At 34.6% G+C, this 72,089-nt stretch overlaps 5 protein-coding genes and 1 non-coding gene across 7 annotated transcripts; 3 read left to right on the top strand and 3 right to left on the bottom strand.

Moving 5' to 3' along the window:
* Positions 1–34,438: 34,438 nt before the first annotated feature.
* Positions 34,439–34,519, bottom strand: TRNAL-AAG (transfer RNA leucine (anticodon AAG)). The gene has a single exon. It is a non-coding gene; the product is annotated as a tRNA-Leu (tRNA).
* A 655-nt stretch (positions 34,520–35,174) lies between these two features.
* MAD2 (DNA-binding HORMA family protein) lies at positions 35,175–37,346 on the top strand. Its single transcript, XM_090315391.1, has 7 exons — positions 35,175–35,445; positions 35,543–35,558; positions 35,673–35,803; positions 35,963–36,083; positions 36,163–36,266; positions 36,851–36,972; positions 37,072–37,346. Exons 1-7 carry the CDS (start codon positions 35,373–35,375, stop codon positions 37,126–37,128), a joined length of 624 nt encoding a protein of 207 aa, XP_090171517.1. The 5' UTR covers positions 35,175–35,372; the 3' UTR covers positions 37,129–37,346.
* A 206-nt stretch (positions 37,347–37,552) lies between these two features.
* Positions 37,553–37,988, top strand: LOC120081808 (uncharacterized). The gene has a single exon (XM_039036977.2). It carries the CDS (start codon positions 37,553–37,555, stop codon positions 37,739–37,741), a length of 189 nt encoding a protein of 62 aa, XP_038892905.1. The 3' UTR covers positions 37,742–37,988.
* A 785-nt stretch (positions 37,989–38,773) lies between these two features.
* LOC120081355 (uncharacterized) lies at positions 38,774–42,464 on the bottom strand. 2 transcript variants are annotated; one of them, XM_039036146.2, is made up of 3 exons: positions 41,321–42,458; positions 40,026–41,236; positions 38,774–39,912 (listed from the first exon to the last, which is right to left on the bottom strand). In XM_039036146.2, the coding sequence occupies exons 1-3, from the start codon at positions 41,826–41,828 to the stop codon at positions 39,409–39,411; spliced, it is 2,223 nt and encodes a 740-aa protein (XP_038892074.1). In that variant the 5' UTR covers positions 41,829–42,458; the 3' UTR covers positions 38,774–39,408. The 2 variants fall into 2 exon arrangements, with proteins under 2 accessions (XP_038892074.1, XP_038892073.1); XM_039036145.2 differs by having other exon boundaries at positions 40,026–42,464.
* A 3,404-nt stretch (positions 42,465–45,868) lies between these two features.
* Positions 45,869–49,943, bottom strand: LOC120081725 (uncharacterized). The gene is made up of 6 exons (XM_039036823.2): positions 49,660–49,943; positions 49,444–49,574; positions 48,141–48,493; positions 47,731–47,827; positions 47,360–47,641; positions 45,869–47,035 (listed from the first exon to the last, which is right to left on the bottom strand). Exons 1-6 carry the CDS (start codon positions 49,796–49,798, stop codon positions 46,028–46,030), a joined length of 2,010 nt encoding a protein of 669 aa, XP_038892751.1. The 5' UTR covers positions 49,799–49,943; the 3' UTR covers positions 45,869–46,027.
* Positions 49,944–57,368: 7,425 nt separating this feature from the next.
* LOC150035304 (uncharacterized) lies at positions 57,369–60,690 on the top strand. Its single transcript, XM_090315301.1, has 8 exons — positions 57,369–57,644; positions 57,730–57,870; positions 57,913–58,352; positions 58,542–58,829; positions 58,920–58,977; positions 59,092–59,165; positions 59,603–59,790; positions 60,584–60,690. Exons 1-8 carry the CDS (start codon positions 57,369–57,371, stop codon positions 60,688–60,690), a joined length of 1,572 nt encoding a protein of 523 aa, XP_090171427.1.
* The last annotated feature ends 11,399 nt before the right edge of the window (positions 60,691–72,089 follow it).

Below are 72,089 nucleotides of genomic sequence, written 5' to 3'. Positions count from 1 at the left end.
ACAATTTAGATTTTATACTAGTCGATTTAAGTTTTAGTCATAGTGGAATTCGGTTGTTGAAAACAAAATATTTCTTTTTCTATTTTAAAAGTCACTTTTGATTCTTGATTTTTCATTGAAGTAACCATTTAGTTCATGAATTTTGATTTATAAACAATTTAGCCATGTACGTTCAAATTTTTATCATTAGTATCATTTTTTTTTTATTATATAATGATTTAGTCTTTATAATTTTAAGCGTATTTGACTCTTAAATCGTAACAAATTCTAAAGTATAATGATACTTACTAAAGTTTTAGAACTAAATTACAACAAATTATTAAGAAGTATATGGATCAATAGTTATAAATCAAAGTAGAGATTACATATCAAATTTTTATAATATTTAGGGACAAAAGTGGTTCTTAACTTGTATTCTATTTTAATTATTACTATAGATTCTCTTTAAATGTTCATGCACAAATTGTTTTTATTTTATCCTATAGTACTTCAAACTTGAATTAAATTTAAATGATGAATTATAACTTTATATATATGTGTGTGTGAGAGTTGTTTTTCTTTTATCCTATAGTGCTTCAAACTTTGAGGTATGTAACCATTTATTTTTATTGTGTTCACTATGTTTTTTAATTATTTTGCTTATATTATTGATTCATCGTTATTTTAACAAATGACAATAAAATTAGAATACAATCTATGAAATTATGGATACACAAGTAACACATGTTCATATATTTAAATAAATAAATTACTTACATGAAAGATTAAATTTTATCTTTTTAAAGAAATATATAGATTTGATTAAACTAATTGAAATTATTTTATAAAAATTAAGTTGGTTAAATTAGATTAAAATAATTAAGTACTAAATTATTTATTTTAGAAATTTATTAATTGAATATGATTTTTAAAGTCAACAAGCTCAATTCATATCCCAAGATTTTCTTCAAAGATTTTGTCTATATTATAGTTAATTTGGAGGATATAAAAAATATTAAATTAAGAGATAATTTTAAGAAAATAAGAGAAAAAGTAAATTAATGCCTAACTGAATCCCCAACAAATTTGACCATGGATTTGTATAAAGATCTTGGACTATGGGTTTTAGTGATCGTATTGTAAATATAACATTAATACTATAGTTTTTAAAACCTATAGTTTATCCTATGCATTTAAACCATGATTTTCAAAAACACAGTCCATAATATGCTTTGAGACTAGAGTTTTATATACACATGGTCTGTACTAGAATCTTGGACCATAGATTTTTTTAAGGTGGTGTAAAGATAAAAATTATACAATAGTTTTTAAAACTCATATCTTTTAAATCACGACTATTAAAACCCATAGTCCATAATATGCTTTTGGACCATGGTTTTATATACATGTGGTCTATACTAGGATCTTGAACCATGGATTTTATTGACCGTGGTATAAAGATAACATTGATACTATAGATTTTAAAACCCATAGTCCGTATTATGCTTTTAGACCATGGTTTTATATACATATGATCTCTACTTAGTGATCTCCACGGAACGTGGCGAGGCTGGGTATGCTATTCCCTATCTCTATAACCAATATTGGGGTGAATAAATAATTTGTTCAGAGGTAAGATATTTTCATTTGAGCTTTCTATTTCAAACAAGACTGGAAAGATTGAAATAATATAAACTGCTTTGTGGCATAAAACTCTTATTATTGCTGTCATAAGTATACTTAAACAGAATGGTGAAATTAAACACACTTTCATTTACAAAAAAAAAAAAGGAATAATGAATGCTTTGTTAGTTGTTCCTATTCCCTCAACCTATCTTTATGCTATGAAATCGACAAATAAAGAAACTCATAATATGTAAACATCAGAGAAATCGATACGGAGATTCACTAACAGTGTGTTATATTAAGAAAATAATTTTATTACTAGAGTACAAATTACATAACACACTCCTTTAAACTCTAGGGCCAAAATCATAAAGAAAACAATAGCAAAATCCCGTGCTTGGACTTTCAAACAATTTATATTTTTGCCTGATACCATATAGAGATAGCAAGGACAGCGAGGAAGAGCGGGAAAATTTGCCGTGCAACCTTTGGATATTAGGATGATGATACTCAATAGCTGAATGAGTGCAAACGCCAATCATCCTAATCCGCTATTTTATCTTTTAGGCTTATTATTTTATTGGATTAATTAAATAGCTAAATTAAGTAAAACATAATTTCCTAATTAAACACATTGATGGGAGATGGCTATATAAAAATAAAACTCTAATTAAGAAACCTAATTAAGTTATAAAGGAAGACTAAGAGAGAGAAACACAATCCCACAAGAAACCATTAGCATGGATCATTCTAACTAATGTTATTGTGAAAATCATCTAGTTCAAAGATCTTAACCTTTATTGTTTTATACCATATTAGGGTTTTATTGTTAATCATGAAGTTAAAATTTAAGTGTAATATTAGAGTCTTGGTTGAGAACTTGTGATTTTCTATTAATGTTTTAGGTCTCGTTTGATAACTATTTTATTTTTTGTTTTTGTTTTTGAAAATTAAACCTATTTCCTCCCATGTCTTATAATGATTTGTATCTTTTTTAAGTACAATGGTTGAATTCTTAGCTAAATTTCAAAAACAAAAACAATTTTTTAAAAGCTACTTTTTCTAATTTTCAAACAATTGGTAAGATGTAGATAACAAAAGAATAAATTTGGAGGTGGAAATAGTGTCTATAGACTTAATCCTCAAAAATAAAAATAAAAAACCAAATAGTTATCCAATAGAGTGAATTTATCACTGCAAATAATTATATTTGTGGGTATTTTTATTATCATTTTTGAATGTTAAATCGTGGGGAAAGAAGAAAAATTTATATATAAATAAAAGTTGATTGTGGCTAGTTACATATAACTTATAATCAAGAACTCTCTGTCTTTTGGCATAAACCGAATGAAAATATAAAATTAATGGAAGCCTTAGTGACAATATAATTGTGGACTAAAAAAAGTTGTGTTTTCATGAATTAAAAAACCTTTATCAGTTTCTTCAAATTGTTATGTCCGATAATTGAAAATTTTGAAGTAGAGTGTTTGTCGTAATTAGCATACTTGCATTAAACAAAATTGAAGGAATAGTATTAAAAAAAAAATCGAATTATGTTTATGAATTTGAGTTTCATGATTATGTATTATTCATATTTAAATTCCATCTAAGAGGCTTTATCATGAAAGTTGTTGATTCCAATTTAAGATTAAGGTACAAGAAAGATTCCAATATTTATATTGCATGTAGTAGTTTTAACTTACTGATATTGATCATTTCATAATTAAGTTTTGTTTTTAGGCATTTAAATTGTATAAGATTGAGTTTTATGTGTTTTCGGCAAGCGTTTTTCTTATGGCACATTAAGGAAGTGAAAATTGAATTTATGATGATCATGGATTAAATTTAAAATTTATTGTGAAGCATCCATGGTTTCACGAGTATATGTATTTATTTTATGTATTATAAAACATGCATTTATCTTTGTGATTTCAATCGCACAATTTTGGAGGTATAAAGTAAATTATATAGGATTATGTTTCTTGAATGAGAAATTTTTGACCAATCACAAATTGTCACATCATTCACTAAATTGATGGTGAAATTTCAAATAATTAAATTTGGGACCAATTAAAAATTGACATATGTCCCCAAATTGAAGTTGTAGACATAAATTGGCAAATTCCGATGATGCCGCATGTTTTCATCGATTGAGTGAAACTAATTTGGCCCAATTTGATATTATAATTTGGGCTAAAGTCGAAACTAATTTGGTAGTCATTCAGTTTCAGCAAGCATCCCGAATAACGGATTTTCAAAACAAGAGGAGCATGTTGATGATGATGATAATGAAGGATGGATTCTCGTAATGCGTCAAAAGAAGAAAAGACCAAGTTCTACTAAAAAAAGTGTCGGGCTCTTATCGAAGTTATAGAGAAGGGAAACAAGACTCAAAAAAGGAAGAGAAAAAAGAAGGATCGGGAGTCCAAGCTTGTCGACGAGGAAGATGAGGACTTCCTTCAACCCAGGCGATAGAAGAAGTTAGCAGATTTCTTCTGGAGAACTTTTACTGCCACTGTTCGAGGAAAACGCCAGAGGTTGTTGCTTATCACGCTGTCAGCATGATAGGAGAAGTGGATACTCCTCTAAATTCATCAAAAGTGATGGATGAATAAAAAGACTTACCATCGTTCAACAAAGATGACCTGTTGTCACTCCCTCAGGCAACTAAGACGGTTCTCATTGACGAGTTGTTATAATCCAATGCATCTAGTGTACCAGCCTCTACAACGCGTGCGTATGCCTCATGTTGTATGTCCATAGGTTTCTTAGATGAAGATATACTGTTGGGATCAAAGCTTCACAATAGGCCTTTGTACGTCTCGGGTTACATTTGAGAATAGAAAGTTGGTCGGATTCTCATCGACAATGGATCAGTCGTCAATGTAATGCCTAAAGCGAATATGAAGCAATCGAGCATCCTCATGGAAGAATTGTCGAATAGCAAGTTGGTAATTCAAGGTTTCAACCAAGGCAGCCAAATGGTGATAGACATGATATGCTTGATAGAGTTAGAAAACATGCAACGGAAGAAAAACGGACCATTAAGCATTCTAATTCATCAATTTCGAATTTTCAGCAAAATTTCAACTTTTGCATGCCTAATTCTACTCAGATTCTTCAGTATATATTGCACAATCATCCTGCAAGAATAATTGCTGCATGAATTCCAGCTCATGCTTGAAGAATATGACTGGAATTTAAAGTGGAACCATGAGTAACCTTCTTGGTTGGAAAGTGGAAATATCCAACTTTTGGATTTTTTCCATTTTCCATTTCTTTCAATTTTTTATTTTCAAAATTAATTTTCTTTTCAAAAAATGAAATTTTATTAATTTTACAAAATCAATTCAATAATTAATTTATCTAACAAAATTAATAATAAATAAATAATTAAATAATTTAATTAATTCTAATTAATTTAATATCAAATATTAAATTAATTTATCATCAATTCCACTATCATGAATCCCTATTCATGAGTTTAATATTTAAATCATATTTAAATATTAATTGACTCTCCAATTCCGTTTAAATCCAAAATTAAACGTGTAATTATATCATATATAATTACTAATTCCTTAATTCTAATTCGAATGTTTCAAATTAACTTATCACGCTATTCTAAGGCTAATCCGTTTGTGAGATAGTAGGAGAACCTCGTGGACCTACAAATCATAGGCGATTTGAGATTAATTAGCTAAACTTTTTACACCGAATTAACCCCCATTCGTTAACTACTGGGTCACTCCACTAAAGCCCAGAGTTGCACTCCCCTCACTATAGATATATTGTTCTACTCATTATAACCATGATTAGTAATTTAACCCTTCATAGATTGTTCGTAATAACGGCTGGGTCAAATGACTGTTTTACCCCCGAGATTACCTCTTGTTCCTTAAGTCCAACCGGTCCTTTAATGAACAATATGTTTATGATCCGATCATCAAACTAAATCTCTCTTGAGCCAATGAAAGGGCGGACCCCTTGTTCAAGACCCAGAGTTAGCACTTAAAGGAACAACCTCTCTACTATCCCTAAAAGCGGGTAGAAGTGAATTCTATCTTACATCCTATGTCCTCAACTATCTACTTGGTCACACCCCTAAAATGGGAGGCTTATTGAGCCCGCGTTGTTGAGTCAACCCTCACTCATGAAAATCTAAGGATAATCCTAAATAAATAGGAGTTCATAGTTAGCTCATGATTCAGGTTAAGTTACCTAGGTCATCATTGTGAAATAGTCAGTCTTGAAATAGTAAACAACGTTATAAAGTAAAAATGACTTATTTCGTGGTCCGATCTTGTGCAAACTCATTGCACAGGACACCCCCACTCCTCATGACATCACATGTACGAATTAGAATCACATCGTTTGTAGCACTTTACAACTCCTTGTAACAACTACAGAGTGGGCCGTATTCGATAGTGTTACCAGAATAAGGCACCCAACCTTATTCATATACTATAGATTATTTTGACTATTTACTCAAACTTGATCCACTCTTTATGTCTCGACATAAAGTTCAAGTACTCATGTAATAGTCATGGATCTTTTAGTTTATTGGATTTATTTCTAAAACAAAATACGCAATTTATATATTCAATAACAACTTTATTGAATTTTCAGAATAAGTTGTATTGTTTACAAACCATGAGTTTTAGGCCATCAACAAACTCTCACTTGGACTAAAACTCCAGTGATAACAAACATATGCATACATAATGTTGAGTTTTTGAGTTTTACAGAGAAATATAATAAACTAGGGCATCACATACCTGATTTTTCTCCCACTTTCCCTAGTTTATATACCTGGTAGTCCTAGTCTTACTAGGAGATTCTCAAACACTTTAGTCGAGAGAATTGCTATAAACATGTTAGTATACAATGGACTTTTTATTAAACTATATAGGAAATGCATCTAATTCTCACAATATGGCTAGGTTGTCATACATCCCTCCCATTACATCAAGGTTCTCTCAACTCTTTGAGTAAGATGCATCTGATCTGTCCAAACAACTTTTGTTACAGTATCAGTTTTAATCAATAACTCTTTATTGATATATATTTGCTTTTATGGAATACAATTAATACATGATGATCTCATATATTTTTCAAGAAAATTTAGCATTTGTCAACACAAACACTTGATTTTCATTTACTTGAAAAATATACTACTTTTGGCTTACCTACAAATAGGCATGTCTTTTGAACGGTGTTCCAATACTTAAGGTTTCAACACTAACACATGTGCCGATCTATTCAGATTTTTGAACTATGTAAACAACTTTCACATATCATAAACAACTTTTATGAATTTTCCCTATCTCATATGGATTTTCAGAAACACCTTAAAATGGAAATGATGTTAAAAAAACAATTAAGGCAACTAGGTGTAGAAAGTTTTCATTGGATTTCATGTTTTATCAGAATAGTCCTAGAAATCTCAAACTTTCTATATTCCTTACTTTGATCTAATCGAAGTATTTTAGATTTTATTTTACCTAACAATTTTTATACACTTTGAACTTTTCAAGTGTTATGTACTTATATGTTAAATAACAATTTTCCTTTATTGTTTTAAAGTTGTTTTTAAATATCTAAATATTTGCAAATGGCTTTTAACTAGGTTGGTTCTAACAGCAGTTGCTTTACAGTAGAATAATTATAACTTTTGCTAATAAACATTTCATTTTGTAACAAAAAGTTTATACAATATGTTTTTTTACAAAAAGATAAAATAACTTTCATTACAATAACAAAAAGTAAACAAGTTTATCTTCTGACAGCAACTGCAACATCTCCCACTGGTTATTCTGAGAAATACTCCCCTGTTCAAAACTTGGAGTTTACAAGGAACTAGTTTCCTTGTCTTGCTTTCTCTGCTCTTTGCTCTGCAAGGTATTGTGGGTATTTTCTCTTCCAGTGCCATTCTTCATTGCAGTGGAAACATTTTCCTTTATCTGCAGCATTTTCCTTGCCTTTTCTGCCAGTAGGTTTCTTTTTTCCTTTCTCCTTGTTCTTCTTTACTGGAATACTTTTATTCTGAAGAAGAAGAAATATCAGGCTTCTTAAAAGATGATCCTCTTTTCTCAGTAGTAGTAACATTTACTTCCGGTTCCAGTCTTTAGCCCTTATCATCGTCTAGTAAGCCTGTAGCTCATTGAGAAGCGTAGTCAAGTTATACTCTATTTTATTCATCAGTGCGTTCGTACAGAATTGCAAAAACCTCTTTGGAAGATATTCAAAAATAAAACCAACTTGAATGTTCTCATCAATGACAGCATCGTTTACTTCTGCCACATTGAAATGGACCATCATGTCTAGGACATGTTCTCTAACAGAGGCCCTTTCTTTCATACAACACTTGTAAACGTATTTTATAGCATCATGCCTCAGGGAGAAGGACGGGTGTCCAAACATCCCACGTAGAGACTCCATGATCTGCCTAGTAGTACTCATGCTCTGATGTTTATTGGCCAATACATCAAATATGCTGGCAAGAATATAAGCACAAGCTTTTTCGTTAGCCCTGATCCATCTGTCGTATGCATCTCGATCATTTCGGTTTGCATTTGAGTGAGGAACAAGATGACACTCCTCTGTTAAAACGAACCATAGGTTATCTATCACCGGTATAGTATTTAGATTTGATTCCCACGTAGCATAATTATCCCTGGTAAGTTTATCAGAAGCCAATAGTTGTACTAAAGAACTTATCATTATGAAAATATAAACAAATTTTATCATTGAATTACTATTAAACTCAATCATGTTGTAACAAAGTAATAATTGTTGGAGTTGATGCCCTAAATCTTGTAGGGTTCTATAGTTTGTAAACATTGTATGAACAAACTTGTATGCGATTAATAATATTTAATATTTTATTCACTTTGTCTATAAAATATATGATATTTTAGTTGCATTAACCACAAACCAATAAACTAACATCCAAAATTATCGTTGTAACTTAAACATGTATGTGGAGACATACAGGTGGATCATATTTAAGTGATAACCTAAATGGTCTATAGTATATGGATAAGGCTGAGTACCTTATTCTGGTGACACTTTGAGTATAGCTCGCTTTGTAGATGTTACAAATGTTGTAAAGTGCTACAAATGATCTGATCTTGATCAGTCATGTATTAGACATGCGAGCGGGGATATTCTATACAAAAGAGTTTGTATAAGACCGGACCATGAAATTTTTATTCTCATTATATAACACCGTTCATAATAGAGACTTTCATTTCACTAGGATGACCATAGGTAACATGATCTTAATCCTGAGTGAGTTGTGAACTGCTGCCTATGAGGGCGGTCCTTTGATCTGTATGGATAAGAGTGGCCAAATCGCCGACTCAACAAGCCTACCATTTTAGGGATTCATCTGATTGGGGAGCTGGGAACTCAGTTACACAAGATGAAATTTATTTCTTCCCCGAAGCAGGGGTAAGTAGATAAATTGCTCCCTTGAGGGCTAATTCTAGGTCTTGAACAATGTGACGCCACACTCTCTCTTGACCTGAGAGGGGTTTAGTCATAGTGGAACTATGATCTATTCTTCATTAGAGAAATCAGTGGTACTTAAGGAGTTAGAGATAACTACAATGGCAAAACGATAATTTGGTCCAGTTGTACGTCCGAGCAATTTGTGAAGGGTCATCGTACTATTGATTGGTTATATCCAATGTACATAGAAATATATCTATAGTGCGAAGAGTGCAACTGTTAGTCTTTAGTGGAGTGCCCGACAGTTAACGGATGGTGGATAATGTAATTAAAGAGTTTAATTTATTATTCACATACCGTTGGAGCTTCAAGCTACATGTCCATAGGTCCCCTTGGTAGCTTAAAATGATTTAGTTAAGAATCAGTTTTTGGGTTAATTTGAATTGTTCAAATTAATAAGAGAGAATTTAATTTTATATGATATAATTAAATTAATTAAATTATATATGATATAATTGATATAATGTATTCTATGAAGCACAGACACCGGCTACACGATACGAATACGATCGGATATGGCGATTTGTCAATTTTTAAAAAACTAAGATACTAAGATACGGATATGTCGAAGGATGCGTCATTTTTTATATATTTTTTTAATATATATATTTCTAAAAAACGAGGATACTGATACGTTGAAGATACATTTTCTTTCTTTAAAAAAATCTAGGATATAGATAAATTTAGCATACAAGTTAATAACAATAGCACAAAATAGAATACAAACACATAAATACAATAAAAAAAAAGTAACATCTAAGATGTTGAAATAAAATAGTTAATAAAATGCAATAGAAAAGTGACTCATATTACAAAGAAGAAGTAGAAGAAGATTAGAGAAAGAAGTATGAAGACAAACGAAGAACTTATTGTTGAAGATATCCAAATGGTTTATATTTTGGTGGACTTTGTGGGGATTCAAATATGAAGATGGAGATTAGATAATTCTAGTTTAGGGTTTGGATCGTTATTTATTTATTTTTTCTTTTAGTTTTAGACTCGAGTAGTGAGCTTTTTAAATAGTTTGTCTAATTTTAGATTGGGAAAGATTAGATGAGTTACTTGTCTTTTTCTTTTAAAAAAAAAAGTACGCATAGAAATAGATATGTCAAATCGCGTGTCAAATACGTATCTGGAAAGTATCTGAAAGTATAGATACGTCAAATCGCGTGTTAGATACGTATCTGGAAAGTATCTGAAAGTATCGGTATCCGATACGTGTCTGATACTGATTCTTTGCCTCACATGAAGTATTTGTGCTTCATAGAATGTATTTGATACATTATCGTTTAATTGGAAGAATAAATATTCAAATATATTTTCTATGAATGAGATTCATAGTTGTTAAATTTAATATAAATATGATTTATATTAATTTCCATAAAATAGAGAAAAAAAACTATGGTTTATATTGTATATGATGCAATATTAAAACTATAGGTTATAAATATAATAAGATAAGTTGGTTATCAAATTTATTTATATTTGATAATTAATCCATTTTTCTCTTTAACCACCTTAGTGGGAGGTTAGTTGGTTTTTATGGCAAAATGAAATAAATAAAATATGATTTTATTATTCCAAGACTACACTACACATTTTGTGAGTGGGATTACATGACCAAGTGGTTGTGTCTTCCCTTTTGGTTCGTTCTTGTTTCTGTTTGGAGAGTTCGTGATAGTTTGAGGGATTTACATGAAGAAGAGTTCTTCAAAGGTATAATCAATTGAACCCTGTTTGTAGTTCAAAAGCATGCTGTAATTTTTATTAAGATACATAATCTGTATGTTTTACTATAAATGTTTGTTTTCAATCAAAATGGGATTTGGACGATCCGCTTTCGCTCATGGATCTTGTAAATCGAGTTTCTTCAATTGGTATCAGAGTCAGGTTGTAGTTCTGATTCCAAATTCCATTTTCTGTATTGAAATCGTTTACAGTTTGGTGGGTTTTATTTTCTGCATTGTGTTTAATCGATAAATGTATGTGGATGGTTGTTGATGGATGTTTCAGAATAGTTGTCTCTGTTTTGGCTTTCTTTTAAAGTTACAAAAGTTAATTTGTAAGGGCTCCTGCGTTTTTGGGCATTAATTCTTGCAATAGAGTCTGTATTCGTTTAAGTTTTGAGTCGTTCGTGAAGCTTCATAAGTGAAGGTTGCAGTGCGTTTTGATGGAGGAGACGAAATGGTGGTCACATCGTGTAGCTTGAGCTAAACGATCGTTTAGATTTGGCTGTGCGTTCGTGTAGCATCTGCTAAACGATCGCATAGTTAATGCTACGTGATCGTGTGGAGTTGTCTACTCGATCGTGTTGTGTTGGTTGCATGATCGCGTAGGTGCTCGATGGGTAAAGGATAGCGCGGTATATGATACCTGACGCATGACATGCGTGCTAAACGATCGTGTAGACTATCATGCTCATCGCATAGTCTAAAGCTACACGATCGTTGTTACACGATTGTTAATACTTGAGGCTTGTTTCTCGACAAGCAAATCGGCTTCAAGGCAAGCGGTTTAAGACCTGGTTCACCTATTTCGAGCTGGTGGACTCAACTCTTGTAATAGTATAGCCTTTATTTTTCCCGTTTTGAGATTTACTATCCCGTTCCATCAACTGTAGTTAAATATGCATGTGATGTATGTTTATTATAATGTATGTCATATAGTTTTAAAACCCACCATAGGTTATGCATTTTTTTTATGCATCATTTTATATTATAAGTGTTATAATATATTAGTATGGATGATTAAATTACATAAAGTATGCTCATGCATCATATAATATAAGAGTTATAATATATGCATGCATTATAGCATATCCATGCATCATTTATATTATAAAAGTTATAATATAAGGTTGAATGTATGTATGGAATGTATGCTATAGTTTAGAATTACTTGTTTATATAAAAGTTATATACTAGTAATGAATTAACATTGCATGAAACATGACACTACCTTAGGTTAATTTATAAGTGTTATAAATAACTTATATATGTCTAGCTTACAATGTTGAATGGTTTTAATTGTTTCATTTTTTATAAGTGTTATAATAAATGAAATTAGAATTAAATTCAATAATAAAGAGTTGCATGCAAAACCTTAGGCTTTAATCATTTTTTAAAAGTGTTTTAAAATTTGATTGAGATAGACCTAAGATCATATTTCTAATAAGATTAGAAATCTAAGTTTAATCTTTTAAATCGGTTTAATAGGATTAAATTGATTTCTAATAAAAGATTAAATATGTAACAAATGTATCCATAAGGGACCTTTTGGCTAAGGTTGGTTCTGGCTAGGCTGGGGTACTTAAGTCGATGGAAACATCGTACCCCTACCTGGGAACCTACCTGGAAAGGTGAATTAGATAGATTTGTTACATGCATGCAAATTTGATGAAAGTCTGTTAAAGAGTTTAATGAAACTTGAATCAAAGTTGTTTAATCATAAAAACAAGTGTTTTTTTTTTATTTTTATTTTTAGCAAATTAAACAAATCACTTAGATAAAATCAATAGCTGGATTTTCTAAGTTAATGAACCCCAGGTAGAAGATTCAGTGGGAGGTAAATGGGGTATATGATACTTCACTTTTACCTTTACATGTTTCTCCCTAAAAGTTCACACCGTGAGATCTATCCTCGACCTCGAGGCACTATGAGTGTCCCCTACGGGTGGCATTTGTTGGGGTTGATGTCCTACAGTCTCGTGTCTTGTAGTTTGTAAACAGTTTGTATGAATGCTTGTGATGTATAATATATAATATTTTACTTCACATCTTGATTTTGCTCATCTGATTGACATACAAATGGATCATGTCTTAAGTGATAACCAAAATAGTCTGTAGTATATGGAATAGGAGGGAAACCTTATCCTGGTAACGCTACGGATGCGGCCCGCTTTGTGGAATGGTCACAAGTATTGTGACTTGTCCACAGATAGTCTGATCCTGAGGACATGCGAGCGGAGGTGTCCTATACAAAGAGTTTGTATAACAGCTAACTATGAAGTGTTAACGTCTCATTATATAACACCGTTCATGACAGAGACTTCATTTCACTAGGATGACCATAGGTAACATGACCTCAATCCTGAGTGAGTTGGGAACTCCTGCCATTGAGAGCGGTTCTTTGATTTGCATGGGTGTGAGTGGCCAGGTTGCCGACTCAAACCTACCACTTTGGGGATTCGTCTGATTTAGGAGCTGAGAACTCAGCTACACAAGATGAAATTTACTCCTTCCCCGAAGCAGGGGTAAGTAGATAGATAGCTCCTTTAAGGGATGATTCTAGGGCTTGAACGATGTGGCATCACACACCTTCTCTTGGCCCGAGAGGTGTTCACACATAGTTGGACTATGTTGTATTGTTCATTTGAGGAATCAGTGGTACTTAAGGAGTGAGATGTAACTACAGGGACAAAAATGGTAAATTGGTCTAGATGTACTTACGAGCGTCTGTGAAGGGTTATCATACTTATGATTGGTTATATCCAATGGACACAAAAATATATCTATGGTAAGATGATATGATTGACTAAATGTATGAGATACATTATTTTGGAGAAAATTGGATATAAATATGATTTATATCAAGTAGAGGAGAAAATACTATTGTAAATATATGATATCAAACTATAGGTTAAGAATATAATATGATTATATTCATTAATTTATTAATTGGGTGGTTATGTGATAATTGGCCGAGTATTTCTCTGGATTCATGTGAAAGTGGGAAGTTCGAATTCAGTTCTTGTAACTGAAGAATAAAATGAAAATTGCTTTCATTTTGTGAGACAAGAAAGAGATTCGAAAATTTGCTCATGGTGTGAAAATATATGACCGCTTAGCGTTCAGAGCCTATACGATAGCGTCTGTCGTCCTAAACGATCGCACACCCGCATACTAAATGATCGCCTGCGATTTCTAAACGATCGCTTAAGTTTACTACACAATCGCTTAGCGCGTCGAGCAGAACTAAATGATCGCTTACCTTTTGCTAGACGATCGCTTAGCTATACCTACAAGATCGTGTACCCCAGTCTAAATGACAAGCACCCGACTATACGATAGTCTTCTACTATCTTCCACTTACTTGTTCGTTCTACACAAAACGCTTTTCCTCCTCCCCTCTACCAATTCCATCAAAGTCCACCCTTTGGATTCTCATTCCAAGAATATCGAGGGCTTCGATTGGTGGTGTCGTCCCCGGTTGCTATTTTTGTGCGCTGCTGATCGTGTAGACGACCGTGGTGCTACTAGGTACTACTTGTTGGACGATAAGAAGCTGAGGAGTTCGCTTCCACTAGACCAAGTACGATTGAAGAAAGTCTTCAACTGGTACGTTTACTCGGTCTTTTGTATTTTATTTGGTAAAGCATGCCAGTAATTAGTCTTACAATACATATATGTTTATTAGAATGTATGTGTGGTAATTATATCACAATGAAATCGGAAAGATCCGCTTCCGTTCATGGGTACTCTTGTTTAAGAGTTCCTTCACATTTGGGTAGGTCAATACCAAGGTGAATGGAGAGAGTGTTCATAGTAAGTGGGAACGGGACGTGTGACAACATATCCCCCGGTCTCTCTCATTAGGTTGGATAAAGTTTTGTGCATCGCCTCGTGGCATCGTTGGTGTCCCCTTCAAGGATGGCAGTGTTACACAACTCTTTATTTGATCTCCAGAAGTGGATAGGGTTGTTTTAGTCTCTTGTCCTAATCAGATTTTTGCTAAGGTTGGCTCATTAGGGCGGGACTCTAGGACCTAAAATGAGGGGTTACACTTACACAGAATTTTTAAGGATGTTAATAAATTCTGGACCGAACATGGTGACTATTAGATTTAGTTACAAGGAGTTGTTTCTGTCTAATGGTTGAGATTGTCTCATTTTAATGAATGGGCACTTGATTACCCTACAATAACATTTATCCTACCTCACTGAAACATCATTGCAAATAGATGTCACTTAGGGTACACTAGACTATTTTGCTAAAACTTGATTGGTTTTCTAAAAGTGGTTTAATGCAAGTAGACTTAATTAAGTTTTTTCATCTTTTAGCAATTTAAATATGGCTACCACGGCCTTAAGTTTACTTGCCGCTGATAAGTTAATTGTCGAAAATTCCGCTAGTTGGAAAAACAACATTAATACGATAATGATCATCGATGATCTCCGCTTCGTCCTTACAGAGGAATGTCCTCCTATTCCACCTCCTACTGCTGCTCAAAATGTTCGAGACGCGTATGAGCGTTGGGCACAGGCGAACGAGAAGGCCCGAGCGTATGAGCGTTGACTAGCCTTAACAAAGTTTTGGCCAAGAAGCATGAGCCCATGTCACTGCACATGAGATCATGTAGTCCCTGTAAGGGATGTTCGGAAAACCATCCGCGCAGCTCAAACACGATGCTCTTAAATACATCTTCAACTCACAGATGAAAGAAGAGGCATCTGTTTGGGAACACGTTCCCAACATAATGATCCACTTCAAGGTGGCTGAGATGAATGGGTCTAGCATCGATGAAGCCAACAAGGTTAACATTATTCTGGAATCTTTGCCAGATAGCTTCCTTCACTTTGTAAGCCATGTTATTCTGAACAGGGTTGACTACAACCTTACAACTCTACTCAACAAGTTGCAAACTTTCCAATCTTTGCTGAAGAGTAAGGAGAAGAAGGGTGAAGCAAATGTTGCTTCATCATCTAAAAAGTTCCACAAAGGTTCGACCTCTAAAACTAAGTCTGCATCTTCTTCCTCCGGCACTAGAAAGTGCAAGAAGAAGAAGGGTGGTAAGGGAAGGCACTTTCTAACCCACAACCACCAGTGATGGTTGACAAGGGAAAGTGTTTCCACTGCAACCAGGATGGGTACTGAAAGATGAACTGCATCAGATATTTAGCAGAAAGAAAAAGCCTAAATAAGGTAAATGTGATTTGCTTGTTTTGGAAACCGTTTTAGTGGAGAATGATGATTCTGCGTGGATTATTGACTCTGGGGTCACTAACCATGTTTATTCTTCATTTCAGGGAATTAGTTCCTGCGGCAGCTTGGTGCTGGTAAAATGACGATGCGAGTTGGAATCGGGCACGTTGTCGCAACTATGGAAGTGGGAGGTCTCCGATTAACTTTACCGAAAAAATTTCTCATTTTGAATGATGTATTTGTAGTTCCCGATTGAAAGAGGAACTTAGTTTCTGTAAAGTGTTTGCTAGAATGTAAATATCAACTTGTTTTTTCTTATAATAAAGTGTTTGTTACAAAGAATGGTGTTGATATTTGTTTTGCACAACTGGAAAGTAATTTGTATGTGGTAAGGCCGTTAGCAACAAATGCCCTTCATAACATAGATATGTTTAAAATTGTCGTAACTCAAAATAAACGACTTAAAATTTCTCCTAAGGAAAATGCCTAACTTTGGCATCTAAGATTAGGACACATTAGTCTCAATATGATTGAGAGGTTGATGAAGAATGGACTTCTAAGTGAGTTAGAAAAAAATTCTTTACCTGTATGTGAGTCATGCCTTGAAGGTAAAATGACTAAAAGGCCTTTTACTAGAAAAGGTCATAAGGCCAAAGAACCTCTAGAGCTAGTGCATTCAGACGTTTGTGGTCCGATGAATGTTAGAGCCAGGGGAAGTTATGAATATTTTCATCACTTTCACTGATGATTATTCAAGGTATGGGTACATATATTTAATGCAACAGAAGTCTAAATCTTTTGAAAAGTTCAATGAATTCAAGGCTGAATTTGAGAATGCATTAAATAGAATGATTAAAAACACTTCAATCTGATCGAGGTGGAGAGTTTTTGGATTCATCTTTCTAGAACTATTTGATAGAACATGGAATAGTATCCCAACTCTCTGCACTGGTACAATTCAGTAGAATGGTATATCAAAAAGGATAAATTGAACCCTGTTGGACATGGTTCGGTCTATGATGAGTTATGCTTTCTTACCTGACTCGTTTTGGGGTTATGTTGTGGAGACTGCAGCTTATATCCGGCACTGCGTTCCCTCCAAGATTGTTTCCAAAACACCTTTGGAGTTATGGAATGGTCGTAAAACTAGTTTACGTCCTTTCAGAATCTGAGGTTGACCAGCACATGTGCTTAAGGCTAATCCTAAGAAATTGGAACCATGTTCAAGGTTATGCCTATTTGTAAGCTACCTCAAGGAACGAGAGGTGGTTATTTCTATGATCCTAAAGAAAACAAAGTGTTTGTATTGACAAACGCTACTTTTCTCTAGGAGGATCATATAAGGAAGCACAAATCTAGAAGCAAAATCGTGTTGAATGAGCTTTCCAAAGAAACTACTGAATCTTCAGCAAGAGTTGTTGAAGAACCCGTTACCTCAACAAAAGTTGTTGAAGTAGGTTCATCTAGCAAGTCAAATACACCTCCAGTGTTGAGAGAACCTCGACGTAGTGGGAGGGTTGTGAACCCACCTATTCACTATATGGGTTTAACTGAAATCCTAGCTATGGTAGTTGATGGCGAGGTTGAGGATCCATTGTCTTATAAGAAGGCAATAGAAGATGTTGACAGAGATAAAAGGATAAAAGCCATGGATCTCGAAATGAAGTCTATGTACTTCAATTCAGTTTGGGATCTTGTAGATCAACCTGATGGGGTTAAACCTATAGGTTGTAAATGGATCTACAAGAGGAAACTGACTATTGATGGAAAGGTGCAAACCTTCAAGGCTAGACTGGTGGCAAAGGTTATACCTAGATAGAGAGAGTCGACTACGAAGAGACTTTCTCATCTGTTGCCAGGCTGAAGTCTATCTGGATCCTCCTCTCCATTGCCTCATATTATGACTATGAGATATGGAAAATGGATGTTAAGACTACTTTTCTGAATGACAATCTTGAGGAGACCATTTATATAGTACAACCTTAAGGATTCATAGTCCAAGGTCAAGAGCAAAAGGTTTGCAAGCTTAATTGATCCATTTATGGACTGAAACAGGCATCCCAATCTTGGAATATTAGGTTTGATATTGCGATCAAATCTTATGGCTTTGATCAGAACGTTGATGAGCCTTATGTCTACAAAAAGATCATCAACAGTTTAGTAGTTTTTCTAGTGTTGTATGTAGATGATATCCTACTTATTGGGAATGATGTAGGTTTATTGACTACAGTTAAGAACTGGCTAGCGACCCTATTCCAAATGAAAGATTTGGGAGAGGCTCAATTTGTTCTTGGTATTCAGATCTTTCAAGATCGATAAAACAAAATGCTAACACTGTCTTATGCATCGTATAAGATGTTGATCAAATATTCGATGCAGAACCCCAAGAGGGGCCTATTTCCTTTCAGGCACAGAGTTACTTTGTCTAAGGAACAACATCCTAAGACACCTCAAGAGGTTGAGGAAATGAGACGAATCCTCTATGCATCTGTCGTGGGTAGTTTGATGTATGTGATGTTATGTACTAGACTTGACATCTGCTATGCAGTAGGGATAGTCAGTAGATATCAATCTAATCCAGGATATGATCACTGGACAGTCGTTAAGAACATCCTTAAGTATATATGGAGAACGAGGGACTACATGATTGTGTATGGTTCTAAGGATTTGATCCTTATAGGATACATGGACTCCGATTTTTAGACTGATAAAGATTTTAGGATATTCACTTTAGGATTAGTGTTCACTCTTAACGGAGGGGTTGTAGTATGGCAAAGCACCAAGCAGGGGTGCATCGCGGAATCCACCATGGAGGCTGAGTATGTAGCGGCTTGTGAAGCTGTTAAGGAGGCCATTTGGCTTAGGAAATTCCTGACTGATCTAGAAGTTGTTGCAGACATGTCAAAGCCCATCACTTTATTGTAATAATAATGGTGTTGTGGCTAGTTCCCGTGAGCCTATAGGTCATAAGTGTGACAAGCACATAGAGTGGAAGTATCGTCTCATTCGAAATATTGTGCATCCAGGGTACGTGATTGTCACGAAGATAGCTTCAAAGCATAATGTTGCCGATCAGTTTACGAAGGCCCTCACGGATATAGTGTTTGAAGGTCACCTGCAGAGTATGGATCTATGGAACAGTCCACGGTTGGACTAGGCAAGTGGGAGATCTTGTATTTGGCGTGTTATGCCCTAGTTTATTGTTTTGTGTACTTGTAATTTGATTATCTTGTACACCCCACTAGCTTTAGGACAAGTGGAAGATTGTTGGGATTGATGCCCTAAATCTCTTAGGGTCCTATTGTTTGTAAACCTTGTATGAACAAACACGTATGTGATTAATAATATTTGATCTTTTATTCACTTTGTCTATGAAATATATGATATTTTAGTTTCATTAACCATAGACCAATAAACTAACATCCAATGTTATCGTTGTAACTTAAACATGTATGTGGAGACATACAGGAGATCATGTTTAAGTGATAATCTAAATGGTCTGTAGTATATGGATAAAGTTGGGTACCTTATCTTGGTGACACTACAAGTATGGCCCACTTTGTAGATGTTACAAATATTATAAAGTGCTACAAATGATCTGATCCTGATCATTCACGTATTAAACATGAAATAGGGGATATTCTTTACCAAGGAGTTTGTATAAGACCGGACCACGAAATGTTTAGTCTTATTATATAATACCATTCATAATAGAGACTTTCATTTCACTAGGATGACCATAGGTAACATGACCTTAATCCTGAGTGAGTTGTGAACTCCTGCCTATGAGGGTGGTCCTTTTATTTGTATGGGTGAGAGTGGTCAGATTTCCGACTCAACAAGCCTACCATTTTGGGGATTCCTCGTCTGATTGGGGAGCTGGGAACTCAGCTACACAAGATGGAATTCACTCCTTCCCCACAATAGGGGTAAGTAGATAAATTGCTCCTTTAAAGGTTGATTTCAAGTCTTTTGGCCACACCCTTTCTTGGCTCGAGAGAGGTTTCGTCATAGTGGGATTGTGATCTATTGTTCATTAAAGGAATCAGTGGTATTTAAGGAGTTAGAGGTAACTACAGGGGAATAACGGTAATTTGGTCCAGCTGTACTTACGAGCAATTTGTGAAGGGTCATCGTATTGTTGATTGGTTATATCCAATAGACACAGTAATATATCTGTAGTGCGAAAAGTACAACTGTCGGTCTTTAGTGGAGTGTCCGACAGTTAACGAGTGGTGGATAATGTAATTAAAGAGTTTAATTAATTATTCACGTATCGATTGAGCTTCAAGCTACAGGTCCATAAGATTCCCTTGATAGCTCAAAAGGATTTAGTTGAGAATCAGTTTTTAGGTTAATTTGAATTGTTCAAATTAATAAGAGGGAATTATATATGATATAATTCAATTAATTCAATTATATGTGATATAATTGATATAATGTATTTGATACATTATAGTTGAATTGGAGGAATATGATTCAAATATATTTTTTTCTGAATGAGAATCATAGTTGTTAAATTTAATATAAATATGATTTATATTAAATGCCTTAAAATAGAGAAAAAGAATTATGGTTTATATTTTATATGATATAGTATTAAAACTATAGGTTATAAATATAATATGATTAGTTAGTTATCATATTTATTTATATTTGATAATTAATCTCTTTTTTCTCTCTAGAGATTAGTTGGTTTTTATGACAAAATGGAATAAATAAAATATTATTTTATTATTCCAAGTCTACATTACACATTTTGTGAGTGGGATTACACGATTTGTTCAAAGCCTATACAATAGACTTGAGACTACACGATTGAAGAATTCTCTATGCGATAATGTTGTTCTTCCTCAATCGTCTTCCTCCTCCAAACTCACAAACTCCCTTCTAACCAAAATAGTCAGAGCCAACCACTCATGGGTTCTCACACTGAGAATACTGAGGTCACCAAGTGGTTGTGTCTTCCCTTTCGGTTTGTTCTTGTTGTTGTTTGGAGAGTTCGTGAGTGTTCAAAGAGTTCGTGACAGTTCGAGGGATTTACGTGAGGAAGAGTTCTTCAAAGGTATAATCACTTGAACCCTATTTGTAGTTCAAAAGTATGCTGTAATTTTTATTAAGATGCATAATCTGTATGTTTTACTGTAAATATTTGTTTTCAATCAAAATGGGATTTGGACGATTCGCTTCCGCTCATGGATCTTGTAAATTTAGTTCCTTCAATAATGTACCCAAAAGTCATTATTTTTTGCAACGATACTATAGCAAGACATTCTTGACTAAATACTATCTCTAGAATAACTCATATTCCGATAGTTATTTAGCTACCGTTTTTTATCAGAACTTACTAACACTTTAGTAATTTCGTAAGTGTAATCTTCCATCTTTAGACCTTAGGGGTCAGCCCCAATGATGCTACCAAATTGAAAAGTCAAAGTTGAAAACGACCTAAGAAATCTTATCCATTTCTGGAGTTTGAGTTGTTCCGAATCCTATGTTACAACCCTCTGAGGGGATAGCCGTCGTTAAGACGACTAGCGAAACCAACTTAAAGATGACAAGTAGGCGCAACATAGTAATCTCACGATCCAAACAAACGAAAGAGACCGTAGGATACATTGACACATATTCTTGACCCACTTACTATGAACTACTTCTCCCATTCACTTTGATATTGACTCATACGAATACTTTCTGAATGGAGGTCACTCCTAGGGTGACATGAAGCATCATATGAATCTCACAGTATGAATTTTCTAGGGATGTGAGAATTCAAATCATCATATCGTATATTTGATTTTACATTGAACAGCTTCCCCTCATTCACCTTGATATTTACTCATGCAAACACTTTCAAATGGAGGTCACTCCTAGGGTGACATGAAGCGTCGCATGAATCTCACAGTGTGAAACTCTTAGGACGTGAGAATGAAATTCAAAATATCACTTTTGATTTTGTTGTTAATAACTTCCCTTATTTACCATAATTTCGATTCATGTACTCACTTTTCGAATGGAGGTCACTCCCAGGGTGAGACGAAGCGAGACATGGATTGAGATTGTGAACTCTTAGAGACACGAGAGTTAAAAATGACATATCATATATGTTATTCATCTCTAAATAAACCATTCTAAATTCCCACTGAAGTGTTCTAATAACATATCATATATGCTATTAAACTCCGACTGAAGTGTCCTAACAATTGTTTGGTTATATTCTTTACTCAGGATTTTTCCAGCTAATTTTAACAACTTAAGTTTAGGTGTTTATCCAAGTATAACTTTTATATTTGGATTTAACCTATGATGTCTAGGTGATAAACCAATTTTAAAACCTCATATCTCTCACGTATTGCTCATAAAATCGGTTAATAATGCTCAATTACTCGGCCATAATCCCCAGGTAGGAGGTGTTCCATAGACAGTGAACTTAAATACTCTCAGCCTTAGACAGGATTATATACTGGTTGAGATTGTAACCTTAGTTTTACAAGATAACGACCTATTTTAACTATTAAAACAAGTGGTTAACCTACGTGAGTATGCAACTTATCATTTGTTACAGATTTTAAATGTCTAACCCTGTTCTATAACAACTTACAAAATTTAGACATATTAAGCATCAACAACATACATCAAAGGCATTCAATATTTAATATAACACTTATATTAAATAAAAGAAACCCTAAACATGCATACTACATATTATAACACTTTATAACATACTTTCAATGCATGTAACATGCTTCTTATGGTGGGGTTTTAAATCTACATGGCATATTTTATGCTCATATATGATTTATTTAATTATAACATACATCACATGCATAAATAATTAAACATATACTGATATGGTTTTAGTTTTGGCATGTTCAAGCAAACTAAAGGCCTAACTATTAACAAAAAGTGGCTAAAAAATGCTTCTGAACCGTGCGAATAGCCCCGAATCGGACCCGAACTGCTTGAACCAGACCTCCAAACCTTCAAAAGTGTCTGAATCAGGTCAGACTAGACCTTCTTGACTCAAACCGACTGGACCGGTTCAGTTGGACCGCCGATTTGGGTTGCACGTTGGGCTGGGGTGAGCAGCGTTGCAACGCTCTCACCCTAACAATGCTACGTTACGGGCGTTCTTCAAAATCTGAGCAGCAACATGAGCAGTGTTGCAACGCTGCCTGGACAGAAGCTCCACTGGAAATTGCAGCAGCTCGACTTTCTTCACTTCTTTTTTCAATTACATCTTAATTTCAACTCTAATGACTTCAAATAAATTACAGACTTTTGAGCATACACATAAGCTCATCACTCAAGAGCCAATTACAAATTTAACAAAGGAATAAAAAAGAATATTAATGCCAAAACTTAGAAAACCATATCAGTTCACCATATTCATATATCTTATGAAGAAATAACCACCAAGCCAAAATTAAACCAAATTGAATGATTAAATGATGCTCTGATACCAATTGATAGAGTTAGAAAACATACAACGAAAGAAAAATGGATCATTAAGCATTCTAATTCATCAATTTTGGTTTTAAATTAAGCATGCTCATAAACTAAAAAGAGGATTTCATTACTAACCTTTGAAGATACACTTTAGTCTTGAATTCCAGCTACAATCTCCTTGATTTCTACTCGTGAACCACCACAAGTCCTTTCCTACTATCCTCTAGGTGCCTCAGATTGAGTTGTAGGAGTCAAAAAGCTTGGATTAAGGGAAAAGGAGAGGAGACTTTTTGGTTTTTTGACAGAATGAATAACCCTTTTTCACTTCAAATTTTCAGTAAAATTTCAACTTTTGCATGCCAAATTCCACTCAGATTCTTCAGTATATATTGCATGATCATCATGCAAGAACAATTGCTGCATGAATTCGAGCTCATGAATAAAAAATTGAAAAAGAAATTATCTAATTTTACAAAATTGATTCAATAATTAATTTATATTGCATTTTGGAAAATGAAATTGATTTTAAAGAAACCATCAATTTTGTAATTGTTCTTGATTCATGAGCTCAACAAAATTGATTCAACTTTTCAAAAAATGGAATTTTATTAATTTTACAAAATTGATTCAATAATTAATTTATCTAACAAAATTAATAATAATAATTAATTAATTAATTTAATTAATTCTAATTAATTTAATTTCAAATATTAAATTTTATCACCAATTCCACTATCATGAATCCTTATTCATGAATTTTATATTTAAATCATATTTAAATATTAATTGATTCTCCAATTCCGTTTAATTCCAAAATTAAACGTGTAACCATATCACATATAATTACTAATTCCCTTAAATCTAATTCAAACGTTTCAAATCAACTTATCACGCTATTCTAAGGCTAATTCATTTGTGAGCACGTAGGGGGACCTTGTAGACCTACAGATCATAGGCTCCAACGATCCAAGATTAATTGGCTAAACTCTTTACACTGAATTAACCCACATTCGTTAATTACTGAGTCACTCCACTAAAGCCCAGAATTGCACTCCCCTCACTGTAGATATATTGTGTCCACTTGTTATAACCATGATTAGTAAGTTAACCCTTCACAGGTTGTTCGTAATAACGGCTGGGTCAAATGGCTGTTTTACTCCCGAGATTACCTCTTGTTCCATAAGTCCCACTGATCCTCTAATGAACAATATGTTTGTGATCTGATCATCAAACTAAATCCCTCTCAGGTCAATGAGAGGGCAAGGACTTTTGTTCAAGACCCAAATTCAGCATTTAAGGGAACAACCTTTCTACTATCCCTAAAAGCGGGTAGGAATGAATTTCATATTGCACCTTATATCTTCAACTATATACCTGGTTTTACCCCTCAAATGGGAGGCTTATTGAGCCGGCATTGTTAAGCGACACCTCACCCATGCAAATTTAAGGATAATCCCGAATAAATAGGAATTCATAGTTAGCTTAGGATTCAAGTTAAGTTACCTAGGTCATCGTTGTGAAATAGTCAGTCTTGAAATAATAAACAACGTTATAAAGTAAGAGTGACTTATTTCGTGGTCTGATCTTGTGCAAACTCATTGCACAAGATGCCCCCACTCCTCATATCATCACATGTACGAATTTGAATCACATCGTCTATAGCACTTTACAACTCCTTGTAACAACTACAGAGTGGGCCGTATCCGATAGTGTTACCAGAATAAGGCACCCAACCTTATTCATATACTATAGATCATTTTGACTATTTACTCAAACCTAATCCACTATTTATGTCTCCACATAAAGTTCAAGTACTCATGTAATAGTCATGGATCTTTTAGTTTATTGGATTTATTTCTAAAACAAAATAAGTAATTCATATATTCAATAACAACTTTATTGAATTTTCAGAATAAGTTTTATTGTTTACAGACCACGAGTTTTAGGCCATAAAACCCAACAATGCTTAGAGCTTCTCATTGGCGACCTGAAGGTCGACGCATTGTTTCATGTCATAGACTCGAAAGCCACCTATAAGCTGTTGTTGGGGCATCCTTGGATTCATGGAAATGAGGTGATAACGTTGACACTGCATCAATGTTTCAAGTTCTATCAAGATGGGATTAAGAAAGCTGAGTCGGACTCTAATCCATTTACAGAAGCTGAGTCTCACTTCGCAGATGCGAAGTTTTATTTGAAGAATGAGGGTGTTGGTGAGGAAATTCCCACAGAGACTCCATTAATAAAAGATGTAGATGAATCCAAATCAAAATAACAAGCAAATGTAGGAAAAGAAACATGCGACAAGACACGAGCTTCTAACTCAAAAGGGAGTGAGGCATCCACTAGCATTACAAAGACACTGATTTTGAAAGATGAAAAGGCTCCAAATTCTTTGATCTTACACTATGTCCCTTTGTTGAGACGTAAGAAGGGTGAGTCAACTTTTACAAAATGCTCAAAAGGCTTGAAGGTCGATGATATTGAAATCTTAAAGGAGAATTTTGTTACACCACTCACACCGGTAACGAAGTAGGAATTCCATAAACCAAACAGAGACTTGACAAAGGTAACTCTACCGGAAACACGAAAGAAAGATGGGTTTGATCCTAAAGCTTACAAACTGTTGGGGGAAGTAGGTTATGACTTCACAACTCACACCGAGTTTAAGAGCTTGAGAATTTATGAGCGACCCAAGCTTTCTTCGACCTAGAATAAGCTTTTGCAGGAGGGGCATGCTATACCTACATCAAGGAAGGGGTTTGGATATGAGTTGTCAGAGCCAGTTCGCATAACCAGAAGGGTGAAGGAAAATGTGGTCAACAACAACCATATAACTGTAGAGGAAGTCGATGATGTAGGAGAAGGGGAGAGCAAAGATAAAAGAACCTCGGCCTTCGACCGCATTAGATCACCTGTAGCACGTTCTTTGGTCTTTGAGAGATTGAGCATGATGGCAGTAGAGAAAGAGAGTCCATGTATGATCTGTGGTTCTATCCAACATTCAGCCTTTCGAAGGTTGACTATGCCTTTTGAAGAAGAAGAAGAAATCATCTGTCAATCTTCAGTAGTGACGCGACCATCAGCCTTTCGAAGAAAAGCAAAGGAAAATCTTGTGCATCTATTTTTTATCACCTTAAGCACAAGAATGTTGAAGACCACTTTAGCAAGCATATCTCTAGTGAGATAGAGGGTAAAGGAGAAACTCGTAGTGTCGTTTCTAATGTAGACATAAGGAAGAAGGAGCCAATATCTAACACGTCAATCTAGCGGCACCTCAGGCGTAAGGATACCAAAAGTCCATCAGGGGAGAAATCAACTTGGGAAGCAAGGAGGGATGGGGAATTTCGTAGTGTTGTTCCTTCACGTATGAAAAGAAAGATCTTCGTTACTTTCAACACAAGCGAGGGTTCCCTGAAGGTGAAAAGTCATGGCATTATCTTCACTAACCCTTAGAATGGAAGCTTAGAGTAGAAGGAAGATGAAACTTCATGTCACCATATTACCTGAAGGAACCGTGAGGTCCATTGTGGAAGTGCGAATCGTTCCCAATTCTCAATTTTTATAGAATTAAAATTTACAGAACATTAACTATACATATACAGATAAGTTACAACATGCTTATAAATAAAAATGAGGAAGAAGGGCTGGGGATTAACTTACCCTTAAAGAACAACTTCTTCACGAAATTCTTCCTCAATCTATCATGAACGACTCGATCACGAACACCCAATGAGGACACCAACTAGTAGAGCTTTCTGTATTCTCCTTAGAGGTTGAGAATTCTCAGGAGGTATGGGCTCTGAGTTTTATGTGAAGGAGAATAGTTATTTTTTAGAAGAAAACAAATTTTTCAGATCAAAATCTTTTTGAGAAAGTGCTCTGTCAAAAATGATAAAAAAAAAAAAACGTTAAAACTCCCACTCCCACTCCCACGATCACATTGAGAGAAGGGGGGGGGGGGGGGGGGGGAGAGGGGAGAGAGAGGAGGTTACAACTCCTCAAATACAACATAACCTATAATTTATTTCTCTCTCAACACTACATGGAATTTAATATAAATCACATTTATACTAAATTTAATTATATGAATCTCATCTATATAATTAATATTTAAATCATATTCAAATATTTAATTCCTCTCAAATTAAATTTTATATTATAATGTATTAAATTCATTATATTAATTATATCACATATAATTAATTCCCTCAATTAATTTAAATAATTCAAATTAATCCAAAATTAATTCTCAATAATCATTGTTGAGCTACAGAGGGGACCTTATGAACTTGTAGATTGAAGCTCCAATGATATTTTAGTTAAATTATTCAACATCCATTAACTGTCGGTCACTCCACTAAAGATCGGTAGTTGTACTCTTCACACTACAGATATATTTATATGTCCATTGGATACAGCCAATCAACAGTGCAATAACCCTTTACAAATTCCTCGTAGGTACAGTTGGGCCAAAATTACCGTTTTGCCCCTATAGTTACATCTAACTTCTCAAGTACCATTGATCCGTCTAATGAACAATAAGTCATAGTCTAACTATGACCAAACCCCTCTCGGGCTAAGAGAGGGTGTAACGCCAATTGTTCAAGCCTCAGAATCAGCCCTTAAGGGAGCAATTTATCTACTTACCTCATTAGAGAATGAGTGAATTCCATCTTGTGAAGCTGCGTTCTCAGTTCCTCAATCAGAAGAATCCCCAAAATGGTAGGCTTATTGAGTCTGCATTCTGGCCACTCTCACCCATATAAACCAAAGGACTGCCTTTATAGGCAAGAGTTCACAACTCACTTAAGATTCATGTCATGTCAGCTATGGTCATCCTGGTGAAATCTAAGTCAAGAGACTATTCATTTCGTGGTCTAATCTTATAGAAACCCATTTGTATAGAATGCCCCTGCTCACATTGTCTCTACATGAATGATCAGGATCATATCATTTGTAGCACTTTACAACAATTGTAATATCTACAAAGCAGGTCGTATTCGTAATGTCACTAGGATAAGTTATCTAGCCTTACCCATCTACTATAGACCATTTAGGTTATCACTTAAACATGATTCCCCTGTATGTCTCTACATACATATTTAAGCTACATACGGTAAACTTGCATGTTAGTTTATTGATTTCGTTGGTTAATGCTACTAAATGTCGAATAAAATATCGCATATGTTATTAAATAAATAAATTGTTTGTACATTACAATCACAAACAATAGAACTCATGAGATTTAGGGCATCAACCCTAACAGTACCCTCATTGAAGAGTCTAAAAATGAAATGGTCGAAAAGGATGTGGAAGTTGCTCCACTAGGTCTGGAGGTTGGTGGTCAATCCATAGTGGATGAACTTAAAGAGGTGAATCTTAGCATAGTATAGGAGTTGTGCCCAACTTTCATTAGTTCATCTCTCTCTGGTGAGGAGAAAGGCGAATATATGAGTAAACTCACTGAATACATGGACATTTTCTCTTGGTCTTACAAAGAGATGTTGGGGCTTGATCCAAATTTTTGAGATCTGCAAGGTCCTCATTATTGAAAGAGAACTATAAAAATGTCTTAAATTTTTCAAAAGGAGGTTTGAGTTTTGAGTTGAGGCTTGCACGTGGGAAATGAAACATATGTTTTACTTTTAGAGAAGTTCTGAACTTGAGATTTCCAACACCTAACTTAAACTTGTAGGTTTTTACAATAGCAATATCATCGAGGTATCAACGCAAGACACAAGACTAGAGTAATTTAAGAAAGCAAGAAAGGAATCCAGAAAGACAAATGCAAGGATTAAAAATTGATTAATTTCCATTTGTTAATGCAAGGAAGAATACATTGGAATTCATCATTGATCAAACGTATACAAAAGATAGGAATTTAATCAAAAAAAGAAATTCAAGCTAACACCCCCAAAATTCTTTACGATGCTGGCATATCGTCCCTGCGTTCAGGTGTAAGGTCGTCATCCATGAATTGTAATGGGCTGACCAAATGTGCCGACAGAGAGGGTAATGTGAACATTACCATCATGACCTGGTTGATATACTGAGTTGTGAAGTTAAACTAGTTCTGGCTTCTCTTCGTTTGTTGGTGCATGTAGTCCCTTAATGCCACGTTCTAGTGTTGTAGTGTTGCTAGTTGAAGGTGAAGTGCCTCCATAGATGCAACCATTGGTCTTATTTGGGCTTGGATGAATTCTTTAAGTTCAACCATATTGGCTTTAATTATTGGGGGGTGGCTGCATTGGTGGAAGGTTGTTGGTTTTTGCGTTTCCCTAACTGGGTCTTGTGTATGTTGGGTGTTGCTTGTACTCAACCCGTACATAAACGGTAGTAAAGGGATGAAGGAAGGCAGTATTGGTGAGCTTGAGGGGGAAAACAAGGGCTATGAGTCTCACCAATTTGATCCTCATGCATTTCATCTTGTGGTGTTGGATCAATTGGGTCATCGACTGGTGAGGGCAAGGCTAAGGCAGGAAGAGGGAGGTTCAGGTCTAAGTGGGTCTCTTCATGCTTCAACGCCAGTTCTGCTTCTGATTCTTGCTCATTTTATTGAAGCATCATTATTGTATTCGTACATCAAACTCCTTAACGTGTCTCCTTTTTGTCATGCGTTTGGAGGATTGAGGTCTAGTTGCCTTGGTCTTGAGAGACAGGGCAAGTTGGTTGGGTGAGCCGCAGAGTAGATGCCTGATTAGTTTGACATCCATGATGTTGGGAATGGTATCCTAAATCTCTTTATAATCTCGTAGTTTTTAAGCTCTGTATAAACATATTGTTGTTAATAAAATAAATGTTATTTTATAAGCATATACTCAATCCAATAAACTAAGATCCAAGGTTATTTCATGTAATTTAAACAAGTATATAGAGACATACAAATAGATCTTGTTTAAATGATAACCTAAATGGTCTGTAGTAGATGGATACGATTGGGTACATTATCTTGATGACACTACGTATATGACCTGCTTTGTAGGTGTTACATGTGTTGTAAAGTGCTACAAATGAACTGATCTTGATCATTCATGTGGAGACATGCGAGCGGGGCTATTCTATACAAAGAGTTTGTATAAGACCAGAATACGAAATGACTAGTCTCTTTATATAACACCGTTAATATTCGAGACGTACATTTCCCTAGGATGACCATAGGTGACATGACCCGAATCCTGAGTGAGTTGTGAACTTCTGCTCATGAAGGCGGTCCTTTGATTTGTATGGGTGGGAGTGGCCAGATTGCCAACTCAACAAGCCTACCATTTTGGTGATTCGTCTGATTGGGGAGATGGGAACTCAGCTATACAAGACGAAACTCACTCCTTCTCTAATGCAGGGGCAAGTAGATAAATTGCTCCCTTAAGGGTTGATTACAGGTCTTAAACATAGTGGCCACATCCTCTTCTAGCCCGAGAGGACTTGGTCATAGTGGGACTATGACTTATTGTTCATTAGAGGAATCAGTGGTACTTAAGGAGTTAGATGTAACTATATGGATAAAACGGTATTTTGGCCAAGCTATACTTACGAGAAATTTAGGAAGGGTCATCGCACTGCTGATTGGTTATATCCAATGGACACAGAAATTTATCTGTATTGCGAAGAGTGCAGTTGTCAATCTTTAATGGAATGACCGACAGTTAACAGGTGTTGGGTAATTTAATTAAAGAGTTTAGTTAATTATCCGAATACCATTGGAACTTCAATGTACAGGTCCATATGGTCGCCACTATAGCTCAACGGGGATTTAATCTTTGGATTAATCTGCAGTGTTCAAATTACTTGAGGGAATTAATGATATATGATATAATTAATTATAATGTATTTGATACATTATGAGAGAAATTTGAATATGATTCAAATACCAATTATATGAATAAGATTCATGTCATTAAATATAAATATGATTTATATTAAAAGGAATAAAATATTTGGATATGATCAAAATATTATTTATATAGATGAGATTCATATAAATGGATTTAATATAAATGTGATTTATATTAAATGTCACATATAGTTAAGAGAGAATAAAAATTATAGTTTATGTTGTATTTGATGCAATATACAATTATAGACTATATGTTATATTTGATATAACATATAGTGTATATATAATAAAGTAGTTATTATATATTTGTTATTAATTTATTTGAAGTTAATGAAAGGGATGAAGTTATAACTCCCTTCCTACATTCTCTCCAAATAACTAACAAGTGATAAAGGTATAGGTGTGTTGGAATTGATGTTCTAATTCTCCTGGAGTCTCGTAGTTTGTAATTTATACATATTGTTATGAATAAAATAAGAGTTATTTTATCTGGCATTTACTCATATCCAATAAACAAAACTCCATGGTTATTGTATGTAAGCTTAAGCATGTATATGAGATATACAAGTGGATCATGCCTTAAAGTGATAACCTAAATAGGTCTGTAGTATAAGGATTAAGGAGGGATATCTGATTCTGGTGACACTACGGATACGGGCCGCTTTTTAGAGGTTTGCAAATGTTGTGAACTACTACAGATGGTAGATCCTGACCATTCATGTGGAGACATGCAAGCGGGGGTGTCCTATACAAAGAGTTTGTATAAGACCGGACCAGAGATGATTCGTTTCTGTATATAACGCCGTTGATACTGGAGAATTATATCTCACCTAAACGACAATAGGTGACATGGCCACAATCCTGAGTGTTTTGGGAACTTCTGCCTTTGAGGGCGGTTCTTTGATTAGTATGGGTGAGAGTTGTCAGATTGCAACTCAACATGCCTACCTTTTTGGGGACTTATCTAATTTGGGAGCTGGGAACTCAGTTACACAAGATGGAATTCACTTCTTCCCCAAAGCAGGGGAAGTAAATAGATTGCTCCTTAAGGGCTGATTCCGAGTCTTGAACATAGTGGCCACAACTTCTCTTTGGAAGAGAGAACTCAGTCATAGAAGAACTATGACTTATATTCATTAGAGGGGTCAGTGATACTTAAGGAGTTAGATGTAACTACAGGGGCATAACGGTTATTGGCCCAACTATACTTACGAGTGATCTGTGAAGGTTTATCACACTGTTGATTGGTTGATATGAACATATAATATATCTGTAGTAAGGAGAGTTCAGCTGTCGGTCTTTAAGTGGAGTGTCTGACAGTTAATGGATGGTGGATCCCGTGACTAAAGAGTCAGTTATTCACGTACCATTGAAGCTTCGAGCTACAGGTTCATAAGGTCCCCTTGGTAACTCAATGGATTCAAGTTGAGAATCAGTTCTTAGTGTTGAATTGAAATGTTCAAATTGACAAAAGATAATTCGATTATATATGATATGATCGGTGTGATGTATGAGATACATCAAGTGGAGGATTAATGTAAATGGGATTTACATTAAGTGCTATGAAATAGAAAAAGAGCTATGGTTTATATGTTTCATGAGATGAAATATTAAAACTATGGGTTATAAATATAATATGGTAAGTTGGTTATCATATATATTTATAATAATATTAATTATTGGATAATTATCTCTTTTTCTCTAATAACCAATTAAGTGGGAGGTTATTGGTGGTTTCATGGTAACCGTGAGATAAAAGAAAAAATGTTTTCCTAAATTTAGTAGATTTTAGAAAGTTGTTATTCTCGGCAAGTTCTCACGGTGGTTGTCAAGTGAATGAGATTTACTAAACGAAAGTTGAAGAGAGACTAGACGATCGTGGAATGATACTATATGATAGTTCACTCAGCTGGCTGATAGCTAAACGATCGCGGAGCTTCTTCTAAACGATTGGGTTGTTGGGTTTTATGTCCTAAAACTTGTGGTTTGTAAACAATAAAACATATTCTGAAAATTCAATAAGTTGCTATTGAATACATTGTTTTTTCCGAAATCCAATAAACCTAAAGTCCCTTGACTATTACATGAGTACTTGAATTTTATGTGGAGACATACAAATGGATCAGGTTCGAGTAAATAGTCAAAATGATCTATAGTATATGAATAAGGTTGGGTGCCTTGTTCTAGTAACACTATTGGATGCGGCCTACTCTGTAGTTGTTACAAAGAGTTGTAAAGTGCTACATATGAAGTGATCCTAATCCGTACATGTTATGACATGAGGAGTGGGGACATCCGTGCAAATAAGTTTTGTACGAGATTGGACCACGAAACTAGTTACTCTTACTTTATAACACTGTTTACTATTTAAGATTGACTATTTCAAAGCTATGACCTATGTAACTTGACCTTAATCTTGAGCTAACTATGAACTCCTATTTGTTCGGGATTATCCTTTGATCTGCAAGTGGAATAGAAAAAGGAGGAGTATGGACTAAACTGTACATAAGTATTGCTCATATTAAAAGTATCAAATCGTAATTATGTCAATAGTTTGTAAGTTTATACTGTGGTTTATTATTTTAGACAATAATTTTGCTAAGACATGCACCAACCCTACCGGCAATTAAATTGTTAAAAACTATATATATTAAAATTTTATATTTTTTTGTGTATAGAGAAAAGAGGAGTATGGACTAAAACTGCACCTAAGTATTGCTCATATTAAGTATGGAATCATATTCTGCCTATTTCTACAAAGCCACGCCTGACGCACATTTTTTTATCTTCGAGAAAGTCTTGGATTTTTCTTTTTTTTTTAGGGCAAAATGCACTTTTGGTTCCTGAAGTTTGGGGTCGATATCTATTTGATCCCTAAGATTTCAAAACATACACTTTAATTCTTCACATTTGCAAAATGATTCCTGACTTAACTTTAAACCAACGGGATGCTTAGTGGACTATTAAGTGCTGGTGTGGATGGGATGAAAAGGCTACTTCATTTAACTGCATGACAAAATCTATTTGGTTAGTTCATCCAAACTTAAATCATATTTCCCACCGATAAAACAAACCTTCAGAAATTAAGTGAAAAAATATACAAATACATTTTTGTTGAGAGTGGGATTTGAACCCACGCCCTTTCGGACCAAAACCTTAATCTGGCGCCTTAGACCAACTCGGCCATCTCAACTTTGATATTAAATTAATATTCAAGAATATACATATATATATATATATATATATATGTAATTCAAAATCTTTTTATTTTGTTTTAAAACAATCTAACGTTTATCACAATGTTCAATTACATCAAATTAAAAATTAGATTTTTAAAAGTGCTACAAGCTTTTCATTCGATTTGGATGAGCTTTGTATTTTTCATCTCCCAACTTTCTTTTGGTTTAAAATTGTCATATCATTATCCATTTTTAGTGGGTGTTTAAATTTTGAAAATGGATATAAATTTACTTTTTTTTCCATAAAATATTTTTTTATGTGTTTAATGAATTATCAAACATTGCATGGCAAGAGATTGGGCTTCAAAGAAAAATGTTGTTAGAGACTGATTTTTGCAATTTGTTCTTTAATCTTAGCTTTTCATGAGAAAAAATTTTAATTTAATTTATCTGATACAATAGTTTTCAGAAATTTCAGAATGAGGGCAATTTGGGAATACAGGGCGCCGGCTTCCGGTCCCACTTCTTACCGTTAAGGCGTTAACGATAGATATCGCCCATTTTAAAAGATAGATAACGGCGCAAATTTTTGAAATGTTACCGTTGGATTTTGGATGAAATAGCCGTTGCCTTTCCACTCAAGGTTCTTTAGGAGACGAACCCTTCATATTTTCCTTTTAGTCGCGTCCTGCATTTCCAAGTTCTCAAAATTTCTCAGATTCACTCATTTTTCTTTTCGTCCATTTGATTTCTTGATTCCTTCAGTCCGATTTCTCTTTCGAATTTGGTTTCCCCTGTATCGATTACAAACCCTAAATCCGCTCAGTCCAAGAAATTTTGGGGATTTTTTCAGGTTGAAGATTTGGTATGGCTTCGAAAACAGCAACCAAAGACATTATCACTCTTCGTGGTTCTGCGGCGATTGTCAGCGAGTTCTTTGGTATATTTATAGGAATTTTCTGTTCAATTCGGTTGATTATCGATGTATAACCTCGGCTGATTTATTCTTTTTCGTTTTCTTGAAATTTCCCGTTTAGGGTATGCTGCAAATAGGTATGAATACTGGGTGTGCTTTCTCTATTCTTTTTTTTTTTTTTTTTTTTTGTGATCATTTATATTTGTATTTTGTCACTTACAAGCGATGTTGATTCGATTGTAACTGTGTAGCATTCTTTACAATCGTGGGCTTTATCCGGAAGAAAGTTTTGTTAGGGTTAAGAAATATGGACTTCCTATGTTGCTTACTCAAGATGAAGGTGTTAAGACCTTCATTTCTAATCTAACTGCTCAGATTTCTGGTTAGTTCCCTTACCCTTAATGAAAGATTTGCACTATCCAACAGTTCAGTATTGTATTTTTCTTTTTTCCTCTTGCAGTATACCAGATTGTAGTGTGATTTATACTTTCCTGAGAATTATGTTTATTGAGAAGTTTTTGAATTGTGAAATTGGTTTTAGAATGGCTGGAAGCTGGGAAGTTACAAAGGGTTGTGCTAGTTATAATGAGCAAATCCAACAATGAGGTCCTTGAGAGGTGGAATTTCAGAATTGAAACTGATGGAGAGGTGTTGGAGAAAGGGTAACAAATTCAACAAAATATTTCTCTTCCCCTTTCTTAAATTTCTGGGTTTTGTGTTGATTAGATGATGTTGTTGCAGTGTGTCGAAGGAAAAGAGCGATAAAGAAATAATGAGGGAGATCCAAGCAATTATGAGACAGATTGCTTCAAGCATCACCTACTTGCCCTGCCTAGATGAACCCTGTAAGTTTTGGTAAAATTTATTATCTTAGGGATTGGTGTAACATAATATGATATTGTTTTGACCGTGTTCTGAGTCCATGAGATGTCTAGTTTCCATTATGAAACCATTATGCACAACCCTGTAAGTTTTGCTTCAATCATCACTTGCCTGCCTGATGTGTCATTTGTTATGTTGTTGGGGATTGGTTTGACGTGCGAAGGCTTATGTTTTTAGGCTGAGTTATGAATCAGTGTGATGTCATTTAAGTTCTAGCATGAAATCATTTACCTTTAGTAGCTGATTTGAACATAGCTTGAATGGCCAGGCATAGATTTATCTTTCTTATGGGATTTAAGAATCAATACCCCTCTTTTACATTCTAAAAAGGAAATCATTAATTTATGATGATTTGCGAGTGTCTTAGAAGATAATCTAGATGTGTGAGCTCTTTTCTTTTTAACTGGCCACCTTCATAGTTGGTTCATTAAGGTCATCACCTTCTACCCTCTCACTTGTTCTACCTCTTTAGGGGAAAGCTGTTTCTTAAACTGATATGATCCATGTTGCTCAATCAAGTGTTCTATGATGTATTTTGTTGTCTCAGGTGTGTTTGATGTGTTAGCATACACCGATAAAGATCTTACTGTTCCATTTACTTGGATAGAGAGTGACCCTAAACTAATTGCTAATCCACAAATGGTGAAGCTGCATTCTTTTGACACAAAGGTGAGGGAATGGGACTTCGTGCAGAAATATCAAACTTATTTGTTTCAGCTAATCTTGATTCATTGCCAGTAAACTAACTTTTGAATGGTGTTCTTGCAGATTCATAAAGTGGACACCCTTGTTTCTTACAAGAATGATGATTGCGATGACGAGTAAAAAAAAAAAAACTCCCTTTTCTTCAATTTGTTGTTGGTTTCAGAATCCTCCAACCCGATCTCGCTTTCAAGGTGGTATTGTGAATCATTTATTCACATTTTTTTTTATTGTACTGTAACTTAGGAAGAACAATGTTGTTGTGGATTCGATTAGAGTTCCACCTGAATGAAATGGTTGGAGATTGTTTCTTTATAAAGAAAACATGTTTCTACGGACAAGGTTGTTGCGTCTTTAAGAACAAGGGTGGACCAAGTCTTGATCCACTCAGTTTAGCCAAATTCTTCGGTCAAACCAGAATTGTGCTCTCTAAAAATAAACAACCATCCATAATTAGAAACTAGTAAGTAAATTTATGTTGAAAAATCCAAGATTTTGATGAAAGCCAGGAGAAGTTGCTGAGAAAAAGAAAGGAAAAGGAAGAAGAATGGGTTTAGATGGTGGTCTGTCTTGGGCAGATCAATGGGATAACAACCCTGACCCTCCACCATCATCTTCGTCAGAAAATGAGAAGAAGAAGAACAAAGATGGGTCTTCAGAAAAGGGAAAATTTAGGAAGACAATCTTGGGCTTCAAATGGATGAAAGAATTGCGAAAGAAATCTGACAAATCTTGAAAAAAAGACCCATAAAATCCTAATCCAAGTGGAATGAATCATTTTACTGTCTAATTAAATTCCCATTTTTTCACTTGTACTTTCTTTTCTTTTTCTTAAGCTCTGAATGTCTGAAGCCAGGAAATGAGCATAAAAATTCTGGTATTATTACATTACAAAATTCTAATATTATTACATTACGGAATTTTATTCTTCTTTATATGACTGAATGAATTCTAATAATATTACATTACAGATTCTTCTGTTTTCTTCTTCTCTTCTTCCAAACAAATTAGGGATCAAGTATATGTTTTTATTCACGAACTCGTCCAAAATATGACTGAAAATAGACGTATTCACAAACTGTGTTTTGATACATCCAAAATATGACTGAAAATAGATGTATTCACGAACTGTGTTTTTGATACGTCCAAAATATGACTGGAGTAAGTTTTAGATTTCATCCCAAAAATAAAGTTTTGTTTCTCTAAGCAAAAGGATAATAAATAGATGGATCACTCTATATTTGCATCACTTTCGAAATATTTCCAAGAAAAAAGTTTCTTAGATTTCAATTTTGTATCATATAATTTTTGTTTATTTGGCATATTTTTTTTATTCACTTCAGGCATGGGCAACTCAATGACAGAATGACACCAAATTCTAGTTTAAATTTCATAGTACAGGCAGTGTACACTAAATTTCTAACATTATTTATTATTAAAGAAACGAAAAGAAAATAAAAGAACCTTCATTAAATCAGAGCACTCTTTAAAATATAATAAAATAATATAACTCGACTTGTTTATCTATCATATATTATTCTCTACAAAGAGGCAAGGGGTTTAAATCAACGTGAAATTAGAAAACTAAAACAAAGTTATAAAATAAGCCGAGCATAGTCCAGATCACACTCCAAGGTGAACTCAAAAAACTAATAAAAAATAAAATAAAATAAATTGTCTAAGAAAGTGTACATATGTAACATTCAAAGTGCTGTAAATTGAAAAATCAGAGAGTAATAAAGATGAATTCTAATGGAAACTTGAGGAATTGATCATAGGAATGTTCAACTTCATTCATTTCATTATTGAAACACCCCAACAAGATGACACTAAGATCCCCACAACATATTAAAAGTAAAAATACGACGTCTAAGTTCTAACACCAACACAAGGAGTTGCTAGAAATTAAAGAGGGAAGGAACAAAGCACACAGATGAATACATGAACTAATAACTGACGCAAATATCAACTACTATAATAATACTTGACATACTGAAGAACCACCACAATGACCAGAAACAGGACGTAATGAATAAAGACAACTAAATCCTACAGAAAAAGACACCTTCTCTCCAGACTTTTATCAACGGTTGAACATTCTGAGTTGAGACGCCAATTCAACAATCGAGAGTAATTTCCAGAACCATGGCACCAATTCAGATACTTGGAGCTTTTTGTTTTTTGTTTTTTTTTTCCTTTTTTCTTTGGCTTCATTCAAAAGTCTAAAAAAAATCCAACATTTGGATTGAAACTGCCAGTCAATCCTACCATCATTGGCTGTTCTGGGTTTCTGGCGAGAACTAATCTGAAAATTTTTACCATGCACATATAATATTTAACCAAGAAGCAAGGCTGGAAATCTCTTGACTAAGGATGGAAGAACCCAGTTCGCCTTCCCCCCTCTTATTCACATTTCGATATCTCCTTCCCACAATCAATGCAACGCAAGTCCAGACAAAATGTTTCCTCGTGTACTGTCTCATCGATGCAGCGTCCACACCAATTGCACCGTGCTATACAAAGGGTGCATGCCCTGCATCTCGGCGTGTTGGCATCAGTGTTGGTGTCACCTTCTTTTATTCCCTTGCAGCCAACCACGGGGCAGTCATAAACGATCCTCATATTCATACATTTTGGGCATCTTTCTATGTCAATGACACGCCCACCATTGCTTGATGGAAAACGTGGTTCACCTCCTCGATAAAATCGAGGCTGAGGAGTATTTGGGTGAGTTAAGTTCTCAATGCCAACTAACAGTTTCTCCAACTCTTTATAATGGACTTCTGTTACACCGTACATTCCAGCTATACTTAAATGTTTTATTCCTGGTCCACCTCTCGACTTGAAGGCCTTCAAATTATCAACAATGCCTCCAATGGTGAGTCTTGTGCATCCTGGAACACATAACTACAGAAAAGAAGTAAAATTATTAGAATCTAAAGACTATTGAAATTTATATTTTTTTTTTTTTAAAAAAAGGAAGCTTTTGTACAGTAACGGTGCAAAACTGTATTCCCTACCTTTGTGACCTTAGGATTCTTGAGAAGCACCTCGTTGAGACCATCATCACTTATCATTACGCAGTTTACAAGGCTCAGACTTTCCAGACCACCTTGAGCCTTGCTAGTCAATTTTAAGAGAACATCGTCTGTAATTTTCACATCCAGCTTTCCACATATGTTAATGTTTTTCCAAAAGAAAGGGTCCCCTTCCGCAGTTGACTGCAGGGACTTGCAAACTGATTCAACAACAAGTAGTTCCCGCGTGCCAAGATAACCAAGCACAAAATTTAAAGCTGCATGAGGAGGTCCACTTTCATCAGAAGAGACACGGTCTTCCTCATGAGGAACTACAGGTTGCAACCCAGAAGTTTCAGGTTCAGTACCAAGAGTCTGATATGTATCCACAAAATATGGTGGTGATTCAGGATCAGTAAAACAGGATACAGCACCTGATTGTCTCCCATCAGACCATTCAACGAATACCCCTCCAGGAATTTCAGATTCTATAGTAAAAGTCTTAATTGCCTCCACAACATATGATGATTGAGGATCAGTATGGCAGGAAAAAGGACCTGTTTTTCTCCTATGAGACCACACACTGAATCCCCCTCCAGAAATTTCAGGTTCAATGCCGAGAGTCTGAAATGTATCCACAACATATGGTGGTGTTTCAGGCTCAACAAGGCAGGATAAACCACCTACTTCTATCCCATCAGACCACGCACCAAATCTCCCTCCAGAGATTGCAGGTTCGGTAACAAGAGTCTGAATTGTATCCACAGCATATGATGATTGAGGATCAGTATGGAAGGATACAGCACCTGCTTTTCTTCCATCAGACCACGCATTGAATCCCCCTCCAGAAATTTCAGGTTCAATACCAAAGGTCTGAATTGTATCAACAACATATGATGATTGAGGATCAGTATGGCAGGATAAACCACCTGCTTTTATCCCACCAGACCACGAACTAAATCCATCTCCAGAAATTTCAGGTTCAATACCAAGGGTCTGAAATGTATCCACAAGATATGGTGATTCAGGATCAGAATGGCAGGATAAACCACCTACTTTTATCCCATCAGACCACGAACTGAATCCATCTCCAGAAATTTTACGTTCAATACCAAGACTCTGAAATGTATCCACACCATATCGCGATTCAGGATCAGAATGGCAGGATAAACCACCTGCTTTCATCCCATCGGACCACGAACTGAATCCATCTCCTGAAAATTCAGGTTCAATACCAAGAGTCTGAATTATATCCACAAGATATGGTAATTCAAGATCAGAATGGCAGGAAGCACCACCTGCTTTTCTCTCATCTGACCACACGTCGAATCCCCCCAGCTGACCAGTACTAGGAAGAATTCCTTCATTTCGAAGGGGAAATGCTTGGAACCTAAAAGCATTGGTCCAAATGTAGTTCAATCCAGCAAAAAGCTCATAACACCCATCAACCGGGACTCTCTCATCTCTTCCATATCCACCACCATAGTCTACATTCAGATCATCAAGCAAGCCTGTGATCGCTGTAAAAGTGGTACTTATATCCATACCAAACGGATCTGATGGCAAGAGATCCAAAACATCCCCCCGGACACGATCTCGCGACCCACCCCCATCGCAGGTATCCTCTAAAAAATTAAGGCAATCCACGAGCTCCCGATTAATCAGCCAGGACGTCCCATAAACATCAGAATTCCTCTCGGAAACACCATCGACAACAAAACCCCTCGAAATGTTCACCGAAGAAACCAAATTCTCCTCCGTAAGATATGGGGGGAAAATGGGTCGATGCGAAAAATTCAAGGCCATTACAAGTAATATTTTCCTAATATCTTCCAGTGTCAAGAAAAAGAAGGTAAAAAAGGGGGGGAAAATCTAGTAGAAAAGATCCCACCTAAAAGAAGAGAAAAAGAACTCTCAATTTCGGATAGCAAAAAAAAACACAGCACACCAAAATTTCACGGAGTTTTCTCTCGATGATAAGGTAAACCCAGATCGAAACACAGGTGAATGAACAAAAGGGGAACTACTAAGGAAACAACGACACCAAAATATACCCAGAAAGAAAGAAAGAAAAAACAATCACACACTACAATAATTTATCTTTTTTAATTTTTTAAAATTTTTTAAAATTTTTAAAATTTTTTTTTCTTCAGATCAACAAAACGAAGGAAGAAGATGAGAACAGAATGGAAATCAAAAGGAACAGAAACAAATGAAAGAAGAAAGAGGAAACCCTAAGAAATGCAATGAAGAAAGGCGAAATCTGGCGGAATCGAATGCCCCACAAACGTAGCTTACTGAATTGGAATACTGCAAATGGGATTAATAAGCTGCCGCAAGCTCTTTGAACGAATGGGAGAATTCAACCAGAGAGAGAGAGAGAGAGAGAGAATTGGAGAAGATGCAGATTCGAGGGGAGATTGTGAAACGGGGGAGGAGATGAAAAAGGGGGAGAAAGAAAGTTAGAAAAATAAGAAAAAAGCGGTGAGAAGGACACGTGTCGGTTACCTAAGAGAGGATTCTGTTTAAGGGCAACCTAAATGTGGCGGGAGACGGAGCCCTAATTGGCGCCTCCTTCTCTATATCCGCCTTTCTCTACTTTGTTTTCTTTTCCACCGTTGGATTTTCATCTAACGGTTGTTTTTGCTTTGGAGGAATTTGTGGGCCAATCTCCTCTTATTTAGGTTCAGTTTCAAATTCCAACTGCCGTTTAACCACGCGCTTATACCTTTGTTTATCTCTCTCTCGTCTCCCACGCGCTTAAATTGGGAAATAAATTAATGTTTTTTTTTTAAATAGCAATAAATTATTTGTGTTCATCAGAAAAAAAAAATAAATTGGTTAAATAGTAATAATAATAATGTCTATGCAAGAAAATATAATATGAAAATATAGTATCAAAACTTATAGTGAAAATGTTAATAAATAACAAAAAATATATATATATATATTAGAAATCAACCATAAACAAGTAAGAGAGACTAAATTTAAGATTTCTTGAAAGTACATTGACTAAAATTGAACAAATTTCAAAGTATAGGAACCACAATAGTATTGATTAAAAAAAAGTATGGTATAATCTAAAATTTAAAGTTTAAAAGTTTATATTAAAATAAAATTGTAAATTTTCTAAAAGAAATTGTCAAATACACATCAGTTTTAAAACGTTTATATAAAATAAATGCGTTAGAATCTTGAAAATTATAAATATCTATTTTTTATTTTGGTTTTTTTCATTGATCGTTAACATATAACTAGTATAACTTTGAGTATGTAGACTAACTTGTTAAATTAAGTAAAAAAATGCCAAAGTGAGCTTAGTGTCATGATCGTATTTCTCCAACTATGTGGTACCATAATTTATACTCGATCATAATCAATCTTAAAGGAAACTTAAGTATCAATCTACTTTTTGCTCGACTCTTTAAAGCTTCTTTGGACCTTAAGCGAGAATCTTTCATCCTCAACCGAACTTAACTCTTGCGAAGCTGAACTTTATTCAGTCATACACATCGTCTGTATATGTATTTTCCCTCATACGCGAACTCTAACCGACTTACCTCTACTCCAAGCCAAGTTATGAGGCTCACTATTGCTCATATATTAGGTTAAGGCCATCACAATGCAACATTGCATCTCTCTACATCATCTTTGTTCCCAAAAGCATATTTCTACATCGATTTGGAATATTACTTGGATGAGTTTGAACCCTTCGTTGGTTCAAAACAAGCATAAACACTATATTGGGGCTTACCAGGTGATTCAGGCACTTATTAAGGCTTGTCGAGGTATTATAACACTTACTGTGCTCTACTGGCCTATTTTGACATTGATTTGGCTAGGAGTCACTCGCCAATGTATAGCATCCATTTAAGCTCCGATCGACATGAAATTCAACGTACTTGCATATTTCATCAATAAGCATCTAACTTCGAAGCCGATCGTCAAAACTTACTACGAAACCCGATGTCATGGCTCGGGGTTCCATATGGTCCCTACTGAGTTTGTCACTGACAACATTGATGACACTAATGTTTGTCTTCTTACTTGTTGCTCAACCTGGCATGCTTGCCAATTTAACTTGGTGTATTGGATGATGCACGGTCCTCCTCGGTTACATCACGACAGTTCTCTCGACCCTCAGTCTTTGCCTGATGTGTTGACACTTGGGTGTCACCACTATACTGTCTACAATGTTGGGGTCACAATACTTCAAGTGTGATAGTGACACTTAGCTCCATAGTAATTGGCATACATCCTTCCTTTGAAAAATCTCAATTTAGAAAGAGATGGAAACACTTTTATTAAAACCTATTGAAGTTTGACAATGGAATCATGGTCAATTATGGGGTCTTTTTTTTCTTTTTTTGAGGAACAATTATGGGTTTTCTAATTTTATTTACTTTTTCTTTTATCTTACCTAACACTACATTATTTAGAAATTAACGTCGTAATAAGTTTGCAAGAAAGATTCCTTACAGATATAGCATTTTATATATATATATATATATATGGGCAGTTATTGGTATTATCATATTCTAGCAAAGTATGCATGAAAAATATGGATGAAAAGGGTAGTTGTGTAAAATGGAAAACAATTGGAAAAATTCAATCCAAAAAATAAAGTAAACTCAGACAAACTAAATTTGGTTGGGTAAGAAAAGTTGGTTATTTTAATAAATATAGACAGAAGTTGGAAGAGATTCTGTTGGGATAACTTGGAGGATAAGATTGGCATAGTTTGAATGGTATTTGCTCAATTGTTTCCATAGCAAATCCAATAGGTAGGTAAAGGGTCCCATTTTCTCATCTGTCTTGAATTTTCTCCGATCAATTTCAATACAAACAAAAAAAAAAAAAAATGGTCCTTTGTTTTTGATGAGGTAGTCAAATCCCAAGCTTTCTTTTTTAATTGAAATAATAAAATATTAATCATATTCATTAATGGTAGCCATTTATACCACAAAAATCGAACCGAACTGAAAACTCAATGAAACCGAAAAATATGGTTCGGACTGATTTGAAGAAATTTTGAAATCAAATTAATTCGGTTCGATTTCGAAAATCGAATTTGAAACCGAACCAAACCGTTTTTAACTATATATATATATGTAAAAAGAGTAAAACCGAATTTAAAACCGAACCGTTCTTAATTTAAAGAACAAAACCAAATTAAAAACCGAACCAAATCAAACCATTTTTTAATTTAAAAAAATATAACATAAATTTTTCAAAAATACCAAAAACGAATTTGAAACCGAACCGAACCACATATATATGGTTTGATTCGGTTCGATTTGAACCAATAAATCGATTCGATTAGATTTCACATATTAGAAAATTCGATTCGGTTCAATTTGGTCAAATCGAATCGAACCGTTTTCACCCCTAATATTCATGCAAGGAACAGAGATACCCTCTTAAAATTTGAGATCAAGCTGTCATATTAAAAGACTCAAAAAAACTTTGAATGGACTAAACTTTCTCAAGAATTGGTAAAAACAAGCTATAAAAGCTAGCATAAATCTTTTGGTTTGAAGTTCAATCTCCATCTCACATAATGTAAAAAAACAAAAAAGAAAAACCATAAAACATAATGCAATTATCAATTAATGTATTAAATATATCAAAGCTTTCTCAGTCGCAACTTGGGAGTCAAGTCAGACCTTTTCTTTCTTGCATTGCACGAAGAAGCATCTCCTCCACATGCAAGCTACGAAGTTTCCTTCAAGTAATTCAAGCTGAAACTTCTATGGAAATCTTGTCTCCCAGTTCAAGCAACATCCTGAGAATAAGATTTAACTCAAAAGCTACAGAATTGAAGTGGGTCTCATAAACATGTTGAATTCCACTGTTAAAATCGTTGGATCTTGATTCAAAAAAAACTGTCGCTGATGTTGTGATAAAGTATTTAGAATGCTCACTAAAACATATAACATAAATTGTTCAAATACCAGATTCTCCAAGAAAAAAGAATCCCAAAATTTGAACCAGGATTTCTTAGTTTAATTCCTAGACTTCTTTTTCGAAGACTTTGATGAATGCTTGGATTGTTCAGAGCCCGTGTTTTGGTTGGTCCCTTTCGAACTCGTTGCTTGGTTAGATTTCGAATTTGCATTGTTGGAACTGGCTCCAGAGACACCAGTTTCGTGTTTTTCTCTAACCACTGCACCTTGGGAACCTCTCACCTGGGCAGCCCTCTTATCTTTTCGCTTGGGTCTATAGCTCGATCTCTCTCTCCTAGGAAGCCACCTTTCTGGATCAGGGGGAGGACCTGGATTTGCAGGATCAAAACCTTTAGGATATCTTGGCTTTCTCTTTCTCTTTTTCTTTGATTTGGTCTTGTTTTTATCCACCATGTATGCATCAGATGCTCCAAGATCAGCAGCACTCTCAACATGTTTTGCTCTAGAAGTCCTCTCCAGATTCTCCACATCAACCTCCTTCAACCCTGGTAACGACTTCAATTGCTTCTCATAAGTTTCTGCCTTCTTAATATCAACACGAGCCACTGTCTTGACTAATCCAGCCAATGCTTCTATACTTCCATGACTTTTAACAAGCTCTTCGTATAATTTGGCAGCATCTTCTTCGCGGCCATGCTTTAGCTTGAAGGAAGCTGCTTCCTGCAATACAACATCAAGCTTGTTGTCTTCAATCATGGCATTTGACCACCATTTGACTGCAGAGTCGAGCACGGCAATCGCTCCATCAATATCTCCAGCACGTTCTTTGAGAGACACAAGTGTGGCAATGGTGGCAGGCATATGCTGAATATCCTGTATCTTAGAAAGGGACTCGAATGCAATATGAGGATGGCCTGCAGCAGCAGCAACCTGCGCCCTTGCTAGGAGAACCAACTTGGACTTATCTGGGAAATTTTCAGCAAACTGACCCAAAATTTCTTCAGCTTTCCCAGCTTTATTCTCTCTTACTAATACAGCCGCTTGAAGCAGTACAGGGGTCACGCTGTTTGGAAACATCTCTGCCAGCATTGCAACCATTTCTCGAGCCTGGAACATGTAAAAGGGGTCTTTCAAGCAGATTCAATCCACAAAATTTCTGCACAATAATAATCAATATGCAGCTACAACGAGATTTTTATTCCCACCAATCAATAGCTCATTTTCTTTTGAAAAGAAACCATACTTTTTATTAATGCATAAAAAGAAAGTACAAGAGATGTGTACTTAAAAGGGAACAATACAAGACACGAGATCAGGAGATGCACCCGGGCATCTCAACCCACCAATCAATAGCTCATTTTAAACATTTATGCATCCACAAAATTGCAGAAAGGTATAAAGTTCAAAAGAAAATGCAGGATATAAATTAACCTGATCCATCTTATTAGCATGGAGAAGGAGAAGGAGACGATTTGCATATATTGTTTCCCTTTGTTTTTGAGAAATCTTTGGTTCAAGTCCACGAGCAAGTCGGAAGTTTGGTGCATCTTTCTCTTTTAGCTTATCGAGTTTTCTAAGGCCATCGGAAATATCTTTTGGACCTTTCAATGCAATAAGATTGTTCACTGCCACTGCAAGCGAAGATTCATCTGCCAAATCTCGATTAATGATGTCTTTGTAAGCTTCAGAGGCTTCTGACGTGTGACCAAGAAGCTGATTAATAGATAAATTGGGATTACATGATTGAATACGTCAAGTGCTCAAGGAAAAGTAAAAAACATTCATTTTGTCAATGAAGTTACCTGCTGCAAGTATGCCAGTTGGACAGCTATTGGGGCTAGCTCAATCTCAATATCTTCATCAGGCAAATTCTCTTCCATGAGCGTTTCTTGACCAATTCTGATAAAAGTATGCAAAGTAGAACCAGAAACGTTAGTTTAAAGGAAAACTAATTTTAAGGATAAATGAAGAACTTCAAGTAAAAGAAAGATGCAGTACAACCACTTAAAACGTTTCTAACAACTAGTAACAGTAGAGTGTTAAATATGTATGTAAATTGATACTCAAATACTTGGTCATTGTCTGTCATGCTACCATTGAACACCAAAAACTAGAAACTCAAATACTTAGTCAATTGTCTGTCATGCTACCATTGAACACCAAAAACTAGAAACGAACTGTTTTTATAAACAAATATGTACAAACATATTACCTTCGAGCTGACAATAACAGTTGTTCTGCATCTGTATACTTGTTCATGTCAACTAAGGAACATGCAGTGTTATATGCCAACTCAAAGCTACTGGTAGCTTTCACCCTAAGAGCCTCCATGGCTCCTTTTACTTCAGAGGCCCGCCCAGCTGCAGTTAAAGCTGCAACATAATTTATTTCTAAAGAATCAATCTTTGATTTTGCGAGCTTCTGATAAGTGTCCACACAAGCATCCATTTTTCCTAAACGATATAAGATCTGGGATTCCAATAGCATCGTCATTGAGTTTCTCTCTTGGTCTCTCAAGGAACCCAAAGCTTCATCTAACTTATTTTGCCTGTATAGGCAGTATGCCTATTTTTTAAAAAGAAATGTAAACAGCATAAAATGAGTTAGTTGGTTGTGTGGGGGCACACTTACACGATTGCACGAATCTAGAGAAAAAAGATAAAAAGAATAAATCAAGTTTCGTTTGGTCTTAAAGAGTAATTGAGGGTTTTTTAAGAATTTGATAGTGGAAACTCCTTAATTTTGACAAGGAAAAGAAACCAGAACAAAGACATAAATTAAAACAGAAACAGGTTGAACAAAAGATATTACGGTATATGTATTTACTGTTATTTCTCATTATTTACTGTTGCCGTGCATGTATGCACATGTGAGCTATTTTGTATTTAAGGGAGCATAATTCTCAATATTTGAATTAGACGAATTTCATTTTCCTCTCAATAGATAAAAGACATTAGTTTCACATCCCCATTTACCAGTGAGTTCGTTTGAAATTTACATCAAACCAACAACTGCAATGTAGTCTACTAGAAGGATCCTGGAAAATCCAATCAGTTTTATGCTTACATATTATTCTTTACTTAACTTCAAGAGCTGCAAGCCAACCAATCCAGATTGAAAAGCTTATCTAAAGTAAACAAGAAGACAACGTTGAACGAAGATGTTAATCTTAGGTACTCGAGCTATATCTTCTCTTGCTACTTAACCGTAATTTCAGTCAAGTTGATAAAGTCAGAAGGCTCAACACTCCCAACAAAATCAGAAACAAAACAAAATGAAAGCATCCTTCTACCATTTTAATTCATTATTACAATGTTGCATTTTGTTTAATTAGTTATTAGTTTCATTTTCTTCTGACTACTGTTTTCAGCTGCATCAAGTAATTTCATGAAGTCACTAAAAATGGGCTAAGAGATCCACGTGCCTCAAAAATATAATCTAACAAACAATTTCCCCCAAAATGCTCGATTCATCCATTTTAAAACAGCCTAGGTAATTCGTAAAATCCATTCTACCTTGAAGAAGCTGAAGTCAGTGTTCTGAGAAGATTGAATTGCTGAAAGAGCATTATCGATTCTATCATCCTTGATCAAGGCTACGATTTTGCATCGTAGGGCGTCTTCGTCGCCAGGAGCAATTGAAAGAACTGTGAGATAATTCAACAGATGTGAGTTACATGAATGAAAAAGTAAAGAGAAATGGAACAAATTGTTCGAGAAAAGAAGACTAACTTTGATCTGCAACTTTGACGGCTTGTGAAAATTCGGAACGCTGGATATGTCTGTTCAGAGAAGTGAATTGATCTTCGATGGGGGGAGGCGGCTGAGAAGACGGAGATGCCTTTGGCTTGTCTTTGGATTTCGGAGCCATTTTCTTCCCCGCAAAGCCAAATCTCTGGTTTTTCTCTCTCGCCAAACAGACGGATAACTGAGGTTTTTCGCTGCCGATCTGTCATAATGGGCTTCCGGACCAGAAGAGGCCCAAATTCTCGATCTTTAGGCCCATCTTTGAAGCCCAAAAATACCTTTGGTCCGATCTGTCACTGGGAAGGTTAGCAAGTAAAGATATAGCTTACAAATCTTATTTTCCGTAAAAAAAAAAAAAAAAAAAAAAAAAAAAAGGAAAGAAGGAAAATATGTATCCACCCTCATATTTTTTTTTTTAAAAAAATGTTATTTTAATAATTATTAAAAAAAAATAGGGTTAGACGAAAAATAATGACAAAAATAGGTTTTTTTTAATTGTGTACTACGTTTAAATCGTGTACCCAGTACATGAGTGCCTGGTGATTTGGCACGCACAGACTGCCAATGTGGCAGTCATACAGCGTTGACTGAGGTAATCATGTACCGAGTATACGATTACCCTAAGTCGTGTACCGGGGTACATGACTTAGTGCTCCATTAAACACCGCAACGCCTTCTTCTTCCTCCATCCGAAAACCATCTGAAGCATTTCTTTGTCGTGTTGTTTGTTCTTCCTTCCATTACCGCCGTAGCCTCTTTTCTTCCTCCATCTGGCTGTGAGCTTTTTCTCTTGTTGCTGCCGCCGTGAGCCGATCTACCACTTGCTGTCTCCAATCTTTGTCGTCATCCACCTTAGGTAAAGTTTTTTCTTTAATTTTTCCCAATATATGTATTTGTTTATAAAAATGAGGATCAAGTTCGAAAATGTATAGTTTATGGATCCATGATTTAAATGTATGATCTTCATATATATATATCATTTTGTTTGCATTTGGGTTGAATTAAATGTATGATTCATGGATATACTATTTTATTTCACTTGTATTTTTCATGTAATTTTATCTTTTATGTACTTATATTTTTTTATGTAATAGTTTCATTTTATGTAATTGTACTTTTTATGTAATGAATTTATTTTATCTAATTCATTCTTAGGAAATAGATTTTGTGATATGATGGATTTTATTATGTAGTGTAATTTAAACTTCTTAGGTAATGGAGTCTGGTCCTTCTAATCCTGTACAACTATATCAACAAAATACGCATCGTTCACAATCGATATGGGATAGTTCTTCTACCATAATTTTAAGTTGTCGGAGAAGGGAGGCATCTGCACAATATACTATCTCATTTGATCAGCGTATTATTCCCTAGGTTAAACAGGCATGTTTTCTAGGGTCGCACAAATTGGATTAATCCAACTTGATTGGCACCTCATTACTGCATTAGTTGAGCGTTGAGACTAGAAACCCACACATTTCACCTGCCTTGTAGGGAATGTACAATTACGTTGTAGGATGTTGCCATTCAGTTTGGGTTACGAATGGACGGAGAACCATTGACAGGTTCATTACAATATGATTGGAAGAATGTTTGTGACGAGCTCTTAGACGTTATATTAGATGATCTGAAAGGCTCAAGATTGAGTATCTCGTGGTTGGCGTCCCAGTTTCCAGAATTACCTCCTGATGCCAACGACATCAAGATACGTAGGTATGCATGAGCATACATTATGTAGCTTTTTGGAGGATTTTTGTTCGCTAACAAGTCAAATACTCTAGTACATCTCATGTTTTTCCCACTACTGTCTGATTTCGAGCATGCTGGTACGTACTCATGGGGTGGTGCATGTCTTGCATGGCTTTATAGAGAACTTTGTTGGGCTACCAATATACAAGCGTTGGAAATAGCGGGGTCGCTGATACTACTATAGTGGGCTTATGATAGATTTCCAATTATAGATAGATTTCCAATTATAGCACCACAAGTCCAGTTACAGGTCCCAATTCATCGTCCACTTAGTGTCAGGTATTATTTCATTTATATATTTCGTTACCATTTTATGTAAGAATATAAATTAATTGTATTTTTTTTTATATAATTTTAGATGGAATGTTGTATTAGCTATCTCTGAACAGTCAGCAAATATGTTGCTAGTATACCGAAAAATATTTGACAGACTGATGCACAATCAGGTAACAAATGTATATATAAATGAATATTTAAAACATTTTGGATGTATACTTATCTTCTTTTTTTTTGTCAGATTAATTGGACGCCATACACACATGATATTTGGTCATCACTACCTGATTACTATCGTGATGGTGAAGACATCTGGTTGACCGTTAGCCCTCCTATATGCTTCCATATAGTAGAGTGGCGTCATCCAAATCGTGTATTGAGACAGTTCGGTCTGCGACAAACGATACATTCGTTGTTCTATACACTCCCAACACTACACCAGATTGATTTGAGAGATAAGCACGACCAAGACTGGCGTCGAATTCACACGGAATATATATCCTACTGGCATGGATGACATGATCGTTGTGCACATAGAGAAATAATAAATGGGCCAACTGTATCCAATGACTACTTTTTCTGGTACGATTCAATCATGAGGCGATTTATCATACCTGACGGCACTTACTATTACTGCATGGTAAGAGATTTAAAATCAGACATTTTCCAAATATATGATATGAATATTGTTTAATATTTATTTTTTTCATCGTACAAAATAATTTTATCGGAGATGTACAATAATATTCAGTACAGCACAACTTACCAGAATTGGGTTCAATGTGTCACCAAACATTGGTCAACATAGAAAGTATTATTCAACAAACAAGATGACTCAATGTTACTGCCACTGATTGAAGACGTATTCGTCGTAGACGACAACGACAACAGGGTAAAGTTAATTTAGAAGCACATGAAGACAACCCTCATGTTGGGTAAGGGCCAGGGGGGTCGTCTTTAAATTTCATGTAAACTTCTATTTTCAAATTAAAGAGTAGTATCATGACATCTTTTTTTTTTTTTTTTAATATGAGTGCAGAATAATTATGTTTTCATTGTAAATTAAATATATAATTAAGTTTAATAATGAATGAATTTGTGGACCTGATCCTAAAGTCTTAATGTTGTTATACATCTCCGATTAAAAAAAATAATTAGTCAATCTATTTTTTAAAAAAATAAAAGAAAAAAAATTGTGGACCCAGTCCACGATTATGGTAATCGTGGACCCGATCCACGAGTTTCTATGCGATCGGTCAACCAATTAAGCCGACGTGATGCTGACTGGATTAAATGTTAATCATGTACCTCGTACACGATTTCCCTTCATACCAAAACTACCATATTTTTGTCAATACTTTCCATCCATCTATTTTTAAAAATACTTTTTCATGTACCCCATTTTTGTCAATAATTTGAAAATACACCATATTTTTTAACTTGATCCCCATCCTCATGAATATATAAGTAAAGTAAAGTTAAGAGAGAAAATGGGAGGAAAAAATTATTAGTGAAATTTATAAAAGAAATCTTTTATAAAAAAAATTGAAAAAAAATAAAGGAAAAATTAGATTAGAAATAAGTAAAATAATAATCCCAAAAAAGAAAACCTTAAAAAAATACAAAAAGAAAATAATAAAGAGCAAGAAAGAGAGAAGAATAGAGATTTGCATATGAAAGTATATTTTAGAAAGAGAGGCTACACGAGGAGAGTTTTAAAGGGGTGGGATTTGAAGTTTGCTAAGACAGATCAATATCTTCGATTTCTTGAGATGGTTTTGTCTTTTAGTTCTCAGGTGACAGAAAGTTCTATTTTTGCAAATTGTTTCAAAATTGCTATATTTTTCTAATTTATTTTTAGAAATAACCCTAGTTTTACACTTAATGGTGTAGAAGGGTTCAGAAATTCATGCATCTCCCTTTAAAATATTTTTCTAAAATTAAAAGAAAACTTATTAAGTGAAAACTTGTTATTGGGCATTTGAGTGAGACTGTATAAAGATAGGTAGAACCATGAATGCACGCAAATATTTTTCTTTATCAAACTTCTTTTTAGTACAATATGAGTGGAGAAATTTGAACAACAAAGTTATTGGTTGCTAAAACATACTGTTCGCATGAGATTTCAAGAGAAATTTATTTCGTGGAACTTGAACTTTGTATTTGTATTAATTTTGTGGAAAGTGAGTATAATCTTTAATATATGATATTTTGATGCTTTAAAAATAAACTATAATCTTTAAGCTGGTTGATCTTCTTGAATAATTGGCCTTTGGGCTTGTTAATCTTCTTGGATGATTGGCATTTGGGCTTGATGATCTTTTTAGACGATTGGCCTTTGGGCTTGTTGATCTTCTTGAATGATCGGCCTTTGGGCTTGTTGATCTTCTTGGATGATCAAACTTTGGGTTTGATAATCTTCTTGGATGATCGGCCTTTGGGCTTGATGATCTTCTTGGACGATCGGCCGTTAGGCTTATTGATCTTCTTGGATGATTAGTTCTCACACGAGGCTTCTGAAGAAACTTGTTTCGTGGAATTGAACTTGAGTTGGTTTTGATGTTAATATTGATTTGATGCAATGTGGTTCGATCTCTGGTACTTGATCCTCTGATTCTCTCTCAGTCGAATGCGTACGCTTGATTTGAGGAAGCGAAGCGTGTGATGATCTTGGAGTTGAAGTCTTGGAAGAATGCTTGTATCTCTGAAAGACTTTAGTCTTCAGGTATGGTCAGCTTCAGGAGTCAGAGAGTTCTCTGGTTATTGGAAGAATTCTCTCTAGGCTCTCTGGAGTGTAGAATTTCTGACCCGCTTAGAGTAATCTTTGAGCCTGTTGATCATTTTGGACTAACTTGTGAGCTTTCCTTCGAGTTTGAGGAGATTGAATCTTTAGCTTATAGGTTATGAAGATACAGTCAGTTTGTTGAAGTATTCTAATCTTCAAACCTTCAGATAGTTTAGATCTTTGGTTCTTTAGAATTTGAGTATTTTAGTCTTCGAAACTTTGACAAGTTTTAGTCTTCAGCACTTTAGAGCTTGAGGGCGTTGGGTTTCAAGAATTATGAGCTTCAGTACTTGGATTTTGGGAGCTTAAATCTTCAGAGGTTTAATATGCCTTCTGATCTTCAGAGCTTTAGTATGTCTTTTGATCTTTATAAATTCGATGTGTCTTCTGATCTTCACAGCTTTGATATGTCTTCTGATCTTCAGAGCTTTAGTATGTCTTCTGGTCTTCAAGCTTTGAAGGAGCTGTGTTCTTCAAATCCTCAGAGCTTCAGAACTTCAGATCTTCATAGAGCTTTGACTTTTAATTCTTTCAACCTCCTCCCAAATGAAAGGTAAGACCTCTATTTATAGAGGTTTCTCATGGGCTTTACATGGGCTTGGGCCCAATTGCTTTATTGGGCCCAAATTGGGCTTGGGCTTAAACTTCAATTTGGCCCAAAATTTTACTATGGGCTTGAATTGGGTTGGGTCCGAGGAACTTTAATTACTTGGCCTGATCCAACTTATAATTTTTCCAATAGGCTCGGACTTTTGCTGATGATGTGACAACTTGTGATTTGCTAAAATTTTTCATTCAACACATACTATATGTGAGTTTAGTCTGTAATGATTAAAGTTGTTACTCATGTGAACAATTAATAATTTAGTTTATGAACTCATATCTATTTGGTCTTTAAAATATAAAAATGTTTTTGTTTTATTTTAAATGGTAGACTCTTTAGTTTGCAATTTTTGTGTTGAATAAATCTTTAAATTTCCAACATTTTGTCTCCCATGTCTTATATATATTATATTCTATCTTTTCTTTAAAAAAAAAAAATAAATAAAAGAAACTTACTACAAATAAAATTGAAAACTCGTTAAATATAAAATTCAGTTTTATATCTATCAAATAAATTAATATCTAAAAAAAGGATAACAATATATAAACTCTAATAAGCGTCATATATTTCAGTAATGTCTAAGTTTTTCATTACTTACAAAAATATCTAATTTTCTTCAAAATTACAAAAAAAAATTAGGGTCTCATTACCATTTAGACCCTAACCATCAATTAATTACACAATTTTTTAAAACATGAGAACCGGAGTTTATCGTATGCGAAGGTTTGTGTTCAGGTGGATGGTGATTTGTTGATGCCCCCTTCAGTCACTGTTAGAATGCGGGGCCAAGAGTTTATTATTCCAGTAGTGTATGAGCGAAAACCTCGTAGGTGTACTTGTTGTGGTTTCTTTGGGCATGCTGGGGCTGTGTGTGAGAAATAGGGTGTAGAAAAGGGTTAGAAGTTATGTATTGTGGTAGTTAATGAGGGGTGTTTGAGGGAGAATAGGGGAATTGAAAGTGTGAAGAAGGAGCAAGATTTGGGTATTGGTGCGAGGGGAGTTAACCAAGTGGATGGGAATAAGGGCACGAGGTGTGCTGATGAGTTTACTATGGTTAATTGCCATAGGCGTGATAGAGGAGGTGTAAGGCATAGGGGTGGAAGTGGGTCACCGGGTTCGGCACCCTTGAGGAGCAGAGTAGTTTATGGGTCCCCTAGAATTATGGAGTTTGTAAAGCATGTTGATGATCGTAATCAGTTTGATGTTTTATGTGATGGGGGGGGGGGGGGGGGAAGGGAGACTCGTTGGCTTTGGCTCTAGTGCAGGTAGATCCTGATCCATTGTCTGTTATGGATAGGATGTTTGGGAGTTCGAGTAAAGGCCCAATGGGAGGGAGTAGGTGTGATTTCTTGCAAGGTTCATGATTTGGTGTTCCTAGAATGTTAGGGGGTTGAATGACCCTGTCAAGTGTAGGGTGGTGGCAGACTTTCTGGCTTTCTCCCCTGTTACTTTTTGCTGTTTGCTTGAGACGAGAGTTTGTCGCGAGAATTTTGATATAGTGATAGGTAGGTTTGGTGATGCTTGGAGTTGTGTGTGTAGCTATAGTGTGTGGGGAGTTGGGAGGATCTGGGTGATGTGGTGGAAAAGTGTCTATGATTTTTTTATTGATGTCAGTGGGGAGCAGTTTATTTCTAGAACCTTAGTGTATATTGTATCTAGTGTTAGGGTACATATCGGTGCTGTGTATGCCTTTAATCATGCGAGCGAGAGGAGGAACTTGTGGTCTCAGTTGAGTGATGTGTGTGTCATGTGGCAGCTTCCTGGAGTTATTTTGGGGGATTTTAATGCTATTCGTAATAGTTCGAAGAATTTTGGTGGTTACCCTAGCTTGAAGGAGATAGAGGAGTTTGATGGGGCGTTATTGGAGGCGGATCTCGTTGAATTGGGTGTGACCAATAATTGGTTTACTTGGAGGACTAGTAAACTTCAGGAGAATAGTATCTTGCACCGGTTGAATCGATGCTTGTCTAATGAGGCGTGGAAGATAGCTTTTCTGTATTCAGAGGTTAGGGTTGGTCAGTGGGGGATTTCTAATCATAGCCCTCTTCTGGTTTCTACAGGGGAGACGAGGAGTAGGCCGCCTCCTACGTTTCGTTATTTTCTTATTGGGCGGAGGCTGAGGGTTTTATTGATACTATCAGGTCAATGTGGAGAAAGTCTGAGGTTGTGTCTTCATGGTTAGCTTTGTGCGAAATTTAAAGGCAGTGAAGCAGGTTTTTCATGCATCGTTTGGTAGGCGTATCTCTGTGTTAGCTGATGAGGTGCGGCCGGCTAGGCAGAATGGAGGCTGCTCAGGCTGAGGTAGAAAAGGATCCTACTTTAGAATCGGTGTGTGCAGAGGTGGCTCAAACCACTGAGGTGTTCTGGTTAGTGGCGAGATTGGAGGAGGCGTCGCTTCGACAGAAGGCCAGGGTGAGGTGGTTGGAGTTAAGTGATATGAACACAGCTTTTTTTCATTGCTATGTTCGTTCTCGTCGCAGCTATAGTGGTTTATTTATGGTCGTTGATGCTAGGGGGACTCGCCAGACGGTGCATGACAGGGTGGCAGGGGTGGCGGTAGAATTCTTTCAGGGTTGTTTAGGGCCTCAGCCTATGAGGATAGGGATCTTACTACCCAAATTGAGAATATTGTGCAGTTTAGCTGGTCCAAAGAGGGGGTGGAGGCACTGGTGGGCCAGTGAGTCGAGAGGAGATTCAGAAGACTTTATTCTCGATGAAGTCTAGGAAGGCTCTTGGGCTTAATGGGTTTTCAGTGGATTTTTACAGAGCTGCTTGGAGTGTGGTTGGGGATGATTTCTGTGACGTCGTGCTGGATTTTTTTTAGACTAGTTACCTACCTGGTGGAGTTAATTCTACTGCTATTCCTTCTATCCCAAAGAGGCGGGGAGCTGAACGTATAGAAGAGTTTCGTCCTATTTCTTATTGCAATGTTGTGTATAAGTGTATCTTGAGGATCTTAGCTGAGAGATTGCGGTTGTGGTTGCTTGCTTTCATCAGTGGCAACCAGTCTGCGTTTGTTCTGGGTAGGTCAATTTTCGACAACATTTTATTGTGTCAGAAGCTTATGGGGGGCTATAAGGAGGGCAAAGGGAAGTCGCGTTGTGTGTTGAAGGTAGACCTTCAGAAGATGTACGATTCGGTAAATTGGGATTTTTTGTTTGATGTGTTGTTGGCTATAGGGACGCCCTTTCAGTTTGTTAGTTGGGTGAGGACTTTTGTTACTTCGCCTAAGTTCTTTGTGATGATTAAGGATTCCCTTGAAGGGTTTTTTTCCTGGTAGGAAGGAGTTAAGGCAGGAGGATCTGTTGTCTCCTTTTTTGTTTTTGATGGTGATGAAGGTCTTATTTAGGTTGTTGAATAAATCTCCTGTGTGGTTTAAGTTTCATGATCGGTGTGAGCATGTGGGCCTGACTCATTTGGTGTTTGCAGACGATTTAATGATTTTCTGTGCAGCGGAGAGAGATTCTTTGAAGTTTGTGAGGCAGGGTTGTCTAGGTTAGTTGCAAATATTGGGAAGAGTTCTATGTTTGTTGGGGGTGTGGAATCTGGGAAGGCAGACAAACTAGCTGTATTTATAGGTTTCTCTCTTGGTTCGCTGCTTGTTAGGTATTTGGGTTTACCTTTATTGGCGGGTCAGTTGAGGGCTATGGATTGTGCACCTTTGATTCAGAGGATTATAGGTCGTATTAGAAGTTGGGCAGTGCAGTCCCTCTCATTTGGTGGGAGGTTGCAGCTTGTTAGGTCTGTTTTACAATCCTTTCAGATTTTTTGGTGTAGCATCTTTGTGTTGCCTGCGTGTGTAACTTATGAAGTTGATTGTCTGTTACGTAGTTATTTATGGAAGGGTAGTGCAGTGAGTCAGGGTGGTGGACGGGTGGCGTGGGATGAGGTGTGCTTATCGTTGGGAGAAGGGGGGTTGGGTGTGAAGTATGTGGCCTCTTGGAACCAGGCTGCTATTATGAAGCTGATCTAGCTTCTCTTAATTAAATCGGGATCATTATAGGTGACATGGATGGAGGCGTATGTTTTACGTGGGCGATCTTTGTGGGCTGTTCGGAGTGAGGTTGAGAGATCTTGGTGCTTAAAGGTTATCTTGCATAGTAGAGATAGATTCAAGCATCTAGTTCGTTTGATGGTTGACAATGGTCGGTCTTGTTTTGTTTGGTGGAATCCTTGGCTACCGGGGGTGCGATTTTGTATTCATACGGGTCTATGGTGGTTTATGATACAAGGAGTAGTTTAAAGATGCGGTTTTCGGAGTTCATGGATGGTGAGAGAGATTAGAGATGACCCACAGTGTCTTGGGAGCTGCTTGAGATCTGGGGGGCTTATTTAGGAAGTGGGGCCTAGAATGAGAGAGGAAGATTATTGGGTTTGGATGCTGAATGCTAGTGGTCAGTTTTTTATCGCTAGTGCATAGGAGAATTTGCGTCCTCGTCGTCCTAGGGTGTCTTGAGCTGGTATTTTATGGGCGGGGGATGGTATTCCGTGTCACTCCTTCTGTGCGTGGTTAGCTGTAAGGGACAGGTTGAGTACGCAGGATTGGTTGAGGAGTTGGGGTGTGTTGTCAGGGGGTGCCTTCTGTATGGGGGAGGTGTAGAGTCGCGAGATCATTTATTTTTTGATTGTGGGTTTGAGAGAGAAGTGTGGTCTGGGGTGTTGCATCGGTTGGGTTCGTCGCATCGGGTGGCGGGTTGGGCAGGTTGGGCTGTAGAGTTGAGTTGGTTGTGCCGAGTGAGGTCGGGTAAGGAGGTGCATAGTAAGTTGTTCCGTGTTTTCTAGTGTGCTTCCATATACTACATCTCGCATGAGCGTAATAGGATACTGCATGGAGGTTGACCGAGGCCGATGTCAGCTCTGGTTCACCTTATGATCTCTACGGTTTGTGCTCGTGCTGCTTCCTGATGGGTTGACCTTCTTGGTCTTATCTAGTGTGTTTACAGATGTTTTTTCTTTTTGATCTTTATATTGTCCTTTGTTTTGCTGTTGTCCCTAATTTGTGGGGTTTTGGGTTCTTTTCTCTGGCTTTCTCCCTGGTTGTTTGCGAGTTTACTTTTATGTGTTGGTTTTGTTCTGGTCTTATCTTGTGCGCTTTGTTTTGGTTTGTTTGCCCTGTCTTTGTTTATACTTTGTTGCTTTGATGCATTGATCCCGGACTATAGGATCCCCTTGTTGTTGTATAATAATATCACCTATTCTTTAAAAAAAAAAAAAAAAAAAAAAAAAAACCAAGGTCATGCACCCTTTTAAGAATTATTTATTATTTTTCAAATCTTTTCAATTAAACCAAAATATTTTTAAAAAAATAATAATAATAGAAGACTTTCCATCTTCAACAACTCTCTCTCACACAACCTCTCTATTTAGCCCTTTTCCCACACACTCTACATCTTCTTCAATTTCTCTCTCAAAACCCACCAGCGACCACATTAGGACAAATAGTAGATGGCGAACTTGGAGCGAAACTGGACAATGAACAACGATGTTGGACTTAGAGCAGACAGATACTGATGGTGGACTCAGACTGGACAAACGCGACGTGGAGCGAACGACGAACGACGACTTCGAAGCGGATGACGAACAACTGGACAACAAATGGTAACACGACTTAGACGGCGGTGGGCACGTGATGAATGATCAAATGGTAGCAGATGGGCATGGATGATGAACGCAAACAAAGATCTTTTTTTTTAGCTCTCTCTATATATATCTGATTATGCTATATACTGTGATATATGATATTTACTATGATTTAAGTTGACAATATTATGATATATACTATGAATTATGTTGTTGTGTCCATATGTGATTCATATTTTGTGGTAGATATTTTTGTTTATATCCAACTATTATGAATTAATGATATATACTATTATATAAATGAAATTTATGATATATACTGTGATTTATATTAAACATTAAGTATCAAAATTTTCGAATGGTAGAACAATCTATTTTAGTACATTTTATATTTCATATATTGGTTAGAATATTTGCAAACATATAATACAATGTCCTAAGGTATATTTAAAAATAATAATGAATCCGTCAGATTCAACAAGTTGCCAATTGTATTTGAGTACATATCAAATATATTTACCAATATATTTCATATATTGTTTAGAACATTTGCAAAAATTTAATACAATATTCAAATGTCTATTTAAAAATAACATGAATCCTCTAAGAAAACCAGTTGTTGGATACATTAAAAGGATTAAATGAAAAATAAAAACATATTAAATATATTTTCTCTCCAACTAATAATACTATATAATAAATATATTTTCTTTCTCCAACTAATAATACTATATAATAAATATATTTTCTCTCTCCAACATTATAGGTGCTTCGTAGATATGGAAAAAAAAAATTCAGTCCTTATTCTCTCTTTAGTCACCAACCACAAAAGATATTTTTGTTCGAAAATTTTATTAATTCTTATATATTAAAATATTAAAAAAATTATGAAAATAAGTTTTGAAAATGTATTAAATTTTTAATAATTCTTTTAAGAAAATGATGTGTTAGCCCCATTTTAATAGTCATTTGATATGTAGTTTCTTTTTTAGGAAAATTGAAGGAAATAGCAAAATCAGGGGGTGCCTTGTCAAAAAAAGGGAAATAATACGATTTTTAGCGAAAGCGTACCACACACATGACATATATTTTTTAATCCCCAAATCGCCCCTAGGATGGTTGATTAACATTTTTTTCGAGTACTGTGTAATTGTTATACCGTGTATAAATTCTCAATTGAAATCCAGTTTAAATGGAATTGCCTATTATGAGACCGTATATCAATTCTCAATAGAAATACACCGTAAGTAGAATTGTTGGTTATGAGACTTCAATCTAACGATTCAAGGGAGCCAGATTGTTCTCCCATTTTAAATTGTTCTCCCATTTTAAATTTTGAATTGGCTGTTTTATATCATGTTTTGATTTGATATAACCACTTTTAAAAAATATTCAGAACTAATCAGTATTTAATTTGTTTATCACCATTTTGAACTTAATTTATAATATATCTTTAGATTTTACATTATTTATTTATTTTTATTATTTTAAATCACATTAAATTTTTTTTTATCATAATTAGAATTTTACTTAATATTCTATACATATTATCATCTAACAAACTGTATATTTCATAAATTTTATCATTTTTTGTATTTTTTAATCACCTTTTATTCATTATCATCTTATTATATTATTGTACCATTAATTTGTTTTTTGACAAACAAATAAGTATTCACTTTTGCGATCTTACTATTTTTCCCATGCCTCTACAACGAGTTAGGCTTCTTCCACAAGTTTTGTGGTTGATTGAGTTATAAATACAATGTAATTGTTAAAGAAAATTATGAATATAGTATAATTGTAAATAATCAAGTTCCCTTCCTGATTTTTCTCCCCAAATTATATTTGAATTTATATTTTATTATCAAATTTGATCGTATCTAGGGGTCTTTTTAAATATAAAAAATATTTAAAAATATTTACATTTTATAGCAAAATATTTCAAAAGTACACACTTTTGAAATATTTTGCTATAAAATGTAAATATTTTTGGGATTTTTTTATTTAAAAAAATTCCCTTGTATCTAACTACTTATTGAATTAATCACAATAAACCAAAATTTCCTGATTTTTCTATCCAGCTTATATTTGAATTTACTTTTATTATCAAATGTGATTTTATCTAACTAAATTTGATTTGTTTAAATGTTTGTTACAAATTCAATTATATCTAAATATTTTTCATTATTTTATACATATAACAAATTAATTTGATTTTTTTTTCATATTTTTGACAATTTCAATTTTTCATATAGAAACACTAAAAAATGGTTGTTTGTCCTTAAAAAGAAATATATAAATGAGAATTCAACTTTAAATGTTTAAAACATGTGTGTATATGTAAATATATATGTATTTTTTGTTCAGTTTATTAATAATATTAATATCATCATCATCATCATCATCATCATCATTATTCAAATAAGATAACAAAAAAACCTAAATTTCATCTTCTTCATCTTCTTCACTTAGCCGCCCCTAAAATATCTTTTTCTGTTTCTCAATCTCATGTCTACAATAGTTGATTTAGCAACCCTTTCTGAATTCCATCATCTTAGCTAGCTTTTGACGACTACCCTTACTAGATCACCAACCTTTTTTGCTCGCTCACATGTTTCCTGCTTTTGTTTTTACTTTGAACATTGTTTTCAACAATGATGTTATGAAATTGATAGTATTTAAAGTTGACTTTCAAAATTCTATGAACAAAATGGTCATATGGAATGAAGACGATGAAACTCCCTTGGTTTGGTTTCAAAACGCAATCATATTTCCAATAATCACATCGTCTTAAAGTTTCAATTCCTTCAAATACTCATTTACTACTGATACAATCAACTTTGCCCTTTCTCACCTTAGAGGAAGTCCTTCGTTTTAGATATCCATAAGTTTCTAATGACCCCCACCGCCTGGTCGTTATCGCCCTCGCATACACATGTTTTATAGGCAACTGAAAGTGTTAAGAACCATATTGAGTGGTTTTTAATTTTTGCTTATGGAAAGTTTAGATCCTATGTATTTGTGGTTCTAGGATATTTAGGTAGGGTGTATTTGTGGTATTCGGATTTTTTTGAAGCAATGTATCTTTACATTCTCGATTGTACTTAATTGTGTTGTTTTAGGGTAATTTTGTCATTTATTAATTCATATTTTCTATCATATAAATTCATTTTCTATTTTTATAATTTTGAAACATCTTTGCTGTTTTTCCAAATCAAACTTTAAAATTTTCTATTTCTCTTATCAGCTTTTTTCTTTTTAACAAAAAATGATTCATAAACATTACTTCCATTTCATTGTTTTGGTTGTAGTTTTTTTTAATAATTAATTCTATAAACACTACTTCCGTTTCATTACTTTTTATGTTTTATTTGTTGTATTAGTGTTGTCAAAACCGTAGTCAAATTTTGAAAATTAAGTCAAAGACTCAAATTCTTAGTCAAAGTTTCAAAAATAAATAAATAAATAAATAAATTACATTTTTTCAGTTTTCAAAACTTGACTTGATTTTTTAAAATTTAGCAAAAAAAAATACATCAACAAAAGAAGATGTGTTTATAGGCTTAATTTTCGAAAAACAAAAAACTAAATGATTAACCAAGAATGCCTAAAAGTTTTGCTTTTATTCTTATTTACTTATTTATATATATATATATATATATATATATTTTAAAAAATAGTAAAGAACTCTAATGTCCACATTAAAAGAAATGAAAATCATAATAAATAAATCAAGAATAAACAAGCACAAATTTTAAAATAAACTTGCAAACCAAAATCAGGAGCAAACAAACATCCATTTCTCCTACGTGACATGCTTACCTTTCGATCCAACACGTTCATAAAACAAGAATTTAATAACAAATCAAATCATTTACGTTCCTTCAAAAAAAAAAAAAAAAAGGAAAATCATTTGGCAATCCATACCGAATTGGGTTGGGTGGGCCAAGAAAACCCACCGGATGTTTGGTTGTTCGTTTACTCGTCATTTTCACATGTTTCCATTTACTCTCCATCCAATTCCCTCATTTACTCTGCAGCTTCTCTCTTTCATTCATGCATATCTTCACATTAATCTGGTCTATGTTGTCTTCTCTCTTCTCTCTCTGTCTGATGCGTCCTCCTTCATCTCATCTGTTTCTTTTCTTCAGGTTTGCTTCTCACTCGCTTGGATGGGTTGTTATTTTTCATAAGATTTCATCATATTTATGTTCTTTTTGTTGAGTCCCTCTTTTCTCTTCTTTGTCTCTTCTTCTACAACTGTTTTAAGTTTCTTTTAGATCTACTAGGGTTTAGGGTTTTTTTTTTGTAGATGTGTTGGTTCATTCAGTTTTTTTTGGTTTTGATTTTCGATAAACATGCTAAATTTGCTCATTGTTTGGGTTTTCTCCATTTTATTTTTTGGCTTCAAGTTTCGGTCTGCGATCTGCTCATTGTTGGTTTTTTTTGTTCATTTGATTTTTTGGTTTCGAAACGATATGCATGTTAAATCTGCTCATTGTTAGGGTTTTTTTTTTTCTTTTGATTTCTTGGTTCCGGTTTCCAGTTTCACGTTAAATCTACTCATTTTCAGGGTTTTTTCCATTCAGTTTTTTTGGTTTGATTTTCGATTAGCACGTTACATATCTTGCTTGAAAGAGGTTTTTCTTCATCTAATTTTTTTAAGGGCCTCATTCGATTTTTTTAAGGGGTTGCTTCTCCTTCTGTGTTCATACCCTTTGATGGTTCAACCCACTATTCTTATTCACTTTCTTTTTAGAATTCCTCTCACCGCTTCAATAATAAATCATACACCTTCCCTTGTCGTTTTTTTCACTACTACAAAGACAGTATTTCTTGACGTTTTAAAAACGTTAAGGAAATCAGTGTAAAAAATGTCGCTTTTCTTGACGTTTTAAAACTGTCAAGAAAAGTGACACTTGAAATTTAAAAAACATCAAGAAATACTGACACTTGACATATTCGAAATGTCAAAAATAGGAGCCTTCTTGATAAGGAAAAAGCGTCAAGAAATTTTTTAACTTGAAAATGAAAAAACGTCAAGATATATCTTACTTGACATGTTAGAAATGTCAGGAATATGAGTTCTTGACCTATTAAACATGTCAAGAATATCTATAATGTTGATCAGGAACACACATTAAGAAATTTGCTTGTGATTTTTTTAGAAAAATCTGTAATGTTGATGTTTTTACCTATAATGATCCAACAACTACATTTGGCATATATATGACATGCATTCACCAATCAAATAAACAATACACGCATTTTCAATGTTATATATCAACCAAATTTCCACCAATATCTCTTTATAAAAACTTCACTTCTTTAACCTTGTCAATATTACAACCTCATAAAGTATTTCTAAGTTAAAAGAATATGGAAAACCTCATATGAACAATTCCAACATCATAGTCAACCCCATATGAATAATTTCAAAAGTATAACAACTATCAACCCCCATATGAGCACATTTCCTATTGTACAATCAACAACCCCATCCCCTCTAAGAACAATTAAAAAAAATTAAACCTATCGATCCCGTATGAAGTAATCCTAGTCAAATCTAGCTCACTATGCTCTTGCCTCCACAAGAATAACGTAGCCCACCTTGAATTCGTCACTTTGAGCACCTACATCAATGAAATAATATACCAAAACTATAACATATAGATTGAAACAACTTAAAATTGCTAAACTTAAGCACCACAACCTACAAAGTCTTATAAAACTTTACAACTCCATGAAGGACTTTGTAAGTTAATCAGAAGAATATGGACAGACCCATATGGGCACTTTCAAAACAATATAAGGAACATAATCCTTACAGTCAACCAAATATGAATAGTTTTACAAACTACATTTCCAAAACTTCTATCAAAACTATCCATCTACCCACATAACAACTATCATGTACCAATCCAAAACTACCTTTGACATTGTATTATGGTACCTAACTATGAAACTTCTCGAATGTATATAACTCCGGACAGAAGAGCTACATAATAATTTTAGATCATAACTCTTGAAAGACTAGACATAATAAAATAAAGCCTAACAGCTCAAACGTCCACAAATGACTTTTTACGAAGCTAGAACTTTTCTCATAGCAGCACCTTGACGTCAATAAAGAACCACTTTGTATAAAATATCCTACAAATGATACAAACACAAAGTTTCAAACAAATATCCCCAACTTTGGTCAACACATCAAGATCAATGTAAAATATCCTACAAATCTTGTAGACATAGAGCTTCAAACAAATATATCCAACATAAATGTAACTATGTAACAAGTTACCACAAAAAGAATGACTTTCAGCATAGGAAGAAGTTTATTTCTACCAAAAAAAAAAAAAAAAAAACTATACTTGCAAGTCGCTACCACTCAACTACAATACAATAGGGAAAGTGCAAATGACTTCAAAGAAAACAAGAAAGGTCAAAATAATAATTTAAAAATTTGCAAGCAAAAATCTCTATTTTACCTTCTTTTTCATTCCTTTTTTCCTTGCTCTCTCTAATTTTAGAGAGGTCCTCAGCATTTAAACCAAGGAGGTAATCAACTTTTGCAATGGTAATCAAGCCATATTTAAATGTGTGACTTTCTGGACAAAATGTATGACTAGAGGTAATGAAAATTTGAAGAAATGCAACATACCCATAGCACATAGTGTCTTCAAATCAAATTTCTCAGCTAAATCAGCATGTCCTACCACATGCACCATAATACAATGTCAATAACTTTGAAAGTTATAATATCACATGTAGGTTCAAGAATATACATGAGAGATTAAACTCTAACTTTGAAAGTTCAAGCCTCAAACCAAGAAAATCAAGCCTTAACTTTGAAAGTCCATGCCTCAAGCGAAGAAAATAAAAAATTAAACTTAATCTAAACTAAATCTACTTACCTCAATGAAGAATCTCTTTAAGATTGATGGAATAACAAAGATGCATCAAAGGGAAGTGAAAAACCAAGAAGAATTGCAGAAATTTTGTGAAGAGAAGCAAGAAAAACGAGCAATTTGGCTGGAAAATTTCTTTTAAATCTATCTTATAGCGTTGCAACACTGTTTGCATGAGGCGCGTACGTTTTTTTACTTTCGTCAAAATTCATAGTGTTGCAACGCTACTTTTCAGCGTTGCAATGCTGTCCTGTATATTCTAATATACTTTACATTTTAAAAATGTCAAGAAATCATTAATTGAACTTGACATTTTTAAAACGTAAGTACAATATTTTTCGAAAAACCTCCGTTTTTTAAAACAATTTTTTTACCTTTTTTTCCTTTAAAATTACCTATTTTTTTTTTAGACATTTTTTCATAAAAACGTCAAGTATTTAAAATTGTGAACGTCAAAAAATGTGGTTTTTCTTGTAGCAGTGTTTATTTGCAATTAAATTCTTAGTAGAGATCACTGACCATATTATTGGAACTTGGTGAGGGAATTCAAACCACCCCACAATAGGTTTGTATTCTATATGTTTTCAGAGGCCGATGATGATTCCTTCATTTTTAGTACGTTACTTTCTTGTTCTGAAAAATTTGTATTCAACTATCTGATTTGGATTGGAAATTTATATTTTCTCCCTCTCGCTTTCAGTTCACAGATTCTCTTATTTTTGGTTCTGTTTGGTGGACTAATTTGTTTTGTTTGGTGGACCATATGTGAGGCCCTTTAATTTTATTTTTTAAAAAATTTCTATGTGATATATAATGCTATTTTTAATGCTTTAAGTCATCATTTGGTCTTCTTTCCACCTCAATTAGTTATGTTATATTTTCTTTAATTTTAATTTTATTTACACTTAAGTTCATTCCAATCTAACTTTACTTTGTTATCTTTCTTTTAGGATCTAAATTAGTTGTATAATCACTTCAATAATTATTTTCACATGTACTTTGACATTGTTGAGGATATTATTATTTACTTATAGATAGTTATTATTTTATATACCATTCAGAGTGAGTGAAATACATGTTTAATATGAAATTACAATTTTTATTTTCCTTACTACAATCTGAGAAGAATCTCCAATTTATATTTTTCTATGATGTTACTTTTTATAGCTTGAAATGTACAAAAACATACCAACTGAAATGTATGATTAACCCATAAAAAAAAGTTTGATATTTCATTTTCAAGTGTCATTGAAGTACAAAAGTTTTAAACACTATTTGAAATGCCAAATATTTTTCTTGTTTCTATGTACGGTGCAAAATGTAATAAATCTAAGTCCATGAGCTATTTGTCAACCTAATCATATACTAACTAAAAAGATAAGCCTAACAAAACATTAGATGTCAAAAAATATTTAGGTGTCACTGAACTACACTTATAATTTGACAACTAGAACATCTAGTTACCCAATTATTATTTTTTAATATGTAATAAAAGGTTGCATGAGAACCCCTAAACCTTAACTCCATTAAAACCATAAAAAGACCCTAAACCATCACCGCTGGAACTCCTAAATGATTCATATTATATAAACATAAATTGTTAAGGCCCCGATTGGTAACCATTTTGTTTTTTAAAATTAAGCCTATGGATACTATTTTACCTCCAAATTTCTTTTATTGTTATCTACTTTTTACCAATGGTTTAAAAAATCAAAACAAGTTTTGATACTTAAAATAAGTAGCTTTCAAAACGTTGTTTTTGTTTTTAGAATTTCGCTAAGAATTCAACCATTGTACTTAAAGAAAGATGCAAATCATGGTAAGAAATGTTGATGAAATAGGCTTAGTTTTGAAAAACAAAAACAAAAAACCAAATAGTTATCAAACGGGGCCTAAGCTATTGAGTATCCATGTTTGAGTGCTAAGTACTTGTGCTTAGTTATAATTGAGTGTTCAAAAATTGAATTCAAAATTTTGTGTTTAGTATATGAATACTTGTAAAGAATTTGTTATGTTTTGAGAATGAAAAAAAATTAGATTTTTTTTTTTCTTTTGGTCTTAGAAAGTTAGGAAAATATGTGTATAGTTGAAAATTAAAATCAACAATAAGAAAAAATAAATTAAAGAAAAACCAAGACTAAATCAATTTCATTAAAAAAACTGCACCAGATATCCCAACTCAACTGTGCATCCCAAACACAGACTTTCTGACTCAACTCAACACAGACAACAATTACCAACCCAACTCAACTTCGTACCCAAACACAGACAATAAATATCAATTCAACTCTGCACCCTAAACATAGAAAATTTAGTTCTCCAGATCATTTAACTACCTAGAATGTAATTACCAACTTAACTCAACTCAATTCCGTATTTTTATTGCGCGCTAAACGTCCTCTTACCTCACTGGTAACTTGTAGAAATACAAGTTATTGTCTCTTGAAAGTTGGGACAATCAAGATTCTTAATGATAAAATCTCATCTATCATAAAGAAAAACACATGGAATCCTTCAAACATTACTAACCTTTAAAAGAAAGACATTCTTTTTGATAAAAATGCGTCACTAACGCATCTCATCGCAGGATTTCAATAAATTTCACCAAGTGTCACAGACTCAGCTAACGCAAGGGCATGCATCTGAAGGATTCCAACGCATAGCAGATACATTGGTTTGAGTTGTTTTTGTCAAATCACCACTTGCAAGTATGGGTATCTGAATGTCGGCGTCTGAAAAGCTACTGAAATGGTAGGCAGCTGACCAGGGCATGAAAATTAATGTTGTCATATCACAAGTTGTTGAGGGAAAGTGTCTATAAATAGAAAGCTTGCAAATAAGAAAAAGCAACATAACATAGAGAGAGCATCTTAGAGCTTAAAATATAGTAGTTTTGCTGCTGTAAGAAGATCACAAGAGGAAAAGAACTATCACCATTGTTGATCAAGGAGAATTGAAGAGAACCAAGCTCGAGAGAGAGCTTTTCTTCATTTCTTTAACAAGTTGGTTGTACACATTAAGATCAAGCCAAAGAGGACAAAAAATTGAACTCTACGACTTGACTCTTTTCTACTTTATTTCCATTAATCATTTCATGTGAATCTATGATTAATTGTGTTATTGTAAAGATAATTTCTATCTTTATAAAATCGTGCATTTGATCCATTCACATTTGCCTTTGCTTACATTCTACCTGTTAAATGCATTTGTGACTTTGTGCATGCTTAAATTCTAAAAGCTTTAATCATTTTGATCATTTGGTTGAAGTTATCTCAACTAACCCATTCGAGAGAATAGGATAGCTAGAAACTCATCAAGTCAGAATGAACAGTAGCTTTAGAGATAAAGATACTTGTGCTTCACTGCTTTCTGCCTAAAGATAGGAACATGTGGCATTTGCATTGAGAAATGTTGAATGATTAGATAAACAGAAACCCAACGCATTGACATACATTTGATTGTAAACATGCATCTTTCATCTTCATTCCAACCCACACTCTTTCGTGTTAATCTTGAAGGAAATCAAACATGAGAATTTCCATGAGCAGCCGAATGATCATTTCAAATTCCATTCAAATTGAATACTAACAATTATAGTACAAGAACGGAAACTAACAGGTCATGCACAAAATGAAATTACAGCATGCTAAACGATGATATCAAAGGATAGAGTATGTGTACCTTTGAAGAACCATTGTTCAAACTCCTTCGAACAGTCTCTTATGTGTCTAAGATAGCAACACGAATGCAACGACTGGTGCACAGCACGATCAACAGCACGAACACAACGAACAACCAACGGCCCTTCGAAACCAATCGAGTTGAGTGAGAACATCGCCACAATGGTTACCTTGGTATTCTTGGTGTGAGAATCCAAAAGTTATGGGCTCTGTATGATCTTGGCTTGAGGAAGAGACTGGAGGATAACGATAGTGTAAACGATCGAGCAAGTGAGAGATAGGAAGCTGTCTATCATATAAACGATATGCTCGATCGTGTAGTAAATGGCAGTCTATCGTATAGACAAAGCCACGGATCGTTTAGCTACGATCAGCTGATGAACTATCGTATAGTCATAGCTCCACAATTGTTTAGTCTCTGTTAGCTATCGCTTAGTGAAATACTTTCACTTGATAGCTTAATCCGTGAGTTCTTTCTGAAAGTGGCAACACTCTAAATTTAGGAAAATAATTTTTCTTTTATCTCACGGTTACCATAAAACTACCTATAACCTCCCACTCAATCGATTATTAGAGAAAAAGAAACTAATTATCAAATAATTAATATATTATAAATAAATATGATAACCAACTTACCATATTATATTTATAACCTATAGTTTTGATATTTAATCTCATGAAACATACAAACCGTAGTTATTTTTCTATTTTATGGTATTTAATGTAAATCATATTTACATTAATCCTCCACTTGATGTATATCATACATCACACCAATTATATAAATTTCAAATCAACTCCAAGAACTGATTTTCAACTTGAATCCATTG

The sequence above is a fragment of the Benincasa hispida genome, chromosome 7 (assembly GCF_027475165.1).
Source record: "Benincasa hispida cultivar pf3 chromosome 7, pf3_genome.v1.1, whole genome shotgun sequence".
NCBI lineage: Eukaryota > Viridiplantae > Streptophyta > Magnoliopsida > Cucurbitales > Cucurbitaceae > Benincasa > Benincasa hispida.
Note: the sequence above shows the minus strand (reverse complement) of the source record. Positions and strands in the feature narration are given on the sequence as shown.

Coding starts and splice junctions, on each gene's coding strand:
- LOC150035304 (XM_090315301.1), top strand. CDS start 57,369: ATGGAGGCTGCTCAGGCTGAGGTAGAAAAGGATCCTACTTTAGAATCG. Junction 57,871..57,912: donor ACAGAGCTGCTTGGAGTGTG/GTTGGGGATGAT, acceptor GATTTTTTTTAG/ACTAGTTACCTACCTGGTGG. Junction 58,830..58,919: donor GGGAGGTTGCAGCTTGTTAG/GTCTGTTTTACA, acceptor TCTGTTACGTAG/TTATTTATGGAAGGGTAGTG.
- LOC120081725 (XM_039036823.2), bottom strand. CDS start 49,798: ATGGCTCCGAAATCCAAAGACAAGCCAAAGGCATCTCCGTCTTCTCAG. Junction 48,494..49,443: donor CTGACTTCAGCTTCTTCAAG/GTAGAATGGATT, acceptor TTTAAAAAATAG/GCATACTGCCTATACAGGCA. Junction 47,828..48,140: donor CTGTTATTGTCAGCTCGAAG/GTAATATGTTTG, acceptor TACTTTTATCAG/AATTGGTCAAGAAACGCTCA.
- MAD2 (XM_090315391.1), top strand. CDS start 35,373: ATGGCTTCGAAAACAGCAACCAAAGACATTATCACTCTTCGTGGTTCT. Junction 35,804..35,962: donor TCTAACTGCTCAGATTTCTG/GTTAGTTCCCTT, acceptor AATTGGTTTTAG/AATGGCTGGAAGCTGGGAAG. Junction 36,267..36,850: donor GCCCTGCCTAGATGAACCCT/GTAAGTTTTGGT, acceptor TTGTTGTCTCAG/GTGTGTTTGATGTGTTAGCA.
- LOC120081808 (XM_039036977.2), top strand. CDS start 37,553: ATGGGTTTAGATGGTGGTCTGTCTTGGGCAGATCAATGGGATAACAAC.
- LOC120081355 (XM_039036145.2), bottom strand. CDS start 41,828: ATGGCCTTGAATTTTTCGCATCGACCCATTTTCCCCCCATATCTTACG. Junction 39,913..40,025: donor AGAATCCTAAGGTCACAAAG/GTAGGGAATACA, acceptor TCTTTTCTGTAG/TTATGTGTTCCAGGATGCAC.